This window comes from Pelobates fuscus, chromosome 11, assembly GCF_036172605.1.
Source record: "Pelobates fuscus isolate aPelFus1 chromosome 11, aPelFus1.pri, whole genome shotgun sequence".
Lineage (NCBI taxonomy): Eukaryota > Metazoa > Chordata > Amphibia > Anura > Pelobatidae > Pelobates > Pelobates fuscus.
The window spans coordinates 119,884,807-119,956,895 of NC_086327.1; the positions used below are offsets into that span (position 1 = coordinate 119,884,807).

Consider the following 72,089-nt stretch of genomic DNA (forward strand, 5'->3'; position numbering starts at 1 on the left):
TTAAAAAAAAAACAAAAAAAAACCTGTTTCTAGAGAGAGGGCACTCCGAACCAGATACAGATCAACAAATTAAGCAAGTGTATGGATTTGAGAGAGAGCAACTATTGGATTATAAACAAAGATCTATAAATAGAAATGACATTAAAGAACAGTTTCCTTTAATTCTAGATTTTAATAGTGATTCTAATATTTTAAACATAATTAGAAAAAAAAATGCATATTTTATCTCAGGATGAAGATATTGCACAATATATAGCTGAAAAAAACAAAAATAGTATATAGGGGAGTACAAAGTATAAAATAAATTGTAACTACAAGCTATAGAAAAAAAAATATTTTGTTTAGGTGATTTTAGAAAATGAAATAAGGTTTTTTTTTTTTTTATTGTGATAATTGTATGGGTTGCACCATATCTAGAGTATAGAATACAAATAGAGAAATGTTTACATCAATGGTTACTAAACTACAAAATCAATTATTTTATTAATTGCAATTCCAAGAATGTAATATATGTTCTTGTGTGCCTGTGTGGGTATCAATATAAAGGTAAATCCTATATGGGAACATATATATAATATTAAAAGAGGATACAAGAGTCACAGTGTTTCACAACACTTCTTGGAGTACCACAATAAAGACCCAAGCCCAGTTAGTTAGCGGATACTGGAGGGGGAGAGGGGGTGATATATCCACTTACTTAACTGGGTAGGAATGAGATGATGTGGGTTTTTATTTTAGAAATATTGTAACCCATGGATTAAACTTGGAATGACTTTGAAATGGTGTCTTTAATCTGAGCAGAAAATATATATTTTTTACACCTTTTTTATTTTAATATTTTTTTAATATTATGGAGCTCATTGAATATTTGGGATGAACTTGTTTATATTTTTATTCAGTTTTCTATGTTTTTATCACTTTTTATCATTATAAATGTTTATTGGGCACTTTGAATAATTTCTCTTCTACCTACGGATTCCCTATTACGTATATTAGTATGGATTTTCTATTCTTTTTTTATTTAATTATTTTATCATGTATGTTTGTATTTATACTGTGTCCCATTATATATATATATATATATATATATATATATATATATATATATATATATATATATATATATATATATATATATATATAGTCCCTGTTTATATGGAGTGATATTTATATTTGGATTTTTCAAGATGGTGCTTCAAGCCTCATAGAACCTGGCGTCACAGATAGCGAAAAGTGACGCTGGGATGTAATGATGCTGCCAAATGACTCTGAAGGATTTGCCGACGGCACAGAAAGTGAATTCTAGTCACATTGCACCTTGAGTTCTAGCCACATAAAACCTGGAATTCTAGCTACATTACACATGGAATTCTAGCCACATTACACCTTGAATTCTTTCCACATTGCACCTTGAATTCTAGCCACATTACACTTGGAATTCTAGCCACATTACACTTGGAATTCTAGCCACATTACACCTTGAATTCTAGCTACATTACTCCTGGAATTCCAGCCACATTACACATAGAATTCTAGTCACATAACACCTGGAATTCAAGCCATTTTACACCTGAAATTCTAGCCACATTACACCTTGAATTCTAGCCACATTACACATGGAATTCTAGCCACATTATACCTTGAATTCTAGCAATATTACACCTGGAATTCTAGCAATATTACACCTGGAATTCTAGCCACATTGCACCTGGAATTCTAGCCACATTGCACCTGGAATTCTAGCCATATTACACCTGGAATTCTAGCCACATTACACCTGGAATTCTTTCCACATTGCACCTTGAATTTTAGCTACATTACTCCTGGAATTCAAGCCACATTACACATGGAATTCTAGTCACATTATAACTTGAATTCTAGCAATATTACACCTGTAATTCTAGCCACATTACACCTGTAATTCTAGCCACATTACTACTAGAACTCTAGCCACATAGCACCTTGAATTCAAGCCACATTACACCTGTAATTCTAGCCACATTACTACTAGAACTCTAGCCACATAGCACCTTGAATTCAAGCCACATTACACCTGGAATTCTAGCCACAATACTACTAGAACTCTAGCCACATTGCACCTTGAATTTTAGCTAAATTACATTTGAAATTCTAGCCACATTACACCTTGAATTCTTATCACATTGCACCTTGAATTCTAGCTACATTACTCCTGGAATTCCAGCCACATTACACATGGAATTCTAGTCACATTACACCTTGAATTCTAGCCACATTATACCTTGAATTCTAGCAACATTACACCTTGAATTCTGGCCACATTGCACCTTGAATTCTAGCTACATTACTCCTGGAATTCAAGACACATTACACATAGAATTCTAGTCACATTACACCTGGAATTCTAGCCACATTACACCTTGAATTCTAGCCACATTACACCTTGAATTCTAGCCACATTACACCTGGAATTCTAGCAATATTACACCTGGAATTCTAGCTACATTACACCTGGAATTCTAGCTACATTACATCTGGAATTCTAGCCACATTACATATGGAATTCTAGTCACATTACACCGGGAATTCTAGCCACATTACACCTTGAATTCTAGCCACATTACAAATTGAATTCTAGCCATATTACACATGGAATTCTAGCAACATTATACCTTGAATTCCAGCAATATTACACCTGGAATTCTAGCCACACTACACCTGGAATTCTAGCCACATTGCTACTAGAATTCTAGCCACATTGCACCTTGAATTCAAGCCACATTACAACTGGAATTCTAGCCACATTGCACCTGGAATTCTAGCCACATTACACCTGGAATTCTAGCCACATTCCACCTTGAATTCTAGCTACATTACTCCTAGAATTCCAGCCACATTACACCTGGAATTCTAGCCATGTAACACCTTGAATTCTAGCCACATTACACCTTGAATTCTTGACACATTACACCTTAAACTCTAGCCACATTATACCTTGAATTCTAGCAATATTACACCTGAAATTCTAGCCACATTACATCTTGAATTCTGGCCACATTGCACCTTGAATTCTAACTACATTACTACTGGAATTTCAGCCACATTACACCTGGAAATCTAGCCACATTATACCTTGAATTCTAGCAATATTACACCTGGAATTCTAGCCACATTACATCTTGAATTCTGGCCACATTACACCTTGAATTCTAGCCACACTACACCTGGAATTCTAACTACCTTACTCCTGGAATTCTAGCCACATTGCACCTTGAATTCTGGACACATTGCACCTTTAATTCCAGCCATATTACACCTTGGATTTAAGCAATATCACACCTTGAATTCTAGCTGAATTACATTTGGAATTCTAGCCATATTACACCTAGAATTTTAGCCACCGTGCACCTTGAATTCTAGCCACATTGCACCTTGAATTCTAGCCACATTACACCTGGAATTCTAGCCACATTACACCTGGAATTCTAGTCACATTACACCTGGAATTCAAGCCACATTACACCTGGAATTCTAGCCACATTACACCTTGAATTCTAACTACATTACTCCTGGAATTCTATACACATTACACCTGGAATTCTAGCCACATTACACCTGGAATTCTAGCCACATTACACCTGGAATTCTAGTCACATTTCACCTTGAATTCGGGCCACATTACACCTGGAATTCTAGCCACATTACACCTGGAATTCTAGCCACATTACACCTGGAATTCTAGTCACATTGCAGCTTGAATGCCAGCCACATTATTCCTGGACTTCTAGCCATATTACATCTGGAATTCTAGTCACATTGCACCTGGAATTCTAGTCACATTGCACCTTGAATTCCAGCCATATTACACCTTGGATTCTTGCCACGTTACACCTTGAATTCTAGCTACGTTGCACCTTGAATTCTAGTCACATTGCACCTTGAATTCTGGCCACATTACACCTGGAATTCTAGTCATATTGCACCTTGAATTCTAGCCACATTACACCTGGAATTCTGGACACATTACACCTGGATTTCTAGCCGTATTGCACCCGGAATTCTGGTGACACTGCACCTTGAATTCTGGCCACATTACACCTGGAATTCTAGCCACATTACACCTTGAATTCTAACTACATTACTCCTAGAATTCTAGTCACATTGCACCTTGAATTCTGGCCACATTACACCTGGAATTCTAGCCACATTACACCTGGAATTCTAGTCACATTACACCTGGAATTCTGGCCACATTACACCTGGAATTCCAGCCACATTACACCTGGAATTCTAGCCACATTGTACCTTGAATTCTAGCCATATTACATCAGGAATTCTAGCCATAATACACCTGGAATTCTAGCCACATTACACCTGGAATTCTAGTCACATTGCAGCTTGAATGCCAGCCACATTATTCCTGGTCTTCTAGCCATATTACATCTGGAATTCTAGTCACATTGCACCTGGAATTCTAGTCAAATTGCACCTTGAATTCCAGCCATATTACACCTTGGATTCTTGCCACGTTACACCTTGAATTCTAGTCACATTGCACCTTGAATTCTAGCCACGTTACACCTTGAATTCTAGCTACGTTGCACCTTGAATTCTAGTCACATTGCACCTTGAATTCTAGTCACATTGCACCTTGAATTCTGGCCACATTACACCTGGAATTCTAGCCACATTACACCTGGAATTCTAGCCACATTACACCTGGAATTCTAGCCACATTACACCTGGAATTCTAGCCACATTACACCCGGAATTCTAGCCACATTACACCCGGAATTCTAGCCACATTACACCCGGAATTCTAGCCACATTACACCCGGAATTCTAGCCACATTACACCTGGAATTCTAACGACCTTACTCTTGGAATTCTAGCCACATTGCACCTTGAATTCTGGACACATTGCACCTTTAATTCCAGCCATATTACACTTTGGATTTAAGCCACATTACACCTTGAATTCTAGCAGCATTACATTTGGAATTCTAGCCATATTACACCTGGAATTCTAGCCACCCTGCACCTTGAATTCTAGCCACATTACACCTGGAATTCTAGTCACATTGCACCTTGAATTCGAGCCACATTACACCTGGAATTCTGGACACATTACACCTGGATTTCTAGCCATATTACATCTGGAATTCTAGTCACATTGCACCTTGAATTCTAGCCACCCTGCACCTTGAATTCTAGCCATATTACATCTGGAATTCTAGTCACATTGCACCTGGAATTCTAGTCACATTGCACCTTGAATTCCAGCCATATTACACCTTGGATTCTTGCCATGTTACACCTTGAATTCTAGCTACGTTGCACCTTGAATTCTGGCCACATTACACCTGGAATTCTAGCCACATTACACCTGGAATTCTAGCAGCATTACATTTGGAATTCTAGCCATTTTACACCTGGAATTCTAGCCACCTTGCACCTTGAATTCTAGCCACATTGCACCTTGAATTCTAGCCACATTACACCTGGAATTCTAGTCACATTGCACCTTGAATTCTAGCCACATTACACCTGGAATTCTGGACACATTACACCTGGATTTCTAGCCGTATTGCACCCGGAATTCTAGTGACACTGCACCTTAAATTCTGGCCACATTACACCTGGAATTCTAGCCACATTACACCTTGAATTCTAACTACATTACTCCTAGAATTCTAGTCACATTGCACCTTGAATTCTGGCCACATTACACCTGGAATTCTAGCCACATTACACCTGGAATTCTAGTCACATTGCAGCTTGAATTCCAGCCACATTACACCTGGAATTCTAGCCACATTGTACCTTGAATTCTAGCCATATTACATCAGGAATTCTAGTCACATTGCACCTTAAATTCTAGCCACATTACACCTGGAATTCTAGCCATATTACATCTGGAATTCTAGTCACATTGCACCTGGAATTCCAGTCACATTGCACCTTGAATTCCAGCCATATTACACCTTGGATTCTTGCCACGTTACACCTTGAATTCTAGCTATGTTGCACCTTGAATTCTAGCCACATTACACCTGGAATTCAAGCCAAATTGCTCCAGGCAGTCACTAACCTACACATTAAATTGCTGCATTATCTTCTATCAGGCATCATCCTGGTACATCATCTGGGAGCAGTGATTCAGAAATTCAACACAGGCACCAAACATTTTGCCCCTCCTAAACTGCATCTTTGCTTTTGTATGCTTGTGTGTCTTTAACCCCTCTATTGCCCCTTTCACCCATTATTTTTCCCCTTTTGGGTATATTTGTGTCTTTTTTGTCTTTTCGGTCTGGTTCACCCTTTTGTGGCCCCTTAGCCCCTCACTTGTCTCTTACCCTCCATTTTGAATCTAATAACCCTCTTTAATGTATCTTATCCCCATTTTGAATATCTTACTTCCTTTAGAATATCTTATACCCTCTTTTGGCCCTATTGTATTCCCTTTCCCCCTTTGTGTTTAGCTCCACCTGTGTCTCTTAGCTATCCTTGTCTCTTACACCATTTGTCTTTCCCCCTGTCATTTACACTCCCTGTCTATTTCTCCTTTTTGTTTCTTACCCTCTTTTCTCTCCCTGTGCTTCTTACTCCCCCTTTCTCTGTCACCCATTGTGTCTCCTATCCTCTCCTATGCATCTTACTCATCGTTGTCTATCACCTCCTTTCATTTGTATCTTACCCCTCCTTGTCTTTCATCCCCGGTGTCTCTTACCTTCTGTGTTTTTTACCCATCTCTGTAGCGTGGCCTTTCAGACCATGGCAGAGGTTCTTCTTTAAGCATTACTTAGTCTGACAAGGAACTACTCATTGCTCATCACCAGCCTTCTCCAGTCACAGAGAGCAGCACCCTATCAGACCATGTAAAAGATAAAGGAGAAGCTCTAACTTAGTCAAGAAGGTCCCGCTACACATAAGGACACTGGGAGGAGAAAACACTGTGCGCCTCCTTCCTGCCTGTTACCCAGACTTTGCTCCACCTGGAGTGGCATCTTACTTAAGTGCTGGCCACGCATAGGGCTCATATAAGCCCATGCTTAGGACAGAGGCTATTGACAGCCAGGAACTTCAGACCCATACATTGTTTTATTTATATTTGCTTAACTATATTTCCCCTTTTAATATTATGTGCACCCATACTAACTGTAAATATATATATTTTTTAAATAAAGATAGGGCTTTCTTTAAATACAATACATACATAAATATATAATTATTTTGTATGATTCATATATTTATACATATATTAATAAAGGTACACATACATTAATATAAATGTAATTGGTTTGAATGCAATTGTTCTGATGCTGATTACCATATAAGAAGACATTAGATTATATGGGGCAGAAGGCTTTTCGACATGTGATCCTTGCATGATAATCTGTTGGAAGCAATCTAGCAGCTTTAGCACCAGTAGTGTCATTTTAACAAACCCGAACAGATATTCTGACACTGACCTAATTTTGTATGTGTATTTTTTAAACTTATCTCAGACAATTTCCATTGTGTCTGCCACATAGTATAACATTAATTTTCCAATTGGTATAGACACCAAATAATTTAACGAAATGGTCATGATCCCAAGCATTAGAATATAATGTAGCAAGAGGTATAGCTAAGGTCAAAGCCATGAGCAAATAGATATGTTGACGGTAAGAGCAAAGGGCACGTGATAAAACTATTGACCTGGCAAAGCTTATTCTATGCAATCTTCCCATTGTGCAAAGCAGGCTCCATTTATTTCTCTATCAACCGTTTGGATATTCTGTGATTAACAATCTAAATATTCCATGATTGTTAGCATATTTACCCTTTGCTTATAAATGTGCATTTACCACGCAGTACTTCAAACACCCACCTTTTTAATGTTTTCTGTAGTTTATATAAAATTTGAAGATTTTACAAACTAGCCATACATGTAGTAAAGCAGCATTTTATGACAGTCAAAGAGGTAAATATCCCTCCCAGTTTCATTTAATTGTTATACATTTTCTCTTACAGCAGAATATTCTGGGAATTTCTAAAGTACTCTTCAAGATGACAGCTGTTGAAGCAATTGAGGTTTTGTTTTCGATTACATGTTAATATTTTCTGTTATGTGTGTTTGTTCTACAAAGGGATTTAGTGTCACATCACAAGAATGTCACCTTGGCCGGAGAGAATACTCACCATAGGAAAGATTCCCATCCACCTGCAGGATGTCCCAGAGCCATGACAGAGTTATTATGACATGTGGCATTTACCTCTCTAAGACACTATGAACAACTGTGATAAAAGGGCTGTCTACCTGCAGACTCCCGACCTTTGGTAACACTTTGGCATAGTCAGCAAAGTGACTGTACAGGCTATGGGACCTTTGTTCTAAACTAAAAAAAAAGGATTAAAGTAAAACCGCTCTTTCATAATCACTTTACAGGGCATATACAATCATTTTAGAAAAGGCTGTAAATGTTATACATGTGTGCTTTTTGAAAGACAGATCTAATTATATATTCCAAATAAAATGTTTTGAGTATGTAGCAAAGTAGATGATTAACAAACATTTTCACTCGCCTTTATGTCAGTTTATAATTCTGTCAATGTTACAGCAAGTTTTAATGGTTCATTGACAGTTGACTTATAGGTCAATGGTCTATAGGTGAAAATACAAGAAGAAAATGTCTCTGGGGCAAAACTTAGTGCAAATGTATAAACAGTGCAGTTAGCAACCAAAAAGTGCAAATGCAATGAAAACTGGTGTATATTTACCTCGTGATTTATCACAACCACTTACGATTTTAGTTTTGGGTTAATATATATTAATAAAATAAAGAGAGAAAAGGGACATTTGAATTCTTGTATTTAATGCAAATAAAAAATAATTGTGTTAGATTATTTTGTTATTTGCATTAAATACTACACTATATGTCCCTGCTGTGTATCTCTTTTTTTGATTTACATTTGTTTATCCATTTATTTTTTGTATTATAGTTATATATAGTTATAGCTATATTTCTCTAAATTATACATTGTTTCTTACTTTCTATGATTTGTGTTTAATTCAGGATGAGTTAATTCACACAATACAACACAAATACAAGCATTGCATGGTTGTTACTGAATAAGTTCTTAAAAAGAATATGCTGTTTTTACTTGTTTCTTCTTTTTTTTATGTCTGCCTCAAACAGGGAGTGTTAAAGGGACACTATAGTCACCTGAACAACTTTAGCTTAATGAAGCAGTTTTGGTGTATAGAACATGCCCCTGCAGCCTCACTGCTCAATCCTCTGCCATTTAGGAGTTAAATCCCTTTGTTTATGAACCCTAGTCACACCTTCCTGCATGTGACTTGCACAGCCTTCCATAAACACTTCCTGTAAAGAGAGCCCTTTTAAGGCTTTCTTTATTGCAAGTTCTGTTTAATTAAGATTGTATTATCCCCTGCTATGTTAATAGCTTGCCAGACCCTGCAAGAGCCTCCTATATGTGATTAAAGTTCAATTTAGAGATTGAGATACAATTTTTTAAGGTAAATTACATCTGTTTGAAAGTGAAACCCGTTTTTTTTTTTTTTTTTCATGCAGGCTCTGTCAATCATAGCCAGGGGAGGTGTGGCTAGGGCTGCATAAACAGAAACAAAGTGATTTAACTCCTAAATAGCAGTGAATTGAGCAGTGAAATTGCAGGGGAACGATCTATACACTAAAACCGCTTTATTTAGCTAAAGTAATTTAGGTGACTATAGTGTTCCTTTAAGAGAGACACCATGATTGATATTGGGCCTGGTCTGGCCATTTACCAGGAGCTGTCTCCTTGTGAAGCCTTCAGTGAGATCACTGCTACAAATATTACTGACCACAACAGAGAGTACCTGGAAAGACGGAGAAAGAATGAGCCAGGGCTGTTTGACTAGACACCTGCATTAAAGTTTGTCTGCGAGTTAGAAGGATGCAGGTAGGTGACAACGTAGCAAACATCCACAAGAAACATATTTGCTAGAATGGAAAGATAACTGCAATTCAGAGAACTACAAAGATATGAGTAGAAATTCACTTAACATTTAAATACATTTCTTTGTATTGTGGGAAGTTTGCAGAGAAGCAGGAGAAACTAAGGAAGACTATTAAAGAGATTGGTGAAGTGCTATGTTACCAAAAGTAACCCCCTTGGATTCACTGATTTTGTCAAAGGTTGACTCTGTTTATGATTATAATTTCTATAGCACCAACAAATTCTGTAGGTGGACTAACAGACATTTATTTGCTACAAGGACGCGCAGGAACAGAGGGTGTTGAGGATTCTGCTCATATGAGCTTACATTCTAGAGGCAGTGGGATAAAGAGGCCCAAAAGGTAAGGGCAGGATGTATTTCATGTACTCAATGTAAGTTGCCTGGAATGTTACTGTAAAGACAAGGGGGCCTATGGAAAAGTAATCAGAAATCTATAATCTCTTCTGAAAATAGGAGGACACCTAATCATTGGTAGCATATTGGGTAGAAGGGCTGCTGTCAGGGGGTGACAACCATGATGGTTGTCACAGGCCTGGCAGCCCTGGGGGGCTGCACCAGGGCCCACAAGCTGATAAGGCCCATTGGGTGGCTCAAGCATTTAGAGCCACCCGATAGGCCCTATATCTTCAGGGAACTGGTATGTCAGCTGGTAAATGGTAGCCACAAGTTGTGCTGGGAGGAAGTGATGGCCGGTCACTTCCTCCGAGCTGACTCCACGCAGGAGATAGAAGAGACAGACAGTGAGGAGGGGGAAGCCAGCCAACTCCCATCAGCCCCAGCCATCTTCTTGCAAATAAAAGGTCTGAAACAGGAGGTTGACTGAAAAATGAGCTGTGAGTATGCCTGTATGTATGTCTGCATGTATGTCAGTATGTATGTGTGTGTGTGTGTTTGTCTGTATGTCTTTATGCATGAGTGTGTCTGTATGTATTTTAGTATGTGTCTGTGTGTCTGTTTATGTGTGTATGTCTGTTTCAGTATGTGTGTCCGTTAGTATGTGTGTATCTTTGTGTGTGTTCTTCTGTGTCCTTTTGTAACAGTGAGTGTGTTTGTGTCTGTGTGTGTGTATTCCTGTGGGCTGGATTTGAAGGCGGGCCCTAGGGCGGACCCTGAGCTGTGTTAGGGGCCCCAAAATTTCTGATGCTGGATCTGTTGGGTAGCGCAATAGTCAATAAAAATGTGGATATGGTGGCTCGAATATACCATATAGATTCTCAAAATATTCTAAAACAGTTTGACAAATTGCACTAGAGTGGTGCTAGGACACTCTTGGTCTTATAAACACTAAAACAGTGATTTGGTTGTTCCTTTAACAAAAATAAAAGTCTTGACATTTATACGTGTAATTACTGATTAATACGCGTACTTGAGACAGATAATTTACTCTGTTTTATTCAATAGTGTTTTGCATTTGGCCCTGGCACACTCTAGGCAACTGCACAAGGCAGCAGAGATATGAAAAGACATCCCTGACTGGCCCTGCACCCTCTCAGTATTGTTAGGGAGCTTGTGATCTGCATCGTGTATACGTAACTATCTGTGCTCTCTTCAGTCTCAAACCAGAACAGTGATTTTTACCAGCTGGTGGGCAGACCATGTGTGACCTTGTTTCCTATGTATAGTCTTGTTTGTGAATAGATTTCCACACAATGGTTTGGCCCCGAATATATTTGTATAATGTTATCATATCCCCTCTGAGGCAACGTTTTTCTAAACTAAAGAGGTTTAAAATTTGTTAACCTTTCTTCATAGCTAAAATGCTCAATTCCTTTTGTTAAAGGGACACTATAGTCACAAGTTGTTAAACAACTTAAGCTTAATGGAACAGTTTTGGTGTATAGATCATGCTTCCCTGCTCAATTCTCTGCCATTTAGCAGTTAAATCACTTTGTTTATGAACTCTAGTCAAACCTCCCTGCATGTGACTTGCACAGCCTTCCCAAACATTTCCTGTAAAGAGTCATCCAAAGTTTATCCTTCCTTTATTGCCAGTTCTGTTTAATTTAGATATTCATCTCCCCTGCTATGTTAATAGCTGGCTAGACCCTGCAAGATCCTCCTGTATATGATTAAAGTTCATTTTACAGAGAAAGAGATACAATTGTTTAATGTAAATTACATCTGATTGAAAGTGAAACCAGTTTTTCTTCATGCAGGCCATGTCAATCAGAGCCAGGGAAGGTGTGACAATGGATGCATAAACAGAAATAAAGTGATTTAACTCCTAAATGACAGTGAATCGAGCAGTGAAACCTGAAAAGTATGATCTATACCAGGGGTAGGCAACCTTTTAGCAGCACCGTGCCGATATAGGATTGTGATGTCCCGTAGCGTGCGGTCCTATTTTTATTTTTAAATTGAGGTGTGTATGCTGCCGTATTCTGCTTGGGTTATTTTTACTGCAATTGCTTTGTATCATTGTATATGTGTGTATATGCAGGGTCGTCTTTAATATTGACTGGACCCTGGGCAAAGCATTTGCTTGGGGCCCCCTGGACCCGGTCGTCCCTCCCTCCTCCCCAGGCGTGCAATCATGTCCTCCACCCCAACGCTGACACACACAGACATGCTGACACACACACACACAGACATGCTGACACACACACACACACACTGATATACTGACACACACACACCGATATACTGACACAGACACACACACACCGATATACTGACACAGACACACACAGATATACTGACACAGACACACACAGATATACTGACACACACACCGATATACTGACACACACACCGTTATACTGACACACATACACACACACACACTGATCTACTGACACACACACACCGATATACTGACACACACACACCGATATACTGACACACACACACCGATATACTGACACACACACACACACCGATATACTGACACACACACACACACACACTGATATACTGACACACACACACACACAGACATACAAATACTGACACACCCACAGATAGATATACTGACACACACACACACACACAAGCAAACACACACAAAATTACACTTTAAAACCCACCCTCCAGTTTCCTACCTTTCCTGCTGGTGGCTGAAGGTGTTGGGAGTTGGGGGTCTGGCTCTCTTGGCCAGCCCCCCTCCACTCTGCCTACTCTTCTTTCCCGCGCGCTCCTCTCTTTGTGGGAGGAAGTGATGCACGGCCGTCCCTTCCTCCCAGCCTGCTGCCGAAAATCAAGGGGTCCACTCGCGCTGTTAAAGCGCCTCAACACGCGACCAGACCCCTGCTGACAGAAGCCCACCGGGTGGCCCTTTGTGCATGGGCCAGCCGGTGGGCCTCCTTAGTGTGCGGATTACCGGCTGGGGGGTGAGAAATAGTTGAGGCCAGCGGGGCTCATGGTGCAGCTGCCCCATTTGCCCCGCGTTAAAGACGGCCCTGCGTATATGAGCTATTATATTGTATATGTTCATGAGTAGTTTATGGTATTGTGTATGATACATATGAATGTAAGCTGTGTATGGGGGCTGCTTGTGGAATTGTGTGTGTGGATGGATATGTCACATTGTGTGTTTGGTAGTGTGTGGGGGCTGTTTGGGGTATTGCATGTGAGAGGCTGCATGTGGGGTTGTGTGCATGTATGTGGATTGTTAGTGGTGTTGCGTTTGTTCGGATTGTGTGTATGTTTGTGTGTGGGCTGTCCGTATTATTTGTATGGTGGGAAGGGTTATTCTGCATTTCTGTTTATATCTAGCAGTGTGGGTGACTTCCCTGGGTTCCAGTGGGGACCAGGCCGGCCAGGTACATGTCAAAGACAGGAGCTGCAACTGCGTGCTGCTCTACTACTGTGTGGATTCTCATTCATAAGTGCTGGGAGGAAGTGATCTGAGATCACTTCCTCTACGTGCTGCAATGCTTACATTGAGGATTGTCCTTCACCACCTTTTCGGATTAGCAGATATCTGAAGTTTTACTGGGACTCCTGATAGGCCAGAGCCTGTTTGGCTTTAGCAGCCTTGAGTGCCGTACAAAGGCACCTCGAGTGCCGTGAATGGCACTAGTGCCGTAGGTTGCCTACCCCTGATCTATACGCTAAAACTTCTTCATTAAGCTAAAGTTGTTTAGGTGACTATAGTGTTCCTTTAATTTTATAGCCCGCCTCTGCACTTTTTCTAGTGCCATAATATTCTTCTTTAGAACAGGTGAACAAAATTGCACAGCATATTTTAGAGGTGGTATTACCAGTGCTTTATAAATAGGCAAAATTAGATTCTCATCCAGAGAATGAATGAACTTTTTTCATGCATGACAATACCTTACTGGCCTTAGCCACTGCTGATTGACATTGCACATTGTTGCATAGTTTGTTGTCTATAACAGTTCCCAAATCCTTCTCGTGTGCTGTTATCTCAATTCGCTATCATTTAGGGTTTAAGTTGCTTGTGTATTCTTTCCCCCGAAGTGCATAACTTTGCATTTTTCTATATGAAATTGTACCTGCCCTTTGAGTGTCCCATCCCCCAATCTATCTAAATCCCTCTGCAGCAAAGTAATATTTTGCTCACATTGTATTACTTTACAGAATTTTGTGTTATCCGCAAACACTGAAATATGACTTTCAATGCTTATTTTAAGATCATTTATAAACATGTTAAATAGAAGGGGTCCCAGAACAGAACCCTGAGGGACACCACTTACCACCTATGTCCAGCTTGAAAATGTACCATTAATGACAACTTTCTGTACTCTATTTTTAAGTCAATGTTTTAACCAAGCACAAGAATTTTCATCTAGTCTAATTTGTTTGAGTTTCAACACTAATCTGTTGTGTGGAACTGTATCAAATGCCTTGGCAAAATCCAAATAGATTTTAAATCTGACCTAGCAACTACATCTTTCATAAAAGGATTATCATGCCGACACTTACATCAGCTTCTTGCACTCTCTCTAATTGTCCCTTATATAATCAGTGAAGTTGAATAGTCGTAGTTGATTGAAAAAAACGTTTAATGTGTTGTTCAAAACCTAGAGTATAATAAAACCACTTCATTTAATATTTCAGGTCAGACTACCTCTCGTATCAGTGGGGAAAAGTTAGAATTTTTGCCAAGCAGGGATACAGGTATTGACAAAACTCCAATAGTTAATGCCATGCCAAGTTTACCTATTAACAGCTTCACGATGAATTAGGACACCTCAACAGGGCTATATATATGGAGGCAGACACGTTAAGCAGACACTCAGCCTCAGACACTACGCCCATTAACAATGGCGACCATTTTCACTGGCACACAAGTTTATCAAAGTGACTTTGATCCTCAGATATATTTAGATACATATTATGGTGCTGTATCTGGGGTTTTCTTTAAAGATGGATACTTGGAGTTCATACTGAGAAAATTGCACTTAGCATTTACTACAGGTAAGAATAATTCCAAAAAGGTTTGTACAAGATCGATACATTATTTGTTAGTTCTTTTGGGAACACGGTAAAGCATAATGTACTTTTGGATTCTAGCCATTGTGTGTTCCTTCAATCATATTAAATCCATTTTGTTTGGTAATACATTAATACAGAAACATAAATAAAAAGGTGCGCTGTATTTATATTCTTTGTATGGTGTTTTCTGAGCTTGTGCACTTTTAGGTGCTGCTCTACCTTTATTTTTAATATTTGCACTAATATTTTACACTTTTTAGCGCCTTTATTGCTTGTTTGTTTTTTATTCTAATACAGAAACATGTCCAACTCAAATCAAAAATTGTCACTGGAGATGTTTTAAGCCCAAAGTAAAAGTAATCATTTATATTGTAGCTATTAAGGTTTTTTTTATATAATGATGGAAAAGAACAAAACGGTTAGGTCCCTTTAGGCCCTGATAGAAACACTTTAAAAAAATCTTGTGGTGATAGCTAAATGACGATGATATCAAATTGTTATTATTATTAACATCACATATCTATATTCCTTTACATTATGCTCTGCAGTCACAATTAATTGAATGTGGAGAAAATGAAAGACAATTAAATTACAGTAAGTAAAATATAGAATATAGAAAAAGAATTAGGCTGACAGGTAGGTGATAATGTAACAAACATCCACAAAAAAAATATTTGCTAGATTTGGAAATTCTAGGATAACTGTAATTCAAAGAATCATAAAGACAAAGATGCATTTAGAATGAGTTGAAATTTCAGCTTCATGCTCAACTCTTTCTTTTTCAACTGAACTTACCAACAAATTCAAGACCTAAAAGACTAAATGCAGTACCATGATGGGGTGATATTAACACACAGATTTATTATTACTGAACTGTGGAAAAATACTCCTTTAAGAAAATAAAAAATATGAAGATTTACAAAAAATTATGGAATCCCTGGGCATTATATCGATCTAAACATCTCCCAGAAATAAGTTATGAAATATGGCAAAATCCCTATTTATCTATTTTAAAGGAAAGAGTTGAGGAGAGAGAGGAGAAGGAAGATGAAAAGAGAAAACTCTCTCTTTTCTCTCTTTCCCCTCCCCTTGAGCATTTATGAGTGAAATTAATGATGTATGTTAGGTGTAATTTTATTGGTATGTTTGTATATTGAAGTTTAAATATAACATAGCGTCATCGATATGTATATTGACAAATATAAGTCTGGTCATTTGTTGTTGTATGTTTTTGCATTTTTGACTTGTAATCAAATTTATAATAAAAATATATATTTAAACAAAAAAACTAATTTAAGTTCATGTAACATTTAATCCTATGTTTTTTTTGTATTTTTTAGCGGGAAGCTTGCAGAGAAACATGAAAAACTTAGGAAGACTATTAAGAGAGTGATCAAGTGCGAAGTTACCAAAAGTAACCCTTTAGATCCACTGGTCTTGCCAAAGGTTGACTGCATTCTTACTGTAGGTTGCTTGGAATGTGCTTGTAAAGACGAGGTGGCCTACGGAAAAGTAATCAGAAATCTATCATCTCTTCTAAAAATAGGAGGGCACCTAATCATCGGTAGCATATTGGGTAGTACAATATTCCGATGTGGATCACAGCAATTCACTCTCATAAACCTTAGTGAAACCTTTCTCAGGAAAGTCTTAACAGACAATGGGTTTTCCATTGTGGACCTAGAAGTCCTCCCGAGAGATTATGATAAAGTAATGTTTGATATCTGCAATCATACCTCTGGTATTTTTATCCTGGCACGTAAAATCAAAGAGGTATCAAAAAAGTCCATTGCATGTTATATGGAAACGTGTAGACACATAGTAATGAAAAAGATACCAATTTTAAAATAAGGTTTATTAAACCAAAATCTATATTGTAAGATTGTCACCAAAGAAAAAAAAATATATAATAAAATCATTACCTTGTTTAAGCGATGTTGAATCTATCTGTAAAAAATAAGATATATTCTTTGAATAAAAGGATAATTTGATTGAAACATGGCAGTTTTTGTTTAACATCTTTATTTACATATATAGGCATTGTTATTTGAAAAATAAAAGTGTAAATGCTCTAAATGAATTCTTATCTCTTGGAGTTTATTAAATAAAATATACTAAATTATACAATGACATACATTGCAGCTGACAAATATGATCCCCATTTTTATAGTGTTTATATAAAGACATTGTAAGTATTCCTGCATATAATTACTGTTTTATTAACACACTTGGTCAAGGGAAGCAACTCTTTTTCTTTGTATTAGTCATTAGAGTTTAGCATTTGGCAGAGTCCTTATTTATGGACACTTGCCTCTTTCCTCTCTTGTTGTGTTGTCATGGTATAAGGGGATGTAAGGTGACATCAATATGACAGCAAAATAATTTGAATAACATGAACTACTCTGGATGGCTATTTAATGGGACAGTCCAAGTACCAATACAACTTTAATGGGTTTGATAGCTTTTAACCTTTCATTAATATGCTGTATTGTTTTTGAATGCTCAGAACTTTATATGCACCAAAAATGTTTTGTAGACTAAATTACCATAAGCCTGTCTGCTACTCCTCCGTATGCACTCAGTTAACAACACTGAATAAGCTGCTTTTAAGTTGCAACTTTGCTGCAACATTGGGAGATATGCAGATAGGGATGGGTAGGTAGGCCTGAACGAGGCATCTGACATCACTGGTGACGCCTATAAAAAAAAAAAAGCGCTGTCCCACCAACTAAAGAACTGATATAGGCATGTTTGCACACCTCTCAAGTGTCTCTATTTAGGAATGACAGTCCCTATTTTGGACCCAAATCCATCTGATTCTTTTTTCTATCTCAATGCCCCTCTTTTCTAGGAGCTCAATATTATCAATGTATCTTGGTGTATAACAGAGCTCCACAGCAATAATGCTCAGAATAGTGTATCTTTAAATGGACACTATAGGCAGCCAGGCAACTCCTCTCATTGAAGTGGTCAGGGTGAAATGCCCATGTCCCCTTAACCCTGTTAGCGGAAATATTACAGTTTCAGAGAAAATGCAATGATTATATTGCAGGGTTAAGACATCTACCAGACAGCCAGTAGAGGTGCTTCCTGCATTTTAACAGAGTTTAACTCTGTAAATCCACGTTGGACATCCTCACGCTGTGCATGAGGACATCCAGCATCTTCAAAATCCCCATAGGAAAGCATTGACTCAGGGCAGGGTAAGGCCTAATGTGCATATGTGCACTATACCCCTATCAGAGTGACATCAGAGGAGCAGGACAATTTGTTTCAATGTTTTTTAACCCTTTATTTGCCAGGGGCATGTAAGTTACTCTAGGGGGAAAGGGACACATCTAGTGATTCACTTCCGCTGTGCTGCCCTGAGGACGGTTCCCTTTTGTCCCAAGTTGTGGGACACTAGGGAACTAAATGAGGACTGTGGGACAGAAGCCCAACATCAGGACTGTTGGGGGGCTTTCAGTGAGAGAATATACACTGCTCAAAAAATAAAGGGAACACAAAAATAACACATCCTAGATCTGAATGACTTAAATATTCTTCTGAAATACTTTGTTCTTTACATAGTTGAATGTGCTGACAACAAAATCACACAACAATGAAAAAATGGAAATCAAAATTTTCAACCCATGGAGGTCTGGATTTGGAGTCACACTCAAAATTAAAGTGGAAAAACACACTACTGGCTGACCCAACTTTGATTTACTGTCCTTAAAACAAGTCAAAATGAGGCTCAGCAGTGTGTGTGGCCTCCACGTGCCTTTATGACTGTTACAAACTGCCATTTGTAACTGGCCCTTTAAATGACAAATTGCCCTGCTTCCCTGGGTTGTGGAGAAGCCTATTTGCCAGCCTCCTTCCTCATGACTATGGCCCCTGGGAGATTGTGCCCCTGAAAACTTATGGACTTTTATTGGGTGTGTATGGCCCTTTAAGAACCGTCTGGGGACATATTGTGACTTTGTTGAACAAAGCCCCTTTAAGACGGTGTCCCCAAACCTTTAATATACTGTGTTCCTGGCTTTCTCCAACTTGGTTCAGTAAATGGGGCTTACTGAACCAAGTACCACACAGGCAGACCACCCAGAAGTGGAAGTGTGCAGGCAATTTACCTCCCAGGCTGTGAGGTTACTGCAAGTTAATTGCCGAGCGCTGGGTGGCCGCTGTTCGTGCAAACGAAGACGTGGCGGCAGCCATATTTGTTCATTCAAACAAGGTCTTGCCTTCTCCTACACTGAACTTTCAGCTGCAGAGACTAAGTCCTGTTCAAAGTCATTTTTCTGCATAAAAGGACTCCAGTCATAAAGGACTTCCATCTAACTTTTTATCCACTGGAGGGATTTGTGTGATTTTTGGTTATGTTTATATTTAAATTGTGCTGATTAATAATATATAATTTTGCATGGAGATTGGATGTATGGTTTTAAAGTTACAGTGTATGTGTAAAAACTGTATTTTTCCTGCCTGTGATAATTATGTTAAGTATTGTGTACCATAATTATATCACAGGCAGAGGGGGAGGATTTTGTGTGTAATTGCTAGGAGTGTTTTCTGTAATGTACGTGTGTGATTGGTTGTTTTGTAACACCATGTGGGTGGTCCTATCTAAGGGAAACCTGCATATAAGAAAGCCCTTTGGGTGTCAATAAACAGAATGACGTGTCCCTCTAACTTGCAGCCTTGACTCATGTTTGTAGGGGATAGCTATAATCACTACAGGGATTGCTATGCTCTTCATACTCCCTTAGCTACGGTCTTTCTCTGACCTGTCAATCAACTCTTCAGCATAGACTGCAGTGCTAAAGAACCGAGTTACAGGGAGAGCAGGAGAAGGCGAAGATGCATCTACCCACCGCATTAAAAATGCATCTTCACCTGTTACTGCGTGCGACCTTCCTTATGCATTTCTTGCCCCCTTTTGTGTTTATTACCTCCTCTTTGGATTGTCTTACCTGCTTTAGTGTATATTATCTCCCATTTTTCCCCTTTGCATGTCTTACACCCCTCTTGTGTCAATGACAACATTTTGTGTGACTCTTTTTCCCCTTCTACAGCTTCTCTGTTTGTCTTCTTCCCCCAGTCCCTTTTGTGTGTGTCTCTCTCCACCAAGCCCCTTTCTTGTGTCTCTTAGCCCTGCCCCTTTGTCTCTTTCTCCCTTTCCCCAGCCTTTCTATGTCTTTCCTCATCCCAGTCCATCTGTGTTTCTCTTCTTCCCCTTTCTCAGCCCCTCTATGTGTCTCATTCCTCCCTCCAGCCCCACCATGTGTCTCAATCCCTCCAGCACATCCATTTGTCTCATTCATCTCCCCAGCTTCTCTATGTGTCTAATTTCCACCAGCGCCTCCATGTGTCTAATTCACCCCAAAGACCTTCCATGTGTCTCATACCCCCCAACTCTTTCATGTGTCTCCCCCCTCCCCTATACATCCACGTAGCATGGGCGATCCACAGACTGGGGTAGAGGAGCTCCTGTTCCCTGTCCCCAACCAGAAGCTTCTTTACGCTGGTCTGTGACTCGTTTATGCTACATGCAGTAACCCTAGGCAGCCCCACATCAGCCTGAAGGTATACTGGCCTTGAACCCACATGGACAAAACAGGAAAAACTGTGCTCAGTGGATACATCTATTTAAATCTATTTTGCAGCATGCCAAAGAGTTACTATGTGCACCAACAAAAGACACTTCCCATTACAGGACCACTCCAGACACCAATGCAACTTTAATGCAATTGGTAGGTTTTTATCTTAAAAGGTTGTATTGTTTTTTTGTTTTTTTTGCATCCTTTGAACTTTTTAGTTTGTGCACAAACTAAGACTATGTCCTCTTGTTGTGGTAGTTTTTCTTCTTTTAAATATAGTCTCCTCCTTTACTGTGTTGATTCCCTTTATGTATTTAAATGTTTCTATCATATCCCCCCTGTCTCGTCTTTCCTCCAAGCTATACATGTTAAGATCCTTTAACCTTTCCTGGTAACTTTTAACCTGCAATCCATGAACCAGTTTAGTAGCCCTTCTTTGAACTCTCTCTAAGGTATCAATATCCTTCTGAAGATATGGTCTCCAGTACTGTGTACAGTACTCCAAGTGAGGTCTCACCGGTGTTCTGTACAATGGCATGAGCACATCCCTCTTTCTACTGTTAATAACTCTCCCTATACAACCAAGCATTCTGCTAGCATTTCCTGCTGCTCTATTACATTGTCTGCCTACCTTTAAGTCATCAGAAATAATCACCCCTAAATCCCTTTCCTCAGATGTTGAGGTTAGGACTTTATCAAATATTCTGTACTCTGCCCTTGGGTTTTTACATCCAAGATGCATTATCTTGCACTTATCCACATTAAATGTCAGTTGCCACAACTCTGACCATTTTTTTAGTTTACCTAAATCATTTGCCATTTGGCTTATCCCTCCTGGAACATCAACCCTGTTACATATCTTAGTATCATCCGCAAAAAGACACACCTTACCATCAAGACCTTCTGCAATATCACTAATAAAAATATTAAAGAGAATGGGTCCAAGTACAGATCCCTGAGATACCCCACTGGTGAAAAGCCCAAGCTTCGAATATACTCCATTGACTACAACCCTCTTTTGCCTGTCACTCAGCCACTGCCTTACCCATTCAAAAATATTGGAATCCAAACTCAAAGATTGCAGTTTATTGATAAGCCTTCTATGTGCAACAGTGTCAAAAGCCTTACTGAAATCTAGGTAAGCAATGTCTACTGCACCACCCTGATCTATAATTTTAGTTACCCAATCAAAAAAATCAATAAGATTAGTTTGGCATGAGCTCCCTGAAGTAAACCCATGTTGTCTCTGATCTTGAAATCCATGTGTTTTTAGATGTTCAACAATCCTATCCTTTAACATGGTTTCCATCACTTTCCCCACTACTGAAGTAAGGCTTACTGGCCTATAGTTGCCCGACTCCTCCCTATTACCTTTCTTGTGAATGGGCACAACATTCGCTAACTTTCAATCTTCTGGGACTACACCTGTTAACAATGATTGGGTAAATAAATCTGTTAATGGTTTTGCTAGTACACCACTAAGCTCTTTTAATAGCTTTGGGTGTATTCCATCAGGCCCCATTGACTTATTTGTCTTTACTTTTGACAGTTGAAATAGAACCTCTTCCTCTGTAAACTCACGTGTAATAAATGACTAATTTATCCTTTTTCTTAACTGAGGTCCCTTTCCTTAATTTTCATCTGTAAATTCCGAACAAAAATATTAATTGAGGCAGTAAGCTAGACCTTTATCCTCATCTACATACATTCCTTCTTTTGCTTTTAATCTAACTAATCCTTGCTTTACTTTTCTCATTTATGTATCTAAAAAAAGTTCTGTCCCCCTTTTTTAATGACTGTGCTATTTTCTCTTCTGTGTGTGATTTGGAAGCTCTTATAACTTGCTTAGCCTCTTTCTGCCTAGTCTTATAGGTCATTCTGTCTTCCTCACTCTGTTTTTTTTTATAATTACTAAATGCTAACTTGTTTTTTTTACTATTTTGGAGTACCACAGTGGTTTCTTGAATTTTTTGCTTTTACTGACAAACCTAATGCAATTTTCTGTTGCCTTCCGTAGTGCAACTTTTAAATAATCCCATTTCTCTTGGACTCCATTTAAATTGCTCCAGTCTGATAATGACTCCTTTACACATATTCTAATTTTAGAGAAATCTGTTTTTCTAAAGTCTAAAACTTTTGTTTTTGTGTGGTGTGACTCAGTCACTGGTCTTATATTAAACCACACTGACTGATGATCACTGTATCCTAAACTTTCACCTACAGTAATATCTGATACCAAATCTCTATTTGTTTACACTAAATTTAGTATGGCCTCTTTACGAGTTGGCTCCTCAACAACTTGTTTTAGAGACAATTCCAGTAAGGAGTTTAGAATATGTGTGCTCCTGGCACAAGTAGCTATTTTTGTTTTCTAATTCACATCAGGAAGATTAAAGTCACCCATGATGATAACTTCCCCCTTCATTGTCATTTTAGCTATTTCTTCAACTAGTAGATTATCTAACTCTTCAATTTGTCCTGGGGGCCTATAAATCACACCTACACAAGTTACTGTGTGATTACCAAATTCTAACGTAACCCAAAACGGACTCTATGTTCGCCTCACTAACCTTTATTAGGCTAGATTTTATGCTATCCTTCACATACAGGGCCACCCCTCCCCCTTTCTTGCCTTCCCTGTCTTTTCTATATAAAGAGTACCCTGGTATTGCTATATCCCAGTCATTTTTCTCATTATACCATGTCTCAGTAACAGCGACTAAATCTACACTATCAGTTGCCATTATTGCCACAAGTTCATGGATCTTATTCCCTAAACTACAAGCATTTGTAGACATGACTCTAAGCTTATCATTTTTAACACACTTGCTACAGGCACCTTCTGTCCTTGTTTTGGGGGACAATTGGATTGATGTTTTATCACCCTTTTGCCCCCCCCTCCCCCCCCCTAGTTTAAATACATCCTAGCAAAACCTCTGAACTGCTCACTGAGAACATTTGTTCCCTTTTGAGAAAGATGCAAACCATCTTTTTTGTACAGTTTATTTCCATTCCAAACAGAGCTACCATGAGAAATAAAGCCAAATCCTTGCTCCCAACACCATTCACCAAGCCACAAGTTAAAATCCCTAATACGCATCCGCCTGTCATTCTGAGTATTATGCACAGGCAGAACTTCAGAGAATGACAGTGTGGAAGCAACCTGCCGTATATCATTGGAAAAAACACAAAAAACTTCCTTAACCTCTGAAACCTCATTGCAAGCCAAATCATGTGTCCCTAAATGGACAAGTACATCCAATTCCCCTTCCTGCTTTGCTTGCTTAACAATATTACAGATACGTCTCCTGTCTCTGTGAGCAGTAGCTCCGGGAAGACACCTCACAAGACCACCATTGTCCATCTCCACACCTCTTATGATGGAATCCCCCAACAACAACTGCTTTCTATTAGGCTTTCTATTAGTCTTCAAGCCTCTCTGCACAACACCACTAGCCTCAGCGCCTCTCTGCACAACAGCACTAGCCTCAGCGCCTCTCTGCACAACAGCACTAGCCTCAGCGCCTCTCTGCACAACACCACTAGCCTCAGCGCCTCTCTGCACAACACCACTAGCCTCAGCGCCTCTCTGCACAACACCACTAGCCTCAGCGCCTCTCTGCACAACACCACTAGCTTCAGCGCCTCTCTGCACAACACCACTAGCCTCAGCGCCTCTCTGCACAACACCACTAGCCTCAGCGCCTCTCTGCACAACACCACTAGCCTCAGCGCCTCTCTGCACAACACCACTAGCCTCAGCGCCTCTCTGCACAACACCACTAGCCTCAGCGCCTCTCTGCACAACACCACTAGCCTCAGCGCCTCTCTGCACAACACCACAAGCCTCAGCGCCTCTCTGCACAACACCACTAGCCTCAGTGCCTCTCTGCACAACAACACTAGCCTCAGTGCCTCTCTCCACAACACCACTACCCTCAGTGCCTGTCTCCATGACACCATTACACTCTGAAAGTGCAGAAAATGAATTATGTAGATCATAAAACAGCCATCAATAGAAGGAGGACACCCAGGGATACATATAGTAAGGATATCACTACCTGTTTGTACACTGATCAAAAGAATAAAGGGAACACTTAAACAACATAATGTAACTCCAAGTCAATCACACTTCTGTGAAATCAAACTGTCCACTTAGGAAGCAACACTGAGCGACAATCAATTTCACATGTTGTGCAAATGGGATAGACAACAGGTGGAAATTATAGGCAATTAGCAAGACACCCCCAATAAAGGAGTGGTTCTGCAGGACAGACCACTTCTCAGTTCCTATGCTTCCTGGCTGATGTTTTGGTCACTTTTGAATGCTTGCGGTGCTTTCACTCTAGTGGTAGCATGAGATGGAGTCTACAACCCACACAAGTGGCTCAGGTAGTGCAGCTCATCCAGGATGGCACATCAATGCGAGCTGTGGCAAAAAGGTTTGCTGTATCTGCAGGGCCGGATTTTCCTATAGGCTAACTAGGCTTCAGCCTAGGGCCTCAAGATCAAGAGGGCCTACATTCAAATTGTTAGCAAAATTAAAATTACACTATTCTAAAAACAGTGAACACTAAAACACTGAACGGAAAATAAGGAGAAATTATACGCATATGATATAACCAGTGGCGTACTAAGGGGGGGTGGGGGGGGCGGTCCGCCCCGGGTGCCACTTACTAGGGGGGTGCCCGGGGCAGACTGCAATACCCCTCCTGCAGATGTGCAGAGCTGCAGACCATGGATCTCGCGTGCACTGCCCAATCAGAGCGTTGCCGCAGGTTACCACGGTAACACTCTGATTGGGTCTCGCAAGATCCATGGTCTGCAGCTCTGCGGAGACCGGAAATGAGGGCCACCGTACCACCAGGGACCCCACCGGACCACCAGGCAGCCCCCACTGGACCACCAGGGATTTAAGGTAATTTTGTTAGTCAGCCCCCCTCTCCTCATCAACCCCCTCCCTCTCACAATCACCCCCCCTCTCCTCATCCCCCCCTCCCTCTCACAAGCACCCCCCCTCCTCATCTCGACTTTTTTATAATTTATTATCCGTGCCACATTTTTTATAAAGGTTAGTACCAATCACAACATGTTCCATTTAACATATTGATATATATCACAGTAATGATGTATTTTATTGTCTCTCATGTAATTTACAAACTTAAAAATGGGAGGTGAAAGGGCCTCATAAGTGGAATAGCTTAGGGCCTCTTTTCATCTAAATCCGGCCCTGTGTGTCTGTCAGCGTAGTGTCCAGAGCATGAAGGCGCTACCAGGAGACAGGCCAGTACATCAGGAAACGTGGAGGAGGCCGTAGGAGGGCACCAACCCAGCAGCAGGACCGCAACCTCCGCCTTTGTGCAAGGAGGAACAGGAGGAGCACTGCCAGAGCCCTGCAAAATGACCTCCAGCAGGCCACAAATGTGCATGTGTCTGCTCAAATGGTCAGAAACAGACTCCATGAGGGTGGTATGAGGGCCCGACGTCCACAGGTGGGGGTTGTGCTTACAGCCCAACACCATGCAGGACGTTTGGCATTTGCCAGAGAACACCAAGATTGGCAAATTTGCCACTGGCGCCCTGTGCTCTTCACAGATGAAAGCAGGTTCACACTGAGCACATGTGACAGACGTGACAGAGTCTGGAGACGCCGTGGAGAATGTTCTGCTGCCTGCAACATCCTCCAGCATGACCGGTTTGGCAGTGGGTCAGTAATGGTGTGGGGTGGCATTTCTTTAGGGGGCCGCACAGCCCTCCATGTGCTCACCAGAGGTAGCCTGACTGCCATTAGGTACCGCGATGAGATCCTCAGACCCCTTGTGAGACCATATGCTGGTGTGGTTGGCCCTGTGTTCCTCCTAATGAAAGACAATGCTAGACCTCATGTGGCTGGAGTGTGTCAGCAGTTCCTGCAAGAAAAAGGCATTGATGCTATTGACTGTCCCGCCCGTTCCCCAGACCTGAATCCAATTGAGCACATTTGGAACATCATGTCTCGCTCCATGCACCAACGTCACGTTGCACCACAGACTGTCCAGGAGTTGGCAGATGCTTTAGTCCAGATCTGGGAGGAGATCCCTCAGGAGACCATCCGCCACCTCTTCAGGAGCATGCACAGGCGTTGTAGGGAGGTCATTGTTACGGTTGCCTCCAGGCTGGCTGGAAGTTGGACCATAGAAAGGATGCTCCTAGCGCTCACCAAAGGACCATCAGCACCATAGACACCATAACTACTGCGTAGCCACCATAAGTACTGCAGACTCCACGAACCACAGCTGCTGGGCTGGTATCTCGCCGTCTGCTCTGCACCCTGAACCTACGACCAGGCTCCAGGTTCCAGTAGGTGAACCTCTTCCTTCTGTAGAGCAAAGCAGGATCAGGAACAAGAGCTCCAGTGCTAAGGAATCGAGTTACAGGGAGAGCAGGAGAAGAAGGCGAAGATGCATCCACCCACCGCATAAAAATGCATCTTCACCTGTTTCTCTTAACCTTCCTTATGAATCTCTTGTCCCTTTTTGTGCTTCTTATCCCCTCTTTTAATTGTCTTAACCACTGTGCAACAGTATACATTCACCATTTCAGTCACATAACCAAGCTTTTCTTAATATGTCAAGGTAGTTGGACTGAAATATTAATAATATGCAAATGCATTGCTTATTTTGAAGTCCTGTGAGTGCTTTATTTCACATTAGAGTAATAGGTTTAAGTTTTATTTTCCTCCTTCATATATGCACACTATGCTGGCGCCACATATTATTGGGCTGGTATAGAACTTTTTCCCAGGACTGCTTTTCGTTCCCAGTCCGCGCCTGTGTGGGAAAAGTCCTTCCGCTTTCTGAAATGCTAGATAACGGAAGGCTCAGCCTGGTGCGCTGCTGATTGGAACGGAATCTTAAACTGTGAAGCAGCCATGTTGATGCAATCCCCCTTGCTTCTACACGCTAGGCTTTGCGAATTAAAAAAAAGAAAAATATTAATTATTAAAATATTATTATGGTGGAGTATGAAAACATCATTTACTCCTCTAGGTGGCAGTACTTTTCCCCAAATGAGGAAAGTCAAAGGAAAAATCAACTTGGTGGTGAACTCTTTGAACTCCGTTGATCACTGCATGCATGCCAGAATTCTGATTATCATTTTCAGAGAACACTCCAATATGTGAAGGATTTAGTACACAATTCCAAAAAATACCAGAATACTTAATGTTTCGTACTTAATTTGTCATTCACTCCTAAGCACAGATAAAGAAGAGTATGTGTTACAGTATTGATGAAATGCATCAATCCTTTAATTTTGGATGCTTGTCACTGGCACCCTGCCATCATGTGAATATTTGCTGTAATACTATCTTGATTGCAATACAACTTAAAGAGACACTCCAGTCTTCTGAAGGTTAACTGGTATGCCATTTACCTAATTAACCTAATTTATTTTTTAATCTTAAAAATTCACTTCCTAATAATACATGTTTTAAAAATCCACTTAGTCTACCAGAGAAAGTTATAATTTAGTGTTGGTGGCATCATATAGAAGCCTCACTTCTCCCCCCTTTAATATTTGCAACCCAGTTCATATACATGGGGAATGTAGTACCAAGATTTTAGTAGGGGTCATCTATCCATACCAATAGGCTGTGTTCTAATAGCCATAGTTAGTATTAAAGTCTAAAGTTTAGAAATCACTGTGATCTTTCTTTAAGGGTAATCAGTGTGGATTTCCTGGAAACAGCAATAAACAATGAGGCCCTAAAAACTGTATGGTACACATCCAGGGCCGGTGCAAAGATTTTTGGCTACACAGGTGAAGATGAATTATGCTGCCCCCCCTCCCCCCCCCCACCCCAGGGACAGGGGGACAGGGGCTGTAGTTGAGAGTTAGGGGCTGTAATTGAGTAGTTAGGGGCTGTAGTAGGGGGACAGGGGCTGTAGTTAAGAGTTAGGGGCTGTAATTGGGGGCTTAGTAAATGTAGTGGGGAATTGGGGCTGTAGTAGGGGGTTAGGGACTGAAGTAGGTTGATGGCTGCAAGTGGGAACAGGGGCTGTAGTGTGGGGGATATGGGCAGCAATTGGGGGAGAGGGGCTGTAGTGGGGGTAAGGACTGTAGTAAGGGAATAGGGGCTGTACTGTAACGCTCAATTGTTGATAAGATGGAAACAACTGCAGATTTCTGAGTTTGATAACGTTTATTACTTTAAATAAAAAAGATAATCAAATTGAACTGTCTCTTTAATTCCTGGCAGGTTATAACCAGCAGCGGTGTTTGAAGTTGTTTTAGGATAAGGTAATTTTAACACAACCAGCGAGAAGTTCCAAATTAGGATGCAGATAATTAATAAGTAGGTGTTGGAAACAAGATTATGAGTTGATGTGGAGCAGATAGCGAACCACTTAGATTTAGGATGGTTCTATATTAAGGTTGAGCCAATCTGGTTTACTTAACTTATGAAGGAGTGATAATCCAAATTGGTGATGGAGATTCCAGAGAGAATCGAGGTTGCAGCAGGCAAGAGAATATCCAAAAACAGTCCGAGGTCGTAGGAGAGGAGAAGGAGGGTAAATGATTAAACAGTCCGGGTCCGATACACAGTAGAAGTAATTATTCAGTTTGAAGTTCGCGGGAGCTTTCGAGTTGATCAAGCACTGTGGTGTTGACGCGGGCTCTCTATGAACCCTGGGAACGACCACGTCATAGGAGGGGGAGTGGCCGCGCTCCGAGAACCCGGAAGTCCACGGTTAGCGAATGCCGGAAGGTCTGACAGAACCCCCCTCATAAGAAGCAGCCACCGGATGCTGTCAACGAGGTCTGGATGGGTAGCGAGCATGGTACGCGTTGATAAGTCGACGAGCGTGCACCGCGGAGGACGACACCCATGAGTCTTCGTCAACTCCGTAGCCCTTCCACCGGACAAGATATTGTAAGGAACCACGATGGATTCGTGAGTCGAGAATCCTCTGAACCTCGTATTCCTCTTCACCTTGTACCAGAATGGGATCAGGAGTGGTATGAACATCCCTCATGAAAGGGTCGGAGTGGTGTGGTTTAAGCAACGACACATGGAAGACTGGATGCAGCTTCATGGTAGGTGGAAGTTTCAATCTAACCACGTTTTCGTTGATGAGTGACAATATACGAAAAGGGCCAAGGAAGAGTGAACTTAGTTTCTTTGAGGGACGGTTGGTAACAATGTTTTTTGAAGAGAGCCATACTAGATCACCAACCTTGTAAGTAGGGGAAGGTCGTCTACCAGTATCGAAAAACTTTTTCTGAGCAGATGATGCATTTTTAAGGTTATCACGTAACCTGAGGAAGAGGGCAGACATGAACGAGTTATGGTTGGAGACGTATGGATTAGAAGAAGGAAGTCCTTGATCGGGGAATGAAGAAGGATGGAATCCAAAATTTGAGAAGAATGGAGTCATTTTGCTACTAGAGTGTACCGAGTTGTTGTATGAGAACTCTGCCATTGGTAACCACGTGATCCAATCATCTTGTAAATGAGAGCAATAACATCGCAAGTATTGTTCAAGACATTGGTTAACTCTCTCTGTTTGTCCGTTGGTTTGAGGATGATAGGCTGAAGATAATTTACGTTGAATGTTGAGGGAGGAACACATCTCATTCCAGAATTTGGAGGTGAACTGTGTTCCTCTGTCTGATATGATTTCTTCAGGAAGACCATGAAGTTTCACGATGTTGTTGATGAATACTTTTGCAAGTTCAGATGAAGAGGGTAATTTCTTTAAAGGAATAAAATGGGACATCTTGGTGAAACGGTCTACCACTACCAGAATGGTGGTATGATGTTGCGAAGGAGGGAGTTCTACCAAGAAATCCATTGAGATGGACTGCCAAGGTCTTTCTGGAACAGGTAGGCTCAGTAATTGACCGAATGGTGGATGATGGTCAGATTTTGATCTCAGACAGGTTGGACAGTTTTTGACATAAGATTCTATGGTTCTGTCCTGGCGAGGCCACCAGTAATATCTTTTAGACAGCTCCAGTGTTTTTCTTGTACCAGGATGACCAGCCAGAGGGGAATCATGAATCAAGGAGAGTATTTTATTCCTAAACAAGGGAGGAATGTATAACCTGTCTTTGAAGTAGTACAAACCGTCCTTTTTTGATAGATTGCCTTGTTTGGGAAGTTCAAGATCTTCTTCTTTGAGATGTTTAATATCATCAGTTAATGACGAAATAATACCTATGATTTTAGGAGGTTGAGTTTCGTTTACAGGAAGATCTTGGTGAATTCTGGACAGGGCATCTGCCTTTTTATTTCTGGATCCAGGTCTGTAGATGATTTGAAAATTGAAACGGGAAAAGAAAAGATTCCAGCGTACTTGTCTGGCAGAGAGTGTTTTGTTGGAATGAAGATATTCAAGGTTCCTATGGTCGGTATAAACAATTACAGGAGTGCGTGTGTCTTCAAGTATGTGACGCCAGTTTTCGAATGCAGCTTTAATACTTAATAATTCTTTTTCTCCTACAGGATAATTTCGTTCAGCAGGAGACAAGGATCGTGAAAAAAAAGCTACTGGATGGAGAGGATCTTGAGGCGTTTGGTGTTGAGAGAGGACAGCCCCGATAGCTGTATCAGAAGCATCCGTTTCCATGACGTAGAGAAAAGCAGGATTAGGTAGTTGAAGAATGGGTGCACTTGTGAATCTCCGTTTTAATTCATCAAAGGCTGCTTGAGCCTCTTCGTTCCAAGCAAAGGACCGTTTACTGCTATTGAGCAGGTTGAGGGGATGAGCAACCTTGGAGTAGTTTTTAATGAACTTCCTATAGAAGTTGGCAAATCCCAGAAAACGTTGTAAGTCTTTAGTATTAGTAGGAGTAGACCAGTTGACAATGCAATCTATTTTGGAGGTATCCATACTTATTGAATGAGGGGAGATAACATATCCCAAAAAAGTGATTTCATTGACTTCAAATATACATTTTTCTGGTTTTGCGTATAATTTGTGTGTTCTTAATCTGGATAATACCCATCTCACGTGTTTTCTGTGTTCTTCAAGGTTGTTGGAGTAGATGAGAATATCATCTAAGTAAATGATGACACAAACGTCTAGGAGATCTCGGAAGATATCGTTAATGAAATGCTGAAAGGTTGCAGGGGCGTTACATAGCCCGAAGGGCATGACAAGATATTCGTAAAGACCATATCGGGTTCTGAACGCCGTTTTCCATTCATCATTGGCTTTGATTCTAACAAGGTTATATGCCCCACGAAGGTCAAGTTTAGTGTAGATGGTAGCTGTTCTTAATCTTTCAATCAACTCATTGATCAGGGGAAGAGGGTAACGATTCTTGATAGTTATTTTATTTAAAGACCTGTAATCGATGATTGGCCGAATAGTCTGGTCCTTGTTTCTTACAAAAAACATGCTGGAAGCGGCTGGTGAACAGGAAGGTCTAATGAACCCCTTCCGGAGGTTTTCATCTAGGTATTCCTTGAGGGTTTTTAGCTCTGATTCAGAGAGGGGATAAATATGTCCAAAAGGGATAGGAGCACCAGGAACAAGGTCAATCGGACAATCATAGGGTCGATGAGGAGGAAGTGTCTCTGCTTCCTTTTTACTGAACACATCAGCGAACTCCGAATAGCTGGAAGGTATAGTGGATTCCCTAGTAACATGCAAAATGGGGATGTGTTGTAGACATGTTTTCTGGCAATATGCAGAGTTAAACGTGAGAGAGAAAGGAGCCCAGGTAATAAGTGGGTTGTGAGTCCGTAACCAGTCTATCCCTAATATTATAGGATAAAGAGGAGAATTTATGACATCAAAAACAAGAAATTCAGAATGGACATAATTAGTAGTAGTCCTTAAAGGGACAGTTTCAAGGCGAATGGGCCCCGAGGAGATTAAGGAGCCATCAATAACTCTGACAGAGACGGAATTACGTTTTTGAACACAAGGAATTTTATTTTTTGTAACAAAGGATGAGTCCAGGAACACCCCATTAGCACCGGAATCAATAATGGCCTTAGTCGTAATTCTTTCTTTGTCCCACTGTAATATGAGAGAGACAGAGGAGAAATGAGAGGTTGGTTTAGAAGGAAGTACACTCATTATAGTCGTGGTAGAACCATGCTTACCGCCTCTTGGACGTTTCAATAGGGGACAGTCTGGGACCACATGTTCTTGCGAAGCACAGTACATGCAGAGGTTCAGTTGTCTTCTTCTGGTTCTCTCTTCTGGAGTAAGAGGACTTCTCACAACCCCTATTTCCATAGGTTCAGCGGGAGTTATAGGTTTCTCCGGTGCCTTTGAAGAGGTGAAGGGTTTTTTCCATAGAGAGCTAGTGAGTGATTTCTCAGCTTTTCTTTCCCTAAGTCTTCTGTCGATACTGATTGACAGTTGAATAAGTGTATTTAGTGTAGTAGGTAGTTCAGTTCTGGAGAGCTCATCTTTGACAGCTTCAGATAACCCAATACGGAACTGGTTACGTAGAGTTATGTCATTCCACTGAGTTTCAGGTGCCCATCGTTTGAATTCAGCAATGTAATCTTCAACAGGCCGGTTTCTTTGCTGCAGTGTTCTAATGGTTAAATCTGCAGTCGCTTGTTTGTTTGGGTCTTCGTAAAGGAGAGACATGGCTTCAAAGAATTCATCCAGAGAATCCAATATGGGATCATCATTCTCAAGAAAGGAATGAGCCCAGGCCATGGGTTCACCTCTCAAAAATGAAATAACAGAACAAACTTTAGATCTTTCTGTGGGATATGATCGGGGTTTTAATGCAATCAACAACTTGCAGGAATTGATGAACTCTCGGTATTGGGACCTGTCTCCAGAGAATTTTTCGGGGTTGGAGACAGCAGGGTCACTAGCCGAGTGTGTAACTGTGTGAGGAGTATGGGTTTGCAAGTCCCTTACATAAGTAAGGATTCTTTCATTGGTGATCTGTAGATCTTGCATGCCTTGAGTGAGAGTATCCACCCTTTGGTTTAATCTGGTGATTTCAGAAGTGAGATCTGCTGTATCCATTAATTAGGCTTGATCAATCTGTAACGCTCAATTGTTGATAAGATGGAAACAACTGCAGATTTCTGAGTTTGATAACGTTTATTACTTTAAATAAAAAAGATAATCAAATTGAACTGTCTCTTTAATTCCTGGCAGGTTATAACCAGCAGCGGTGTTTGAAGTTGTTTTAGGATAAGGTAATTTTAACACAACCAGCGAGAAGTTCCAAATTAGGATGCAGATAATTAATAAGTAGGTGTTGGAAACAAGATTATGAGTTGATGTGGAGCAGATAGCGAACCACTTAGATTTAGGATGGTTCTATATTAAGGTTGAGCCAATCTGGTTTACTTAACTTATGAAGGAGTGATAATCCAAATTGGTGATGGAGATTCCAGAGAGAATCGAGGTTGCAGCAGGCAAGAGAATATCCAAAAACAGTCCGAGGTCGTAGGAGAGGAGAAGGAGGGTAAATGATTAAACAGTCCGGGTCCGATACACAGTAGAAGTAATTATTCAGTTTGAAGTTCGCGGGAGCTTTCGAGTTGATCAAGCACTGTGGTGTTGACGCGGACTCTCTATGAACCCTGGGAACGACCACGTCATAGGAGGGGGAGTGGCCGCGCTCCGAGAACCCGGAAGTCCACGGTTAGCGAATGCCGGAAGGTCTGACATGTACAAGGGAGTGGAAGGGATGTGAAGTAAGGGAGTTAGGGGCTGTAGAAGGGAGTATAGGGGCTGTGGTGGGAGCAAATGGGCAATGTGGTTGGAAACGGGCAGTAGAGGGGGACACAGGGGCAGAATGGTGTGGACACAGGCTGTAACGAGGGACACTGCGGCAATAAAGCAGTGTCACAGGAACAGTATGGTGGGGGTAAATGAGAAGTAGAGAGGGGGACGGGGGGAACAGGGGCTGTATAGGGGGTAGGGGAAGTAGAGGGGGGGGGACAGAGGCAGTAGAGGCGTGTGAAAGGGGGGCAGAGGCAGGGGGCAGGGTCTGTAGAGGGAAATAGAGGAGGCACAGGGGATAAAGAGGGGGTCACAGAAGCAATAGAGGGGGACATGGGCAGTATAGTGGGGACAGGGGCTGTAGAGGGGGGGCATGGGCTGTATAGGGGCGCATGGGCAGTATGGTGGGGGCAGGCGCTATAGAGGGACGTAGAGGGGGCATGGGCAGAATGGTGGGGCAGGGGCTATAGAGGGAAGTAGAAGTGCTGGAGAGGGGCACATGGGGCAGTAGAGGGGGGGCTGGGGCAGTATGGTGGGGACAGAGGTTATAGAGGGGCTGTTAAGGGGCAGGGGTAGTATGGTGGGGCAGGGGCTGTAGAGGGGGCAGGGGTAGTATGGTGGGGCAGGGGCTATAGAGGGGGCAGGGGCAGTATGGTGGGGCAGGGGCTATAGAGGGGGCAGGGGCAGTATGGTGGGGCAGACGCATAGAGGGGCTGTAGAGGGGGCAGGGGCAGTATGGTGGGGCAGGGGCTATAGAGGGGCTGTAAAGGGGGCAGTATGGTGGGGCAGGGGCTATAGAGGGAAATAGAAGTGCTGTAGAGGGGGCAGGGGCACTATGGTGGGGGCAGGGGGAGTATAGTGGGGGCAGGGGGAGTATAGTGGGGGCAGGGGGAGTATAGTGGGGGCAGGGGGATCATAGTGGGGGCAGGGGGATCATAGTGGTGGCAGGGGCAGTATGGTGGGGGCAGGGGCAGTATGGTGGGGAGCAGGGGCAGTATGGTGGGGGGCAGGGGCAGTATGGTGGGGGGCAGGGGCAGTATGGTGGGGCAGGGGCAATATGGTGGGGCAGGGGCAGTATGGTGGGGGCAGGGGCAGTATGGTGGGGGCAGGGGCAGTATTGTGGGGGCAGGGGCAGTATAGTGTATAGTGGGGGCAGGGGTAGTATGGTGGGGCAGGGGTAGTATAGTGGGGGCAGGGGTAGTATGGTGGGGCAGGGGTAGTATGGTGGGGGCAGGGGCAGTATGGTGTATGGTGGGGGCAGGGGCAGTATGGTGGGGGCAGGGGCAGTATGGTGGGGGCGCAGTATGGTGGGGGCAGGGGCAGTATAGTGTATGGTGGGGGCAGGGGTAGTATGGTGGGGCAGGGGTAGTATGGTGGGGGCAGGGGCAGTATGGTGTATGGTGGGGCAGGGGCAGTATGGTGGGGGCGCAGTATGGTGGGGGCAGGGGCAGTATAGTGTATGGTGGGGGCAGGGGTAGTATGGTGGGGGCAGGGGTAGTATGGTGGGGGCAGGGGTAGTATGGTGGGGGCAGGGGTAGTATAGTGGGGGCAGGGGTAGTATGGTGGGGGCAGGGGTAGTATAGTGGGGGCAGTAGAGAGGGGCTGTTTAAAGTTAATAAATAAGTTTAAAGTTAATAAATAAAAATAATAATTATATATGTGTATATATATATATGATATATAGACGTATATTATATATATATAATATACGTCTAAATATCATATATATAATGTCATACTAAGTGTATTTTTATATTGATATGTACATATCTTAATATAAAAATACACTTATAATTAAATTACACACGTGTATATATATAATATATATAATAACTATATATATTGTATATATATTATTATAAACTACAAATAATAAGTAATTTAAATTAAACTAAAAAAATTAAAAATAATAAAAATTAAAAAAAAAATGATATATCTATACGAAATTTTATTCTAACTGTATTTTGATATTAATATATATATATTTATATCAAAATACACTTAGAATGAAATTGTATATATATCTATGTATATATAAATAAATAAAAAGAAGACGAACTATTCATATGTCCATATACAAAATTACATAAATAATTATATAAATATACACGTAGACTTCAAATATATAAATATGCATATATATTTAAATTCTACGTGCGTATTTATGTCATATTTTTACATAATTAAGTTATTTTATTGATTGCAATTTAAGGGACCTGCCTGCCAACCCAGGCCGAAAGTCCAGAGAATTGAATTTGCTATCACTGTATTTTACCCTGTAACGTTCTACGACACCCTAAAACCTGTACATGGGGGGTACTGTTTTACTCGGGAGACTTCGCTGAACACAAATATTAGTGATTCAAAACAGTAAAACATATCACAGCGATGATATTGTCAGTGAAAGTGACTTTTTTTTGCATTTTTCACACACAAACAGCACTTTTACTGATGATATAATTGTTGTGATACATTTTCCAGTTTTGAAACACTAATATTTGTGTTCAGCAAAGTCTCCTGAGTATAACAGTACCCCCCATGTACAGGTTTTATAGCGTTTTTGAAAGTTACAGGGTCAAATATATGGGTCATATTTTTACATTGAAAATGGCCAGGTTGGTTACGTTGCCTTTGAGAGCGTATGGTAGCCCAGGAATGAGAATTACCCCCATGATGACATACCATTTGCAAAAGTAGACAACCCAAGGTATTGCAAATGGGGTATGTCCAGTCTTTTTTAGTAACCACTTAGTCACAAACACTGGCCAAAATTAGCGTTCAATTTAGTTTTTTACTTTTTTCACACACAAACAAATATGAACGCTAACTTTGGCCAGTGTTTGCGACTAAGTGGCTACTAAAAAAGTCTGGACATACCCCATATTGAATACCCTGGGTTGTCTACTTTAAAAAAAAATATGTACATGTGGGGTGTTATTTAGCGATTTATGACAGATAATAGTGTTAGAATGTCACTATTGATACATTTTCAAAATATAGGTTTTGAAACCGCCATATCCTACTTGTACCTATAGCCCTATAACATGCAAAAAAATAGCAAAAAGCATGTAAACACTGGGTATTTTTAAACTCAGGACAAAATTTGGAATCTATTTAGCAGTTTTTTTTCATTCGCTTTTGTAGATGAGTAAAATATTTTTTACATAAAAGTCAAAAAACATGTATTTTTTTCAATTTTTCATCATATTTTTTCATTTTTTAAAAATTAAATTACATGAGATTATATAAATAATGGTATGTAAAGAAAGCCCCTTTTGTCCTGAAAAAAACAATATATAATTTGTATGGGAACAGTAAATGAGAGAGCGGAAAATTACAGCTAAACACAAACACCACAAAAGTGTAAAAAGATGCCTGGTCGCAAATGTACAACATCGCAAAAAAAGTCCGGTCCTTAAGGGGTTAAAAAAATAAAATAAAAGTAAACATACTAAAAGTTATTCCCCTTCCCCTCCCAGGGGCTTACCTTGGGCCAGGAGCAGAGGCGGCTCTCTAATTAGGCGGTTTAGGCGGCCGCCTAAGGCCTCGCGCTGTGTGGGGCCTCGCGGCCGCCTAAACCGCCATAGGGCAGACTGACATGTCGGGTCCTTGAGGACCCGACACAGGAGGGGGCCCGCTGGCTTCCCCTGTACACCGCCGGGTGCGAGGCCCCTCCTGTCAGTCTGCCCGGGAGAGCCAGCCTTTAGTCTGCAGCTCCGCTGGGTGTGAGCTGCAGACTGAAGTGTCTCGCGATTTCTAGCCAATCAGAGCGTTGCCGCGGGTTACCACTGCAACGCTCTGACTGAAGATCGCGAGACCTTCACCATGTGGTCTGCAGCTCTGCATCCGGCAGAGCTGCAGATCGGAGAGCCCACTGGACCACCAGGGAGTCTGCCACCACTGGACCACCAGGGAGTCTGCCACCACTGGACCACCAGGGAGTCTGCCACCACTGGACCACCAGGGAAAAAGGTACCTGTCACACTGTCACCCCATCTGCCACCCCCCTCACCCTGTCACCCCATCTGCCACCCTGCCATCCCCCTCACCCAGTCACCCCATATGTCACCCTGTCACCCCATCTGCCACCCCACCTGTCACCCCACCTGTCACCCCCCTCACCCAGTCACCCCATCTGTCACCCCCCTCACCCAGTCACCCCATCTGTCACCCCCCTCACCCTGTCACCCCATCTGCCACCCCTTCTGCCACCCCCTCACCCAGTCACCCCATCTGTCACCCTGCCACCCCACTTGTCACCCTGTCACCCCACCTGCCACCCCCTCACCCTGTCACCCCATCTGCCACCCCCTCACCCAGTCACCCCATCTGTCACCCTGCCACCCCACCTGTCACCCTGCCACCCCACCTGTCACCCCCCTCACCCAGTCACCCCATCTGCCACCCCCCTCACCCTGTCACCCCATCTGCCACCCTGCCATCCCCCTCACCCAGTCACCCCATATGTCACCCTGTCACCCCATCTGCCACCCCACCTGTCACCCCACCTGTCACCCCCCTCACCCAGTCACCCCATCTGCCACCCCCCTCACCCTGTCACCCCATCTGCCACCCCTTCTGCCACCCCCTCACCCAGTCACCCCATCTGTCACCCTGCCACCCCACTTGTCACCCTGTCACCCCACCTGCCACCCCCTCACCCTGTCACCCCATCTGCCACCCCCTCACCCAGTCACCCCATCTGTCACCCTGCCACCCCACCTGTCACCCTGCCACCCCACATGTCACCCCCCTCACCCTGTCAACCCCTCTGCCACTCTGTCACCCCACCTGTCACCCCCCTCACCCAGTCACCCCATCTGTCACCGACCACCCCACATGTCACCGCCTCACCATGTCACCCCATCTGCCACCCCCTCACCCTGTCACCCCATCTGCCACCCCCTCACCCTGTCACCCCACCTGCCCCCCCTTCTGCCACCCCCTCACCCAGTCACCACATCTGTCACCCTGCCACCACACTTGTCACCCTGTCACCCCACCTGCCACCCTCCTCACCCAGTCACCCCATCTGTCACCCTCCTCACCCAGTCACCCCATCTGTCACCCTGCCACCCCACCTGTCACCCCATCTGCCACCCCCCTCACCCTGTCGCCCTATCTGCCACCCCCTCACCCAGTCACCCCATCTGTCACCCAGCCACCCCACCTGTCACCCCCCTCACTCAGCCACCCCACCTGTCACTCTCCCCACCCAGTCACACCACCTGCCACCCCACCTGTCACACTGTCACCTCCCTCCCCCTGCCACCCACCTGTCACCCCTCTCTCACCCTGCCACCCCACCTGTCACCCCCTAACCCAGTCACACCACCTGCCACCCCACCTATCACACTGTCACCTCCCTCCCCCTGCCACCCACCTGTCACCCCTCTCTCACCCTGCCACCCCACCTGTCACCCCCTCATTGTCACCCCCTCACCCTGCCACCCCACCTATCACCCCACCTGTCACCCCCCTCTCACCCTGCCACCCCACCTGTCACCCCATCTGCCACCCCCCTCACCCTATCTGCCACCCCCTCACCCAGTCACCCCATCTGTCACCCAGCCACCCCACCTGTCACCCCCCCTCACTCAGCCACCCCACCTGTCACTCTCCCCATCCAGTCACACCACCTGTCACACTGTCACCCCTCTCTCACCCTGCCACCCCACCTGTCACCCCCTAACCCAGTCACACCACCTGCCACCCCACCTATCACACTGTCACCTCCCTCCCCTGCCACCCACCTGTCACCCCTCTCTCACCCTGCCATCCCACCTGTCACCCCCTCACTTTGTCACCCCCCTCACCCTGCCACCCCACCTGTCACCCCACCTGTCACCCCCCTCTCACCATGCCACCCCCCTGTCACCTCCTTTCACCATGTCACCCCCTCTTACTCTGTCACCCACCCTGTGACCCCCCACTGTCACCCCCTTACTCTGTCACCTCACCCTGTCACCCCCCTCACCCTACCACCCCACCTGTCACCCCCCTCACCCTGTCACACCCCTCACCCTGCAACCACCCACCTGTCACCCCACCTGTCACCCTTCTCTCACCCGGTCACCCCACCTGTCACCCCCTCTCACCCTGCCACCCCACCTGTCACCCCTCTCTCACCCTGCCACTCCACCTGTTACCCAGCAAACCCATCTGTCACCCCCTCTCACCCTGCCACCTCCCTCTCACCCCCTCTCAACTTGTCAACCCACCTGTCACCCCTTCACCCTTTTACCTCCCTCTCACCCTGCCACCTCACCTGTCACCCCTTTCTCACCCCACCTGTCACCACCTCACACTGTCACCCCACCTCTTACTCTGTCACCCACCTTGTGACCCCCCACACTATGTCAACCCCCTTACTCTGTCACCTCATCCTGACACTCCCCAAACAATATGTCACCCCCTCTCAGCCTGTCACCCCACCTCACATTGTCAGCCCCTAACACTGTCATCCCATCTCACCCTGTCACTCCACCTCACATTGTAAGCCCCTAACACTATGTCATCCCCTCTCACCATGTCACTCCACCTCATATTGTCAGCCCCTAACACTGTCACCCCACCTCACACTGTCAGCCCTTAACACTATGTCAACCCACCTCACACTGTCAGCCCCGTCACACTGTGGTTATGAAATTTTGCATGAGTGTCTGAGTGTGTGTATGTGTTAGTGTGCCAGTATGTCTGTCAGTGTATCTGTATGTCTGTGTGTGTGAGTCTGTCAGTGTCTGTGTGCTTCAGTATGTATGTATGTATGCATGTCTGTCTGTGTGTGTGTGTGTGTGTGTCTGTCAGTATGTCTGTGTGTGTGTGTGAGTCTGTTAGTGTGTCTGTATGTCTGTATGTGTGTTTCAGTATGTCTGTCTGTATGTGTGCCAGAATGTCTGTATGTCTATGTGTGAGTCTGTCAGTGTCCCTGTGGTTCTGTATGTCTGTGTTTGTCAATATGTCTGTCAGTGTATGTGTGTTTCAGTATGTCCATCTGTCTGTGTTTATATGTGCCAGTATGTCTGTCAGTGTATCTGTATGTCTGTATGCGTGAGTCCGTCAGTGTCTGTGTGGTTCAGTATGTCGTTGTGTATGTGTGTTTCAGTATGGCTGTCTGTGTCAGTACGTCTGTCAGAATGTGTATCTGTATGTTGTCCATTTGTGTTTGTGTGTGTATATGTATGTGTCAGTGTTTGTATCTGTATATCTGCATGTGTGTCAGGTTGTGTATCTGTGTGTCTGTATGTGTGTCGGTGTATCTATATGAAGTCAGTGTGTGTACCTTTTTATCTGCATGTATGCCAGTGTTTGTATCTGTGTGTGTCTATGTGTGTGTTAGTGTATCTATATGTAGTCTGTGTGTATCTGTATGTTCTTGTGTGTATCTATATGCGGTCAGTGTGTATCTGCGTATGCGTGTCAGGTAGTGTATTTGTGCGTATCTATATGTAGTCAGGGGGGCCCAAGTAAATGCTTTCCCAGGGTCCAATCAAAATTAAAGACGGCCCTGTATACACACAAATCAACTGCTATTTTTTCAATAATGGTGTTAGTGGGGGCCTCATGTATGAGTCTCGCCTAAGGCCTCGCCAAGTCTAGAGCCGCCACTGGCCAGGAGGGAGAACCTTATCCCTGGTGGTCGGCTGGGACAGGCTGGAGCTGCAGATAGAGTCAGGACCGCTGGGGAGTCTGGGAGCAGTAGAAGTCCCGCCCCCTTCTGACATCATCAGAGGAGGACGGCTGACTTCACTGCCAGGCTCCTGCTGTGTGCTGGCTGCAGGGAGAGAGGTGAGATTAAAAATCTGAGTTTCCAGCCAGAGGCAAGGGATTCGGATTTTTGCGCCCCCCTCCTCTGGCGCCCTAAGGCGGCCGCCTGTGCCGCCTTATGGACGCGCCGGCCCTGTACACATCTGCAATATACCACAGTGTATACTATACAGAGAGGTATTTCAACCACAGGGCTGAACACACATATATTCAGTGGAGATGGATTGCATTGGTTTACTGTAGCAGAATACCAAGAACATCAGTGTAACCACATTACAAAATTCACAGCTGTGAATACAGATTTAGGAGTACGGAGAGCACAAGCTGTATTGGCCAGTTCACAAACAACAAATGCTGAAGATAGGGCTGGCAGAGTGAATGTGTAATACCAGGCAAATGTAGTCAAAGCACGCACACAAAAATTTATATAGATGTATAGAATTGATTTTCTCACCCCTCTTGGGTGGTATGTTTAATTCTCATTCTCGGGTCCTCTACCAGAGGCTGGGAGCTTGAGGGTTCTGCACAGTATCTTAGCTGTTCGTAGAACTGCACTCTTCTGGACTGTGATACTATATGACAATATAACAAATAAAGGAAGGGGTGCACTCCAAGGTCTTCAAATCGAGGTTCATGTTTAATTTGGTTTTAAATCAAGTAAAAAAAAATCATCTGTGTAACAAAATCAACATTTTGACTCAATAGGGTCTTTTTCAAGATCCACAGTACAAGTGCTAATGTCCCCATACATAACAAATCTCAAAAATCCCTTACCAATAGAAGTGAGATGACAGCCTTTGTAGAACAGATTATTTTTTGACTTGATTGAATTTTTTATTTATTTAGCTGCCATCCTTAAATACCAGGACACTTGTTTTTTTTTGCCTTGAATTGTGTGTATATTGGTTTCTTTGCATTATAGGTTCCACCCTATAGAGGTTGCTGCACTGGTCAGCACTCCATCGTGACCAAACACCTGGCAGAATGAACTAGCTATTAAATATGGAACCCGCAAGGAAATCTCCTGTACACCCAATGACCTAATGAAAACATTGACTTAATCGAGACGTAAAACAAGATTAAAGAGAGATTTAAGAGATTAAAAATAAGAAAAGGGCATTTAAATCTGACAAATAAGAGGCATCCTTTATAAGATATAAGGAAGCCAATAATGCTTGCATAAAGGCAAAATCAAGTGGCTAAACTAGAAAATGAGAAATTGATGGCCAAGTAATGCAAAACCAAACCCCATTTTTTTTTCAAGTACATCAATTCTAAAAAAAGTAAAAAAAATTAAAACCTGGTAGATTTTGTAGATTTTATATCCTGTCCTCCTGACTCTGACTGGGATTTATCTGATTCAGAGAACTGGCTTATTGATCCTCCTGATTGGGATACTAAATCTGCTATTACTGCTGAGCAACCTGTATATTTGGATTGGGAATCTAAAGATGATTGCATATAGTATTGGAGACCCCAAAACAGATTGCATTTATGATCTTTATGGTACTCAGTATATGATGACCTCTGATTCAGGGAAATATACAGCACTCCAGACTGCAGTATGGTCTAAAGGACCACGGGATTGTGTTTCTAACAAGTCTCCAGTAAAGACTCTCAAAAAGCCTGTTGCTGCAAAGTTTTCTTTTCAGGTTGACTCTGGCTTTAAAGAAGAATCACTATCTGCTTCACAGTCACATATTCCTAATCTACAAATAGGCTCAAACTATTTGTCTGCCTCCACAGAATTGTCCACAGCATTAAAAGTGGATCCTGCTGTTGGAGTAACTGTGCTACCTTTTGCTCAAGCCAAGGACATGTTGAGGTCCCTGCTGTGTGTGTGAATCTGGAGATGCCCCTGTCCCTGAAACAAAGCCACTATTTGTGCCCCATGGAACCCAAGACTGTTCCATTGTTTAAAGGCACAGTCTATGCTCCTGCCATGACTGTTACAACCAGCTGAAAGGGATCCTGTACATAGGTTTGCTCCTTCAGTTAAGGTTGTGACAGTGCACAATGTGGTGTCCCCTGCTGAGATGGCAAACCTCCATGATCCATCACCTCTGATATATGAAATTACTCCTGAACCAGTGGCTATGACAATAGCTGTCAACACTGTAAACATACGGATTATTGAAGATGTTGTCCTACCTATCCTTGCATTCCTGATATGGCTGGGGTATGGTGAATCAATACCTACATTTCCTGAAGCCAAGAGAGACATAACCAACAACTCTGTGCAACCTATCTCTGAGATTATACCTACCCTTTCAGATGAGGAAACCTCTCTTGTTCCTGAGGATGTTGTTCTACGTACCCTTTCATTCATGACACAGCTGTGGTATGCTGAAAAAATGCCTACATTTCCTGAGCCTTAAGCCAAGAGAGGCATATCCAGCAATTCAGTTCAACCTATCTCTGAGGTCATACGTGTCCTTTCAGATGAGGAAACCTCACTTCTTCCTGAACATATTATTCTGCCTGTCTTTGCATCCCTCGAGCCTGTAGCAAACATGAACGTATCCAGCACCTCTGTGCAAAATATCTGAGGCTATACCTGTCCATTCTGATGAGGAAACATGTTTTGTTCCTAAACATGTTATCCTAACTGTTCTTTCATTACCGGAGTCTGAAGCCAAAGTGGGTACATGCACAGTCTCTGTGCTACCCAACCCTGATGTCCTATTTGTCCCTTCTACCTGTGAAAATGTGCCTGTTCCTTAAAATGTTGCAGTCTTGGCAAATACTTGCATTCCTAATTCCACTGTGGTATGAAGACATTCTGCTTAAAGCAACACCTCAGACCACTCCCAAACTGGTAATCGTTGCCCCCATACCAAGCACAACCCCTAAAATGTGTTTTTTTTCCCTGAAGATGCCTTCCTGAGAACATGTGTCAATGTTCCTGTATCTTAACTTCCATTTAGAGGATCACACATTCCAGTATCAGAGTCAGAGCCAGGACGTGCGTACATGTTATCTTTTTCAAACAGCTGCCCAATGCCATTAGAAAAACTGCTTCTGCTTTGTAGGGGTTATCTTAAAGCTCTTTTTTTCTGATCTATCTGCTATGGTTTTCTTTAGCACAACCAGTGGTGTACACATGACCTATGGGGCCCCGGTGCGAAAATTGATCCGTGGGCCCCCCCACACCCCCCTGCGCGCTTACTCTGCGTGGGCCGGCGTTGCAACACATGGCGGTGGGCACCTGGTCGCAGGGTTTGCAGGGCTGCGACCGCGGTATGTACGCCAGTGCATGCAGATGCACACACACTTAAAGGACCACTACAGACACCCAGATCACATCAGCTCAATGAAGTGGTCTGGGTGCCAGATCCCTCTAGTTTTAACCCTGCAGCAGAAAGCATAGCAGTTTCAGAGAAACTATGTTTCACTGAGGGTTAATCCAGCCTCTAGTGGCTGTCTCACTGAAAGCCGCCAGAGGAGCTTCCGCAATTCTAAGACACTGAACGTCCATAGGAAAGCATTGAGTAATGCTTTCCTATGGGCAGTTTGAATGCGTGCACGGCTCTTGCTGTGCATGCGCATTCGGAGCTGAGAGGCGGAGGGATCCCCAGTGCCAAGGGAGTCTGACGCTGGAGAAAGGTAAGTGCTGAAGACACACACACTCTCACGAACAGACACACACATTTACTGACAGAGACACACTCAGCGATAGACATACATACACACTCACTTACAAAACATACACTCTCACTGACAAACACAGACTCACTAACACACATACAAACACATTCAGTAACACACACAGTAACACACTCACTGACACTCACTAGCAGACACACACACTCAACAGACACACTCACTGACACTCACTAGCAGACACACACTAACACACACACTAACACACACACTGACACTCACAGTAACACACACACATTAACACACACACTAACACACACACTGACACTCACAGTAACACACACACATTAACACACACAGTATCACACACAGTAACACACACAGTAACACTAACACAAACTAACACTGCTGGTTGTCAGCAGGGCCAGCCTCGGGCGGCCCGGAGGTGGACGGCTCCTGGGCCCCCCAGGAGAAGAGGCTGGCCCAGTGCGTACATACCGGGGCTGGTGGGCCGGGCCCGGTCGCAGCCACGACCCCTGCGACCCTGGTATGTACGCCACTGAGCACAACCCTTCATCTATCCTATGTCTCCTCTAAAATGTTTCATCTGTCCTATAATACACCCTTTTTAATTTTGGTTTGTTCCTTGGACTTTGCCACTTTCTTTCCCTCCTGAACCTCCACCTCTGCATTCCTTTGAGTGGAATGGGCAACACTTTCTTCCTTGTTTCTTTACTTTTTTGGAAAGTGTTGTCAATTTGAGCACCTGGAAGTTGCTCCTTAAAGGAGCGGGAGGATGAGGGGAGTGGTACTGTGAGGATTCGGTTTATTCTGAGTCTGGTGCAGTACCTCACAGTGCCTGTGGCGCTATTCCAGGCTGCTACACCCAGACTGAGATCTATCTCTCTGTTCACAACTGGCCTTACTTTGTGATTAACTTCTCCCTATTTAGCGGAGTCTCACCCTTTCTTATTTTCCAGTTCATTCATGTTGTTTTGTTGGTCTGGTCGGCCTACCCTGCCACTCCGGTATCCATAGACCTGCCCTGCCACTCAGTCATTTGTATTTGTATTTGTATTTTATTTAACTGCCTTCCTTAAATATCAGGACACCTTTTTTTTTTTTTGATTTGTGTGTATATTGGTTTCTTTGCATTCTGGGTTCTACCCTATAGAGGTTGCACTGGTCAAAACCCCTTCCCACCACTGCCATCAGAGAACACCATTGTCATGAAGGAGTTTACATGATCTGCAACAATCTATAGGTAGGTGGTGGTAGGTGTCAAAGATAACATCCACCTGAATGCCAGGACACTAGATAACCTCCACCTGAATTGCCCAAGGCATAACACTGCCTCTGTCTGCCTGCCTTTTTCCCATAGTGCATCCTGCTTCTATCTTTTGCAAGGTAAGCAACACCCCTGCACTCAGTCATCCACCAGAACAAAAAAAAAAAAGCATGATTTATTAAACCAGGCAAACTTCTTCCACTGCTCAATTGTCCAGTTCTGATGTTTAGCTCATGTTTCCACTAAATGCACGTTCAGTAGTGGACAGGGGTCATCATCATCAGGTGTCCACAGGGGTTGGCACTTGTCCCCCCACCCCCCTGGATTTTTCAACTTGCCCCCTTTCCCACAGACAGTTTTCCCTTGGACTGTGACAGCTCAGTCCGAGGGAAAGAAGGAGGGATGGGCTGGTGGGAGGTGCTAGGAGCTGCATTTAGGCTGCCAGGGGGCCAGTGGGAGCACTGTGAGGCTCCCTTGCAAATTCCTACAATTTTTGTGGCTCTATGCTCCACCTCCACATTTAGGTCCCGCCACCAGCACTCAAGCACTGCCCCATCATGAGCTCCACCCTCACACTCACGCTGCTGATGAAGGAAGAGGACAGAACATGAAGACCACCTCCCAGTCTCCCACAGCCTTCTGTGACAGATAAGATTCAGCCCATGGTTGTGATTGTGTGTGTGTGCCTGCTTGTGAGTGAGCTTGTGTGTCAGTGAGTTTGTCTGTAGTGAGCATGTGTGTGTCAGTGAGCATGTAGTGAGCCTATGTGTGTCAGCGACGTTGTCTGTAGCGAGCATGTGTATGTGTGTAAGTGAGCTTGTGTGTGTCGGTGAGTTTGTCTGTAATGATCATGTGTGTCAGTGAGCTTGTGTGTATGTCAGTGAGTTTATCTGTAATGAGCATGTGTATGTCAGTGAGTTTGTCTGTAGTGAGCATGCGTGTGTCAGTGAGCATGTCTGTAATGAGAATGTGTATATGTGTTGGTGAGCTTGTCTGTACTGATCATGTGTGTGTCAGTGAGCTTTTCTGTAGTGAGCAGGTGTGTATGTCAGTGAGCTTGTCTGTAGTGAACATGTGTGTGTCAACGAGGCTGTCTGCGGTGAGCATATGTATGTGTGTCAGTGAGCTTGTGTGTGTCAGTGAGCTTATCTGTAAGAGAGCCTTTGTGTGCCAGCTAGATTCTCTGTAGTAAGCATGTGTGTGTCAGTGAGCGTGTGTGTGTCAGTGAGTTTGTGTGTAGTGAACATGTGTGTCAGCAAGCTTTTCTGTAGTGTGCATGTGTGTCAGTGAGCTGGTTTGTAGTAAGCATGTGTATGTGTGTCAGTGAGCTTGTTTGTAGTGATCGTGTGTGTCAGTGAGCTTTTCTGTAGGGAACATGTGTGTGTGTGACAGTAAGCTTTTGTGTAGTAAGTTTGTGTTTGCATACCAGTGAGTTTGTCTGTAGTAGCCTTTTGAGAGTGTCAGAGATTGTACTAAGCTTATGTGTGTACCAGTAAGCTTGTCTGTGTGTGTCAGTGAGATTGTCTGTCAGTGAGCCTATAAGGGTGTGTCAATTAGATTGTTTGCTTGTCTGTAAGCCTGTGTATCAATGCACTTGTGTCAGTAAGATAGTCTGTGAATGCATGTGAAAAGAAACATACCAATTTATATATATATATATATATATATATATATATATATATATATACACACACACACACACACAACTTATACATATACATACACACACACACACACACTACATGGCATAATGACTTATGGGGCAGGCATACATTTTTTTTCCAGCCCTGCAAAAAGGGGTCGAGCATGGATGACATTACAATAATGTTCCCCCCCCTGGAAAAAATTCCTGCGGACACCAATGGTCATCATGGGCACACTGACTGGTCTGCAGCTACGCACCCCAATATGCAGCAAACTGTGATGCACTGTGCATTCTGACACATTTCTATCATGACTAGCATGTTTCAGCAATTTGAGCTGTGAGTTTTGGAGATGATCTGGCCTATCTTTCTTACTTCTTGACAGGTGCCATTAAAAGGATATAATCAATGTTTATATATATATTTTTTTTTAAAAAAATGTTTTTATTATTATTTATTAAATTTCTATAATACAAAGAACAGATGTTGCATTGAGATGACAAAATGTATAACAATATATATGTAAAATCTTATCATCATATTGTCAAGTCATTATTGAATTTTAATACTTCAAATTAATAACACTATCAAAGACAAACAATACAGACAAAGGTCACTGGTCAGCTGAGGAGAATACCATAACCAAAATTCAATAAACAGAACAGATTCCTTTATGGTTACATCCTAGCTTAACGTCAAACTATGTAGCTTTACTTTAATTAGAGACAAAATATAAATCAATTCTTAATTAGGGTGCCCAGCCATATAGGGTACCAATATTTGCCTTTGTCTCTCGTTATTTCGTCACTCTGTTTTCCTTGACCTCGGCTTGTGTTTTGACTATCCCTTTTTGCATAACCCGACCATTCTAAGGATCGATATTGCAATTCTCTCTACTCTGTCCTCTCTGCTTGTTGGGGTTCCCTAGTGAACGTGACATTACAACAGGGCCAAATAAAACCAGCAGAAATCTCGCAGCAGTTGGCTGCTCAGAATTCCAAGCTGGAGTAGCAAGACCACTGCTTGGATCAGTTCGCTCAGGCATTGCAAACTATTTTGCAGTTCACCGCTCACCTCCAACCGGGGGCACAACAAGCCGATACTGCTCCACTGGCCCCTGTACAGGCAGGTTCCTATCACTCTGTACGCATGACACCACCCCAACTGTATAGTGGTGATCCTGCCCTTTGTCATGGGTTTCTTAACCGGATCGATATACACATTGTTATGAACCCACACTCCTTTCCCACTGACAGGTCTAAAATAGCCTTTGTCATTCCGTTATAGGAATCTGGTCCCAACATCACCTACAACGATTTCCTGTCATCCTTTTGGAGAACATTTGACATTACTGGTAGGATAGCTTCCGCTAGGAGAGCCTTGTTACGCATCAAACAAGGCTCCAGAATAGTGGTAGACTATGCCATAGAATTCTGTACTCTAATGGCGGAAGTGGCATGGAATAACGATTCTCTGGTAACAGCTTCTGAGGTAGGGTTAGCCGATTACCTACTCGATGAGATAGTATCCAGATATGTACCCACATTATTAGATGATCTCATCAACTACTGCATTGTTATAGACAATCACATTAGAAAGACATGCTCTCAGTGACAGTCTTATACCTGGATGCATGTTCACCCCTTGCCCTCTTCTTCTCTACCTGCTTTGCCTCCATGTGGTCCACCACCAGAACCTACGCAAATAGGCACCAATAAGCTACCCGAAGAGGAGAAGCAATGCAGAAAGAGGGAAGGTCTGTGCCGCTACTGCGGCAAAAAAGGGCATGTAAGGACAACATGTCCTGACCTGCAGAGAAATGCCAGCACCTAAGACTCGAGGAGGGGTTGGTCGTGTGTTATGATTTTATCCCCTCATGACAAAAACTCTAGACCGCTTCTCATGGTTACCCTCACCATCAACGGTGAGGCCATTCACACCAAGGCCCTACTGGACTGGCAACTTTATAGACCAGTCCTTCGCTGAGTCTCACGCCATAACCTTGGTACACAAGGTCTCACCTCTAGCCGTGGAAGCACTTAATGGCAAGCCACTAAACCCTTACGGTGACTCACGATACCCAAGAAGTACAACTCACCAAAGGGGACCTACACCGGGAAAGTATTGCCTTTCATATGCTGTGTTCCCCATCATGTCCCATAGTCCTTGGGTTTCCAGGGTTGATAAAAACATAACCCCATTATAGATTGGGTCACTCTTGACATATTGTCCTGGGGTTCTTCCTGCCTTACACAGTGTCTTGTGCCTGTGCATCTCGTTTGTTCACTTAACCTGCCCTGGGCCCCTCTTCTCTCTACCTCGGTGCCTCCACAGTACGCTGATCTAGCCCAGGTCTTCGAGAAAAGAGAGTCCGAGAAACTCACCCCTCCTCCCCCCCATTGCCCTTATGATTGTGCTATTGATCTTCTGCCAGGGACTATGCCACCTAAAGGCCGGGTATATCACCTCTCTTAGCATGAAAACAAGATCATGGAGGAGTATATTGAGGAGTCCCTGAAGAAAGTGTTTATAGGGTGATCCTCATCTCCGTCAGGTGCTGGTTTCTTCTTCGTATCGAAGAAAGAGGGTGATCTCAGACCCTGTATAGATTATGTGGGTCTGAACAAGATCGAAGTGCGGAACTTATATACAATTCCACTTATCACTGAGCTTTAGTGATATAGTTAAAGAGCCTAAGACATCAAACTTGTTTTTACTATTTAGTTATTCCAGTGAAATTCAAGACAAAAGTGAACCAACATAAAATTATTTAGTTTATAAAAAAATTATAAACTTATAGTGAGTTTTATTTTACCCCTAATTTTCTTCTATCTCCCTCATTCCTATCCCCTCCTTCCCCCCTAAGTACCTTCACTCTCAAACCGTGAGTATCGCACTCCTTTTCTATTTCCCCTAATTTAAAGTGAGTCTACAATAATAATGTAAATTTCATGACCCATAACGGCTAAGTAATTGATCTTGATTAAAATATAACTTAGTTTTATAGTCAATGTTTTTCACTTCACCTGTCAATGCTTTTATTGTTGTGGTTTATCAATGTATATATCATTACTACTAATCCAAATTCCTAATCTTAACTCAAACCTCACATATAATATAAAAAAAATAGTGTGATTTGGGGTTGTGGAGGCACAATAATGCGATTAAGTGATTTATGCATGTCAAAAAAAAATAATCCCCTGATTCAGAGTTATGTATCTTTTATTCAGCATTTTTTTTTTTTTTTTTTTTAAAGGGACATTATAACCACCTTGACCGCTTTATCTCTTTGAAGTTGTCTGGGTGCAATGTCCCTTTCCCATTTAGTCCTGCAATGTAAAACATTGCAGTTTTTGAGAAACTGAAATGTTTGCATTGGAGGACTAAGACAGCCTCCATGAGTTTACTGGACTCTGAGTTGCCTAAATGATGCTGGATGTCCACGTGCTATGCATGAGGACATCCAGCGTCAGTGAAATCCCCATAGGAAAGCTATTATTCAATCCCATGGGAAGAGCCTAATGCATTTACAGCGCTTCCTGCACATTCAACTTAGGTCTCCCGTCAAATGATGACAGAGGAGGACCACCTATCCAGCACAGAGGTAGATCGGTGCTGAAATTGGGCAAGTGAATAAAGGGTTTTTAGCAAAGACACTTGCACATCGCAGGCGTGCATGAAGATAGTAAGCACATCTAGGCTATTCAGGTGCCCAGGTTGGGTGCAGTTCCTAAACAAGGTCCTGTTTGGTAAAATATAAATATCTCCCCAGCCAGACTGAATAGCGTGAAAGGTCCTGGTCCGGACCCCTAAACACATCATTTATATTGTAATGGCACATGGATAAATAAGTGCCCATAGAAAAGAAAGTGCTATTGTGTAAAATACAAACTGGGTAAGGCAGGACAGGGCTAGGTTGCAGGTATAATGCTCATATTACAGGTCTGACGGCAGCATTAAAGATTTAACACACGAAGGAGAAAAGACAAGATGTTCTGTTTGCAAAATAAACTGTCAGTCATCCCAATTCCATTCAATTAGTGAAATGATCCATGGGAGAGTCAAGATATGTGCAATAGGAAGGTGAAGTTAGGGGAAAAGCAATACAGCAAAATACACTAGCTAAAATATTTGACCCAACGAAGATAACCAATGCAGTTGTGCAACTACAGTGATTGCAGAGGTCGCCCATCCCTGCAAGTCACTGCATGTAGCGTCCACTCAGAGGTGAGCAGGCACATGGAGGGGCTGGAGGGAGGGATGAGACACATGGGGGGGCACTAGGGCAATTTTTGCACCAGGGCCCGGTGGTTTCTAGTTACATCTCTGCACGAAGGGGTCTTTTCTATCAATACCCAGGTGGAAATGCAATAGTAGCCCTGCAGCTTAGATTGACAGTATATGCAGAATAAATAAAGACCCGGTAGGATCAAAACATTGCTGCTTTTGCCCCAATAAAGCTGCTATTTCTGTTATCCCGGAGTGCCAGAACCATAATTTATTCTGCATATCTTGGAAGGGAGGCTTGGCCAGCCCTGGCTTCAGAGCACATGAGTTATCTACATAGAAACATAGAATGTGACGGCAGATAAGAACCATTCAACCCATCTAGTCTGCCCAATATTTTGAAATACTTTTAATTAGTCCCTGACCCTATCTTAAGTCTAGGATAGCCTTATGCCTATCCCACGCATGCTTAAGCACCTTTACTGTGTTAACATCTACCACTTCAGCTGGAAGGCTATTCCATGCATCCACTACCCTCTCAGTAAAGTAATACTTCCTAATATTGTTGTGGTAGTGTTTCCTTCTTTTTAAATATAGTCTCCTCCTTTACTGTGTTGAGTCCCTTTATGTATTTAAATGTTTCTATCATATCCCCCCGTCTCGTCTTTCCTCCAAGCTATACATGTTAAGATCCTTTAACCTTTCCTTGTAAGTTTTATCCTGCAATCCATGAACCAGTTTAATAGCCCTTCTCTGAACTCTCTCTAAAGTATCAATATCCTTCTGGAGACATGGTCTCCAATACTGCGTACAATACTCCAAGTGAGGTCTCACCAGTGTTCTGTACAATGGCATGAGCACTTCTCTCTTTCTACTGCTAATACCGCTCCCTATACAACCAGGCATTCTGCTAGCATTTCCAGCTGCTCCATTACATTGTCTTCCTACCTTTAAGTCATCTGAAAAAATCACTCCTAAATCTCTTTCCTCAGATGTTGAGGTTAGTAGTTAAATATCCTATACTCTGCCCCTGAGAGGTAAGTGCTCTCTGCCAGCCCCCTCCCCCCCACTGAACTGCCAATGCCACTGGACCACCAGGGAAGGAGAGCCCCCCTCCCTGCCATGTATCAAGCAGGGAGGGGCGCCGAAAAAATAATAATAATAATAATAAAAATAAATAAATAATAATATAACACCCCCCCACCAAGGCTCTGCATCACACTCTGCATCACACACACACACACACATACACACTGCACTCATACACACACAGCATTCATATACACACACACACACACACACACACACTGCATTCATTATATACACACACACACTAAATAAATATTCAATTAATGTAATTTTTTTAGGATCTAATTTTATTTAGAAATTTACCAGTAGCTGCTGCATTTCCCACCCTAGTCTTATACTCGAGTCAATACGTTTTCCCAGTTTTTTGGGGTAAAATTAGGGGCCTCTGCTTATATTCGGGTCGGCTTATACTCTAGTATATACGGTACTTGCACACATATTGTTTGTTAATATATTACAGCACATATCTGAGTGCGCTGTCTGTTTTGTGTTTTAACAAATACTCTGGCACAAATAATATTCTCTCTAATCTTCTGGTTCAGTTAAATTGTTGGGATATCAATCTCCACAGTTTGCATTACTGTATAGAATTTCACAATTAAGCTCAAATCTTGGCAGTTTGCTATTAAAATGGTGCCAGGAACAAGTTAGAACATGTTCAGATAAAATGAGTACTTAAACATTAAAAAATAAATATATTTGTTTAACCCCTTAAGGACTGGCCTGTTTTTGCGATGTTGTACGTTAAGGACCAGGGCTCTTAACACTTTTGTGGTGTTTGTGTTTAGCTGTAATTTTCCTCTCTCTCTCATTTACTGTTCCCATACAAGTTATTTAATATTTTTTTTAGGACAAAAAGGGCTTTCTTTACATACCATTATTTGTATCATGTCATATCATTTACTTTTTTAAAAATTAATAAAATATGGTGAAAGATTGAAAAAAAAAAATGTTTTTTGAATTTTGCTTGAAAAATCTTTTACTTACATATGAAAGCTAATGGAAAAAAAACTGCTAAATAGATTCAAAATGTTGTCCTGAGTTTAAAAACACCCAGTGTTTACATGCTTTTTTGCTTTTTTTTTTGCGTTATAGGGCTATAAGTACAAATAGGAAATTGCGGTTTCAAAATATATATTTTTAAAATGTATCAATAGTGACTTTGTAACACTATTATCTGTCATAAATCTCCGAATCACACCCCACATGTACATATTTTTTTTAAAGTAGACAACCCAGGGTATTCAATATGAGGTATGTCCAGTCTTTTTTAGTAGCCACTTAGTCACAAACACTGGCTAAAGTTAGCGTTCATATTTGTTTGTGTGTGAAAAAAGTAAAATACTAAATCGAATGCTAATTTTGGCCAGTGTTTGTGACTAAGTGGCTACTAAAACAGACTGGACATACCCCATTTGCAATACCTTGGGTTATCTTCTATTGCAAATGGTATGCCATCAAGGGGGTAATTCTCATTCCTGGGCTATCATATGCTCTCAAAGGCAACGTAACCAACCTGGCAATTTTCAATGTAAAAATATGTGACCCCTATATTTAACCCTGTAACTTTCAAAAACGCTATAAAACCTGTACATGGGGGGGGGGGATACTGTTATACTCGGGAGACTTTGTGAACACATATATTAGTGTTTCAAAACAGTAAAACGTATCACAACAATATCATCAGTAAAAGTGCTGTTTGTGTGTGAAAAATGCAAAAAAAAGTCACTTTCACTGACAATATCATCGCTGTAATATGTTTTACTGTTTTGAATCACTAATATTTGTGTTCAGCGAAGTCCCCGGAGTAAAACAGTACCCCCCATGTACAGGTTTTAGGGTGTCATAGAAAGTTACTGAGTAAAATACAGTGCTAGCAAATTACATTATCTGGACTTTCAGCCTGGGTTGTCAGGCAGGTCCCTCAAATTGCAATCAATAAAATTACTTAATTATGTAAAAATATTACATAAATATGCACGTAGAATTTAAATATATATGCATATTTATATATTTGAAGTCTACGTGTATATTTATATAATTATTTATGTAATTTTGTATATGGACATATGTATATTTTGTATTATTTTTTATTTATTCATATATACATATATATATACAATTTCATTCTAAGTGTATTTTGATATATATATATATATATATATATATATTAATATCAAAAAAAGTTAAATACAATTTCATATAGATATATTTTTTAAAAATATTTATAATTATTTTTCATTTTTTTATTTAATTTAATTTACTTTACTTATTATTTGTATTTTATAATATATACACAATATATATATATATATATATATATATATATATATATATATATATATAGTTATTATATATATATATACACGTGTGTAATTTAATTATAAGTGTATTTTATATTAATATATGTATACATTAATATAAAAATACACTTGGTATGACATTATATATATGATATATAAACATATATTATATAGATATAATATATGTCTATATATCATATTTATATACACCTACAGTTGCAAGAAAAAGTATGCAAGCCCTTTGGAATGATATGGATTTCTGCACAAATTGGTCACAAAATGTGATCTGATCATCTAAGTCACGACAATAGACAATCACAGTCTGCTTAAACTAATAACACACAAAGAATGAAATGTTGCCATGTTTTTATTGTAAACAATACACAAGATCCAGCGCACTCTCCTATCTACTAAACAGCAACCTCAATGTTGACAGATATTAGTTTTTAAAAGTTTTTTTAAAAACACCTAATCTAGGCAAAAAAAAATAATGGGGATTTAGTCACATTATATGATCTTACATTGCATAAGCCTGCCACAACGTCAATGTACCCAATCTTTGGCAGGTCCTACTCTAACAGCCTAATGTCTGCTCTTATGAGATTAACCCACTTACTTGGGAAAAAATTCCATCTGAGGTTCTCTGCAGCACAAGGCTAAATAAGGACCTGAGATGAGGCACCTGTAACAGGGAGGGGTGCAAAACCAAGGAGTTGGCTAGACTCCCAAATATAAATATATATATATATATATATATATATATATATATATGAAACAATGGAGGATGGTTGCACTCACCTGAACATGCTTAAATGGGGTGCTGCTGGGGGCCATATTATACAATAAACAATACACAAGATCCAGCGCACTCTCCTATCTACTAAACAGCAACTTCAATGTTGACAGATTTTATTAGTTTTTGAAAGTTTTTTTTAAAAACACAGAATCTAGGCAAAAAAATAATGGGGATTTAGTTACATTATGTGATCATACATTGCATAAGCCTGCCACAACGTCAATGTATCCCATCTTTGGCAGGTCCTACTCTCACAGCCTAATGTCAGCTCTTATGAGATTAACCCACTTACTTGGGGAAAAATTCCATCTGAGGCTCTCTGCAGTACAAGGCTAAATAGGGCCCTGAGATGAGGCACCTGTAACAGGGAGGGGTGCAAAACCAAAGAGTTGGCTAGACACCCAAATATATATATATATATATATATATATGAAACATGGGGGATGGTTGCACTCACCTGAACCTGCTTGTGTATTGTTTATTGTATAATATGGCCCCCCAGCAGCACCCCATTTAAGCATGTTCAGGTGAGTGCAACCATCCCCCATGTTTCATATATATATATATATATATATATATATATATATATATATATATATATATATATTTGGGAGTCTAGCCAACTCCTTGGTTTTGCACCCCTCCCTGTTACAGGTGCCTCATCTCAGGCCTATTTAGCCTTGTACTGCAGAGAGCCTCAGATGGAATTTTTCCCCAAGTAAGTGGGTTAATCTCATGAGAGCAGACATTAGGCTGTGAGAGTAGGACCTGCCAAAGATGGGGTACATTGACGTTGTGGCAGGCTTATGCAATGTATGATCATATAATGTAACTAAATCCCCATTATTTTTTTTTGCCTAGGTTAGGTGTTTTTTTTTTTTTTTAACTTTTAAAAACTAATAAAATCTGTCAACATTGAAGTTGCTGTTTAGTAGATAGGAGAGTGCGCTGGATCTTGTGTATTGTTTATTGTATAATATGGCCCCCAGCAGCACCCCATTTAAGCATGTTCAGGTGAGTGCAACCATCCCCCATGTTTCATATATATATATACATATATATATATATATATATATATATATATACACACACACACACACACACACGTACACTCACAGACACACACACACACACACACACTCACAAATTATAATTTTTTTTAATTAAAAATTGTCCCACCAGCCTCCCTACCTGGAGTGCTGGCATGGACTTGTCCCTGGGGTCCAGTGGGGTGGGCACCTGTCTCCATCTCAGCCGCGGCGAGAGAGCTGTTTGCTCTCTGCTCCCTCTCGCCGCGTGGGCTGTCTGCTGTAGCTGGGAGCCGGAATATGACGTCACCGGAAGCAGACAGCACACAGCTAAGATGGAGGGGGGGGGGGGGGGGATCCATCACCTCTTGCCTGCCCCATGACAGGGTAAACATGGGGGAGGAAGGGGGGCATTTGGGGGCGCAAAAAAAAGTGCAGGAATGCTGTTCCTGCAGAACTCAATCCATAGGCGTGCCTCGGGGATTAGGGTGTGCCCAGGCACACCCGGCACACCCCATGCGCACGCCTCTGCATCCACCTGTCATTCTGAGTGTTTTGCAGAGGCAGTGTTATTGTCAAAAACACAAAAAAAACTTCCTTTACCTCTGAAACCTCATTGCAAGCCAAATCATTTGTCCCTATATGGACAAGTACATTCAATTTCTCTTCCTGCTTTGCTAGCTTAACAATATTACAAATATGTCTCCTGCCTGTGAGCAGTAGCTCCAGGAAGACATCTCACAAGACCACTATTGTCCAGCTCCACACATTTTATGATAGAATCCCCCAACATTAACTGCTTTCTTTCAGGCCTCACCTTATCCTTTTTGTCATTGGCGGCAGTCTTGCACAACTTTGACATAGAGGATGGTGATTCCACAAACTCGGTGGCTGAGCCTGTCTCCATAACAATACTACACTCAGTGCCTGAGCTTGTCTCCATACCACCACTACACTCTGTCCCTTTGCCTGTCTCCACAACAACACTACACTCAGTGCCTGAGCCTGTCTCCACAACAACACTACACTCAGTGCCTGAGCGTTTCTCCATAACAACACTACACTCAGTGCCTGAGCCTGTCTCCACAACAACACTAAACTTGGTGCCTGAGCTTATCTCCATAACACCACTACACTCTGTGTCTGAGCCTGTCTCCATAACACCACTACACTCTGTGTCTGAGCCTGTCTCCATAACACCACTAGACTCTGTGCCTGAGCCTGTCTCCATAACACCACTAGACTCTGTGCCTGAGCCTGTCTCCATAACACCACTAGACTCTGTGCCTGAGCATGTCTCCATAACACCACTAGACTCTGTGCCTGAGCATGTCTCCATAACACCACTAGACTCTGTGCCTGAGCATGTCTCCATAACACCACTAGACTCTGTGCCTGAGCATGTCTCCATAACACCACTACACTTGGTGCCTGAACCTGTCTCCATACCACCACTAGACTCTTTGCCTGAGCCTGTCTCCATAACACCACCACATTCTGTGCCTGAGCCTGTCTCCATAACACCACTAGACTTGGTGCCTGAGCCTGTCTCCATAACACCACCACATTCTGTGCCTGAGCCTGTCTCCATAACACCACTACACTCGGTCCCTGAGCCTGTCTCCATAACACCACTACACTCTGAAAGTGCTGAAAATTAATTATGTAGAGCCACTGGCTGGGCAATAAGCATTTTATCCACAACTTTAAGTCTTCCAGATCCTACAGTAATCTATCTGCCATTCCTAGGATGTCTCTGAGGCAGTGGCTTTGCAACAGTCCTAGTCTGAGTTTGTTTAACGGATAATTTTCAAACTTCAAAAATACAATCTCCTGCCGCGATATAGAGAAATGTATAAAGATTACACAGCATCCAAATCTCCAAGCACACACTTTGAAGCAGCACTTAGAGGCAGCAACCAAACTGAATTAAATCCAGCTCTCTGCTCGACACGCTTCAGTTTGGTTTCTGCGCTCATCACTCTGTGGAAACAACTCTGACCAAAGTATCCAATGATCTTATTTCTGCAAAATCTCATGATCACTATTCTATCCTAATTCTCCTTGACCATCCTGCTGCTTTTGACACTCTTGGTCATCAACAGCTTCTTCTCAATCTTGGTCTATGAGCTATTGCTCCCTCCTGGTGCTCTCTCAGTGTTTCTTTTTCTAGCTCTGCCTTTTCTCCCCAATGCCTCTCCGTTGGCATTTCCCAAGATTCAAGCCTTGATCCTCTACTGTTCACAATCTATACGGCCTCCCTTGGCAAACTCATCAGCTCCTTTGGTTACCAATATAATTTCTATGCAGATGACACACACACACATCTATCTGTCCTCGCTTGATCCCATGCCGTCCTTCTCGATTCGTGTCTCTGACTGCCTCTTTGCTTTTACTAACTGGATGGCAGCTCGCTTCCTTAAACTCAACCTGTCCAAGACAGAACTTCAGGTCTTTCCTCCCTCAATTGTTGCTACTCCCATTTTGCTCTCCCTCCACGTTAACAGCACTACCATCAGTTCCACCTCACAGGCTTGCTGCCTACGTGTTCCCTTTGACTCTGATCTTCACCCCTCATGTCCAGTCAATCATCAAATCCACTTCCATCTGAAAAACATAGCACAAATCTGCCCCTACTTAACGTCGGATGCGGCTTATTTGCTGGTCTATTCCGCTTGTGGTGTATTGCCAAACTATATAAATTATGTACGCATACACATATACATTCTGGTCCATCTACTTTAACAAATATTTATTCAGAGACAAAACAACAACAGACAAATAATGACACACAATCTAACTAGCTAAAACAACAACAACAACAATCACAATCTAACTAACAATTACAACTAAACCTTCTGAAGTCATCAGATCCCACTCACAGTTCACATGATAAAAATTAGCGCGTGTCTGCTCACATGTCTGCTCAGTAGCACAGCCAAGAAGGAAGAGGGGTGACTGTCTGCCAGGGTGTGTTTGTGTGTGTGTGAGTACGCGAGACACTGTCTGCCTGTGTGTGTGTGTGACTGTCTGCCTGTGTGTGTGTGCGCGTGTAAGACTGTATGTATGGCTGTATGTGTGGAGCTATCTACCTATACGTGTGTGTTTCTGCCTAAAACATAGAAACATAGAAACATAGAAACATAGAATGTGATGCAGGGGTGTATTTGCCGCGAGGCAAACAAGGCATTTGCCTTGGGCGGCATTTTTCAGGGGGCGGCAAAAAAAGCCGCCCCCAAATGCCCAGGGCAAATGCCTTGTTAGCCTTGCGGCTAACAAGGCATGCTGGGCGGCCGGCGGGCTGCTGGGAAGTGCGGGTAGGTGGGCGGCCGGCGAGGGAGCACTTCCTCTGAGCGGTCTGCTCAGCTCCCTCGCGCGCCGCAGAGTGAGGCTGGGAGCCGGAATATGACGTCATATTCCGGCTCCGCCTCCCAGCATCACTCTGCGGCGCGCGAGGGAGCTGAGCAGACCGCTCAGAGGAAGTGCTCCCTCGCCGGCCGCCCACCTACCCGCACTTCCCAGCAGCCACTGGACCACCAGGGAGACAGATATCCCCCCCCCAGCTTTCCCAAAGGTAAGGAGGCTGGGGGGGTTAAATTAAAAAAAAAAAAATGTATTAAATATGTGAGTGATTGAGTGTGTTTGTATGTCTGTGTATGTCTGTTAGTGTGTGTGTGTATGTCTGTTAGTGTGTGTGTGTGTGTGTATGTCTGTAAGTGTATGTCTGTAAGTGTGTGTATGTCTGTTAGTGGGTCTGTGTGTGTGTCTGTTAGTTTGTGTGTGTGTTTGTGTGTGTGTATGTCTGTTAGTGTGTGTATGTCTGTTAGTGTGTGTATGTCTGTTAGTGTGTCTGTGTGTGTGTCTGTTAGTGTGTGTGTGTATGTCTGTGTCTGTATGTGTGTGGGTCTGTGTGTGTGTGTGTTAGTGTGTGTGTATGTCAGTGTGTGTGTCTGTAAGTGTGTGTCTGTTAGACTGTGTGTGTGTCTGTTAGACTGTGTGTGTGTCTGTTAGACTGTGTGTGTGTCTGCTAGTGAGTGTGTTTCTGTTACCTAGTGTATGCGTATTTGTCAGTGAATGTGTGTGTGTGTGTATTTAGAAGGCGGGACGGGGGAAGGGTTCGGTGGGGGTGGCGCGGGTGGGGGGGGGAGGGTTGGGTGAGGGTGGCGTGGGTGGGAGGGGGGCGCCGGAGTTTTGTCCTGCCTAGGGCAGCACAAAACCAGGATACACCACTGATGTGATGGCAGATAAGAACCATTCGGCCCATCTAGTCTGCCCAATTTTCTAAATACTTTCATTAGTCCCTGGCCTTAACTTATAGTTAGGATAGCCCTATGTCTATCCCACGCATGCTTAAACTCCTTTACTGTGTTAACCTCTACCACTTCAGCTGGAAGGCTATTCCATGCATCCACTACCCTCTCAGTAAAGTGATACTTCCTGATATTATTTTTAAACCTTTGTCCCTCTAATTTAGATCCTGTGTATGTGACTATCTGCCTGTGACTATGTGCATGTGGTGGATTTGACAGTGTATATGTATAACTGTGTGCATCTGACTGTGGGACTGTGTGCACATAACTCTGCAAAAAGATATGCCTGCATTCACACATAGGCCTAAATGCATATTTCTATCTGAATTAAATAACCATCACATACGACCAATACATGCATATCTCACACAGTTAAAGGGACACTCCAGGCACCCAGACCACTTCTGCCCATTGGAGTGGTCTGGGTGCCAACTCCCACTACCCTTAACCCTGCAACTGTAAATATTGCAGTTTTCATAAACTGCAATATTTACCTTGCAGGGTTAACTCCTCCTCTAGTGGCTGTCACAGATTTTTGCTATAGCGTTGGTGGACGTCCTCACGCTGTGTGAGGACCTCCAGCGTTGCTGAAATCCCCATAGGAAAGCATTTAAAGCATCTTTCAATGCTTTCCAAAGGGGAGGTCTAATGCGCGTGCGCGGCATTGCCGCGCATGTGCATTAGGTCTCCCCCGCCGCCGGCCGCGCATGCGCAACAGGTCTCCCCCGCCGGATGACGTCGGTGGGGGAGGAGCGTGGGCAGACCCTGGACCAGTGCAGAGGGTTTGTTTTCCTGGCACTGGAGTGTCCCTTTAATACACCCATTACAAATATCATCACACACAGCCAACACATAGCATACATATCACACACAGTCACCACATCTATCACATACACAGACAACACAAACATTACATCATATTATAGTGAGATGTATTACAAAGGCGCTCTGTTATATAAAATGCACATTACTCCGTGTTTTGTAGTTAGGGAGCTCATGATACACTAATAGACACATTAACTATATTGTTGTGTAGTGTATGATCTTGTCACAGAGATCCTCATTACTGGGAGTTTTATTGTTGTGGAGCTCTGTGATAAATGGAGAAGTAGCGCATTTTTATTCCAAAGAGGTTAAGGTAAATAAGTATAATCCAGAGCTCCAAAGCAAAACCACTCACAGTATTACGTGGCATACTTAGTCTGCTCCTCTGTAATGTAGGGGAGGCAGTCTTGCACTTCTGGCCTGCACTTCTGTTGGCTGCAGACCATAAGTAGCTGTCTTCCTAGCTCGGGATAATCAGAGTGCTGCCCCAGATTACCAGAGGACACTGCAAGTCCCTGAGCTTGCAAGACAGTTACGCATGGTCTGTACCCAGTGGAGGGGCAGACCAGATTCAGACCAGCTTTCCCCTCTCCCAACTAGGTAACAACAGGAAAAGAGGAATTAATATTTGTTTTTAAATCTTTATTAATTGAATCCCGTATACAATCATACATGGATGTCGGGGAGAGCAGGGCGCTGTGCAGATTTTTCGCACAGGGCGCCTAAAGGCCTAAGGCCAGCAGGGCCGCCATCAGGGCATGACAACCGCAACGGTTGTCATGGGCCCGGCGGTCCTGGGGGGCCCGGACTGCTCAGGTCGTTCGGGCGCCACATTTAGTGGGTACATACCGGGTCGCAGGGGGCCCTGCGACCCCGGTATGTACCCACTGGGCCAGTCTCTTCTCCTGGGGGGCCCAGCAGCCGGTCACCTCAGGGTCCCCCAGAGGCTGGCCCTGCTGACACCCGGCGGGCGCGCGAGGGAGCACTCTCCTCTGAGTGCTTCCTCTTCAGCTCCCTCGCGCACCGTACTGATGCCGGAGCCGGAAGATGACTGTAACGGAGCTCCGTGTACCCCGACCGAGTACCCTCCGTTGATGGATGCTCCTAGCGCTCTCAGAGGACTCCAAGCACTGCAGACGACACCACAACCACCGCAGACTCCACAACCGCCGTAGCTTAACTGGAGCCGCGCCGTCTTCCTTCCACCCTGGATCGGCTTCTGTCCTCCAGGACCGTGTGGGGAAGACCTCTCCTCCAGGAGAGCGTATCTGGAACAAGCTCTTAAAAGAGCTAAGTGATTAAGAGCTCAGGGGAATATGCATCGCATAGCAATCCCCAGTGTGATATAGCAGTTCCCTCCAATAACGAGACACGGCTACGTATTGAGGGTCAGAAGAGGTCTGAGGACTGGAACACCCAGCCTGCTTTTTATTAGGATCAGGTACATACAGGACACTCCCAGGGGGAGGATGAAATTGACCAATCACATGCATGGTAACACCCCCACGTCTCCTCCCCTCAGATAAACACATAACCCAATTAAAACATACATTATTTTACCCAAGTTCTGGATGTACCCCAAAAACAGGATTTGGTATCCCCAAATAGCCCTTGTTCAGGGGAACAGTCTGTCCAAAAATCAGCCCATTCGGATGGATGGTTCGGGAGATACAGGGCTCCAAAGTTTTGACCGACCGCACAGACCAACTAGCCGAAAATAGTTCCATGAGTTTTGGCCTTGCGGTCGGTCTCCGTTCGCACGGTAAAATAGACGAAATTCTTGCCATCCATTCGCATCTTTGTGGTCGCTAGAATCCCCATACTAAGTTAAGTATAACTACCGAACGGCCGGTCGTTCGGTAGTTTCCGTGCGTAATTCTGGATGTCTGGAGGTCTTAGCGGTATTCGCCTGTTTGTGCTTCCGATTTCAGTTCCATGCGTTCACAGGCAAACACCGCTGTTCGCACGCAAGATGGCCGCGAACACGTGGAAAAGTCCCGAAATGGCGGCCACCTATTCAGAGCACAAAGAATTCGCATGAAATCATGCGAACGGCTGTATTCTCCAGTAATGGCATTCTCATGCACTATATTCGCCTAAATCCCCTGGCTGTTAGGTTATATTAGCAGTCCAAACCTACAGCATAGATAAAGGGAAAAAGACAGTCTAATACAAGTCCATATGCCTGAATACAGGGTTTGCAGTGCAATATAGTCCAGGACCATAGTCGCAGGGGAGGAGGCGGGCAAGCAGGCCTCTCCAGGACAAAGTGGCGAAGGGCACCTCGTCACACATCTCCCCTTTGGGGGGAAGACTAACCAGGCACCTGACCTTCTGTCGGTCAGTGCCTCCGTTAGTCGATCCACCAACCCACAATAAACAGATGTCTGAGTGGCCCCCCCACAACATCAAAGTACAGGAACAGCCTACCCACAACACACAGTTACTGCACCTGGGTATTTGGCTGTGGTAATGAGGCCACATGCCGAGGGTACTTGAAGGGCAGAGGCCAACTGCACTCTGCCCAGATGCCAGCTCTTCTGCTGGGGTAGCCTGCAGGACATCAGGCTCTGGACCAGGGACAAAGGTAGGGCAGAGGCCGACTGCACTCTGCCCAGCTGCCAGCTCTTCTGCTGGGGTAGCCTGCAAGACATCAGGCTCTGGACCAGGGAAAAAGGTAGGGCAGAGGCCGACTGTACTCTGCCCAGATGCCAGCTCTTCCACTGGGGTAGCCTGCAGGACATCAGGCTCTGGATCAGGGACAAAGGTAGGGCAGAGGCCGACTGCGCTCTGTCCAGCTGCCAGCTCTTCCGCTGGGGTAGCCTGCAGGACATCAGGCTCTGGACCAGGGACAAGGGTAGGGCAGAGGCCGACTGCGCTCTGTCCAGCTGCCAGCTCTTCCGCTGGGGTACTGAGACCATAGTCCGGCTCAGTAGTCAAGGGAACATGGACGTCAGGAGGGGTTAGCATCGCCTCCGTTAACCCTGGTGCCACGCTAGGGGTTAGCTGGGGAGGGGAATTTGTACTTACCCCCTCCTCTGGGTGTCCCGGTGAGGGTAGTTGGGGATCTGGAAGGGCTGTCCAGCATCCCTGTAGGTCAGGCACAGAGACCACGGTCCCATCTGCGCCGTCTGGAGGATTGGTGTCTCCCCTTGTTGGGGGAAGCTGCCGCTGGGGAGAGGGGGTGCTGTGCTCCTCTCCTGGAAACACAGGCTGCCGCTGGAGAGGGAGACCGCCTGTCTCCACTCCCTTACCATGGTCCTGTTGCTGTAGAGAGGGACCAACTGTCTCTGCTCTCTGTAGGACACACTGCTGCTGGGGGGGAAGAACGGCACCTTCGGCCCCCTGGGGTACACACTGCCGCTGGAGAGGGAGACCGCCTGTCTCCGCTCCCTTACCATGGTCCTGTTGCTGTAGAGAGGGACCAACTGTCTCTGCTCTCTGTAGGACATACTGCTGCTGGGGGGGAAGGACGGCACCTTCGGCCCCCTGGGGTACACACTGCCGCTGGAGAGGGAGACCGCCTGTCTCCACTCCCTTACCATTGTCCTGTTGCTGTAGAGAGGGACCAACTGTCTCTGCTCTCTGTAGGACACACTGCTGCTGGGGGGGAAGGACGGCACCTTCGGCCCCCTGGGGTACACACTGCCGCTGGAGAGGGAGACTGCCTGTCTCCACTCCCTTACCATGGTCCTGTTGCTGTAGAGAGGGACCAACTGTCTCTGCTCTCTGTAGGACACACGGCTGCTGGGGGGAAAGGACGGCCCCTTCGGCCCCCTGTAACTCACGCTGTTGTTGGGGCGCAGGGACGGAATACTTTGCCCTCACTGCCCGATATTCGGCTTCCATCTGCAGATACTCCGCCAGTTCTCTCCTTATTCTTGGTACCATTTCCTCGGTTAGAAGGGACCCGTAGATATCCAACCGCCGCTTCAGCATAGCGTCAAACTGTACGTGACTATACCAATAGTCCAGTTTGGCTGGGTGTTCCCAGGATGCTGTTCCTCGCCCTAGGGAAGCCATCCTGTTGTAGCCAGGGGCGCTGCCCAATGGCTAGCGTTGCCCTCAATTGTAACTCCAAACGTTACCCGTGTCTCTGAGCTGCTTCTCCTCGCACTAGGATGCCATCCCACCGCTGCCACCAATGTAACGGAGCTCCGTGTACCCCGACCGAGTACCCTCCGTTGATGGATGCTCCTAGCGCTCTCAGAGGACTCCAAGCACTGCAGACGACACCACAACCACCGCAGACTCCACAACCGCCGTAGCTTAACTGGAGCCGCGCCGTCTTCCTTCCACCCTGGATCGGCTTCTGTCCTCCAGGACCGTGTGGGGAAGACCTCTCCTCCAGGAGAGCGTATCTGGAACAAGCTCTTAAAAGAGCTAAGTGATTAAGAGCTCAGGGGAATATGCATCGCATAGCAATCCCCAGTGTGATATAGCAGTTCCCTCCAATAACGAGACACGGCTACGTATTGAGGGTCAGAAGAGGTCTGAGGACTGGAACACCCAGCCTGCTTTTTATTAGGATCAGGTACATACAGGACACTCCCAGGGGGAGGATGAAATTGACCAATCACATGCATGGTAACACCCCCACGTCTCCTCCCCTCAGATAAACACATAACCCAATTAAAACATACATTATTTTACCCAAGTTCTGGATGTACCCCAAAAACAGGGGGTACAGCTTTAAATCTGGTATCCCCAAATAGCCCTTGTTCAGGGGAACAGTCTGTCCAAAAATCAGCCCATTCGGATGGATGGTTCGGGAGATACAGGGCTCCAAAGTTTTGACCGACCGCACAGACCAACTAGCCGAAAATAGTTCCATGAGTTTTGGCCTTGCGGTCGGTCTCCGTTCGCACGGTAAAATAGACGAAATTCTTGCCATCCATTCGCATCTTTGTGGTCGCTAGAATCCCCATACTAAGTTAAGTATAACTACCGAACGGCCGGTCGTTCGGTAGTTTCCGTGCGTAATTCTGGATGTCTGGAGGTCTTAGCGGTATTCGCCTGTTTGTGCTTCCGATTTCAGTTCCATGCGTTCACAGGCAAACACCGCTGTTCGCACGCAAGATGGCCGCGAACACGTGGAAAAGTCCCGAAATGGCGGCCACCTATTCAGAGCACAAAGAATTCGCATGAAATCATGCGAACGGCTGTATTCTCCAGTAATGGCATTCTCATGCACTATATTCGCCTAAATCCCCTGGCTGTTAGGTTATATTAGCAGTCCAAACCTACAGCATAGATAAAGGGAAAAAGACAGTCTAATACAAGTCCATATGCCTGAATACAGGGTTTGCAGTGCAATATAGTCCAGGACCATAGTCGCAGGGGAGGAGGCGGGCAAGCAGGCCTCTCCAGGACAAAGTGGCGAAGGGCACCTCGTCACAATGACGTCATCTTCCGGCTCCGGCATCAGTACGCGGCGCGCGAGGGAGCTGAAGAGGAAGCACTCAGCCAGGGAGAGTGCTCCCTCGCGCGCCCGCCGGGTGTCAGGGAGGAAATTTGAGTGAGTGGGGGTGGGGGAGAGGGAGGGAGGAAATTTGAGTGAGTGGGGGTGGGGGGGAGAGGGAGGGAGGAAATTTGAGTGAGTGGGGGTGGGGGGGGAGAGGGAGGAAATTTGAATGAGTGGGGGGGAGAGGGAGGGAAGGGAGGAAATTTGAGGGAGTGAGGGGGGGGGAGAGGGAGGGAGGAAATTTGAGGGAGTAGGGGTGGGGGAGAGGGAAGGAGGAAATTTGAGTGAGTGGGGGTGGGGGGGAGAGGGAGGAAATTTGAGTGGGTGGGGGGAGAGGGAGGGAGGAAATTTGAATGAGTGGGTACGAGAGGGAGGGAAGGGAGGAAATTTGAGGGAGTGGGAGGGAGAGGGAGGGAGGAAATTTGAAGGGGGGGAGAGGAAGGAAATTTGGGGGGGAGAGGGAGGGAGGAAATTTGAGTGGGTGGGGGGGAGAGGGAGGGAGGAAATTTGAATGAGTGGGGGGGAGAGGGAGGGAAGGGAGGAAATTTGAGGGAGTAGGGGGGAGAGGGAGGGAGGAAATTTGAAGGGGGGAGAGGGAGGGAGGAAATTTGAATGAGTGGGGGGGAGAGGGAGGGAAGGGAGGGAATTTGAGGGAGTGGGGGGGAGAGGGAGGAAGGAAATTTGAAGGGGAGAGAGGAAGGAAATTTGGGGGGGGAGAGGACGGTAGGAAATTTGAAGGGGGAGAGGAAGGACATTTGGGGGGGAGAGGAAGGTAGGAAATTTGAAGGGGGGAGAGGAAGGAAATTTGGGGGGGAGGAAGGCAGGAAATTTGAAGGGGGAGAGGAAGGAAATTTGAGGGAGGGGAGGGAGAGGTAGGAATTTGAGGGGGAGAGGAAGGGAGGAAATTTGAGGGAGGGGGAGAGGAAGGGAGGAAATTTGAGGGAGGGGGAGAGGAAGGGAGGACATTTGAGGGGGGAGAGGAAGGGAGGAAATTTGAGGGAGGGGGGAGAGGAAGGGAGGAAATTTGAGGGAGGGGGGAGCTGAAGGGAGGAAATTTGAGGGGGGAGAGGAAGGAAATTTGAGGGAGGGGGGAGAGGAAGGAAATTTGAGGGAGGGGAGGGAGAGGTAGGAATTTGAGGGGGAGAGGAAGGGAGGAAATTTGAGGGGGGAGAGGAAGGGAGGACATTTGAGGCAGGGGGAGAGGAAGGGAGGACATTTGAGGGGGGAGAGGAAGGGAGGAAATTTGAGGGAGGGGGAGAGGAAGGGAGGAAATTTGAGGGAGGGGGGAGAGGAAGGGAGGAAATTTGAGGGAGGGGGAGAGGAAGGGATGACATTTGAGGGGGGAGAGGAAGTAAATTTGAGGGAGGGGGGAGAGGAAGGAAATTTGAGGGGGGAGGGAGGAAGGAAATTTGAGGGGGGGAGGGAGGAAGGAAATTGGAGGGGGGAGAGGAAGGAAATTGGAGGGGGAGGAAGGAAATTGGAGGGGGAGAAGGAAGGAAATGAGATCGAGGGGGAGAAGAAGGAAATTGGAGGGGGAGAAGGCAATGAGAGGGAGGGGGAGAAGAAAGAAATTAGAGAGGGGGGAGAAGAAGGAAATTGACGGGGGTAGGGGGAGAGATTGACATCTATCACACACACACAATGCACCCCTTGCACACAGAACACACAATGCATTACACACAGACACACATACACAAGCAATGCATCCCTTACACACAGCAACACACAATGCACCCCTTCCACACACTCAGTGCATCCCTTACAGACACACACACTGCATCCCATACATACACAAACTCACCTTGCAGCCCTTACACATACAAACACAGATTCACACAATGCATTCCTTACACACATCAGGACATCCCCCCCCCCACACACACACACCCCTGTGAACAAACTCATTGGTGGAACATGAAGGTGGACCCTGGGACCCAGACCTTGAGCTGTGTAAAGGGCCCTCAAAAAATGGAGCTGCTTCCCGTTCTCCCAGAACATTGATTTTTGTGACCACAGTTACAAACCTCCTCCAGAGAGCCTGTTCTACACCAGACCAGTGGAGCCAGACGGCAGCTGAAGCCCATCATCATCCTCATCTGGTTGTAAGTAGGCAATCTAGTATATTATTCGTGGCACTAATCTCTAATTTACCTCACATTAAAGGGACACTATAGTCCCCCAGAACCACTGCAGCTTAATGTAGTGGTTCTGGTGTCTATAGCCTGTCCCTGCAGGCCTTTTATTGTAAACACGGCGGCACTGCAGCACTGTGTTAGTTAACATGGCAGATCATATGGGTGGGGCACTGTGATGTCACATGGGGGGCGGCAAACTTTACTTTTGCCTAGGGCGGCAAAAATCCTTGCACCGGCCCTGCAGATACTGCATCCCTGTGGGCGGACTCGGGGGTGCGGGGGGGAGGGACTAGGGTGCAGGCGCCGGGGGGCCCAGACCTTGAGCTGTGTCAGGGGCCCCAACATTTCTGATGGCAGCCCTGAAGGCCAGCCCTGCCTGCTGTGTCCTTACATTTTTTTTCATGTTAAGAGCTTCTCTGTAAAACTCCAACTTTGCCTACACCAAAATATAGAAAAATATATATAATGATAGAAACATTTAAATACATAAAGGCAATTAACACAGTAAAGGAGGAGACTATATATAAAATAAGAAAAACTACCACCACAAGAGGACATAGTCTTAAATTAGAGGGGCAAAGGTTTAAAAATAATATCAGGAAGTATTACTTTACTGAGAGGGTAGTGGATGCATGGAATAGCCTTCCAGCTGCATGCGTGGGATAGGCATAAGGCTATCCTAACTATCAGATAAGACCAGGGACTAATGAAAGTATTTAGAAAATTGGGCAGACTAGACTTTTTGAGTTTTATTTCCATTTCTTTAATGATTGCATGTTACTGGCATATTTCCCAGTGAATATGTTGACTACGGATATGTTTTGCATTCCGATATCTTTTGCTGCTGTTCTAGAAGAGTTTGGCTTTATGCCAATGCTTAGCAAAACGATAAAAAAGATCTACCACTCCCAGCTGAAGTTCAGAGAGGACTACAGGAGACTTCT

The 72,089-nt window shown here is 43.9% G+C and overlaps 1 pseudogene; it reads left to right on the plus strand.

Moving 5' to 3' along the window:
• The first annotated feature begins 9,739 nt into the window (after nt 1-9,739).
• LOC134576966 (indolethylamine N-methyltransferase-like) lies at nt 9,740-44,278 on the plus strand (annotated as a pseudogene).
• Nucleotides 44,279-72,089: the final 27,811 nt, after the last annotated feature.